The following is a 68,546-nucleotide window of genomic DNA, read 5'->3' as shown; positions in this document are numbered from 1 at the left end:
AGTCACAGGCGTTGGAGTGGCTGCAGGATCTCTCACAGGTTTTGGAGTGGTGTTGATTGAGACTTGGTAAACATAGGCCAAGACCAAGCATGTTCCAGCGATTTGTGTCCCTTTGGAAATGCCAGGGTGATGACACACCTTTTTCAAGCATTTCAACAGTTTTTTTAGGATTCTGCGCTTGCTTAGGGGTGAAGTTCCAAAGCACTGGAGGTGACCACAGCTCTAGGTGTCTGCCCATATTCTCCCACACTTCCTGCTATTCCTAACTCTCTTGCCTGGGGACAGATCCCTTAATGACATTCTTAAGCACTTGTTTAAACAAAAGCTGAAACACATTCACTTGACATCACAATATGAACATGCTGGTTTGACCATCCCAAGTATATTCAAAGCTTTGCAGAGCTATTGTAACTAGCCTGGAGGAGAAGGGGGAGGTGATGGAGAAAGGGGGAGTGAAGAAGTGATGGCCATTGTTGTTCCCTTCCCACCACTGCCCACCCCAATTGACTCCCTGAGGAGGAAAGGTCAAGAGTGTAATTCTGAATAGCTTCCGATATATGGTTCCCAAGGTATGGAGGTGATGGCAATGCCCGGTACAAGTATGAGATTAGTCTCATGACCAATAATTTTATCCTATTATAAGTCAGTGTTATCCAATACAGCAAAAGAATAACCTTAAACCCACACCCAGAAATGGTAAACAACATGACAGGGAACACATACATTTAATAATGTGCTATACAACACTATTCTGAAAACAAGCACAACAGACCCAAGAGCAAAAAAATCAACATTGTGATAAGCAACTCTTACATTGATGTAATGCTGATAACAATTTTCTTTTAATATGCTCTGTCATCTCAAACTGTGTGCCATATGCTAGGCACCAAAAAGACTGACATGGTTTAACCTGGAAGGCATCTCAGAAGTGAAGTGCTGTTCACCCCTTCTCCACAGATAGTGGGATGGAGTAGAGAATTAGGAGGGGAAAAAAAAGGTCAACCTCATGGGTTGAGATTTAATAGGACAGTTTGATAGGACACAAAAGGAAAATGATAATAATGATAATTATAACAACATATTATTTTTATGGATTTATTTATTATTATATACATTATTGTTTGTAGTAGTAGCGGTTCTACTGTTAACAACTTACATGGAGAAGACTGAGGTACTAAACAAGTTCTTTGCCTCGGTCTTCACTGCCAGTCTGTCTTCCCAAGTCTTTAATCCCTGAACCTGTAGATGGAGGCTGGGGGAGCAAAGTCCCACCGACTGTATGCAAAGAGCACATTCAAGATCACCTGACAAAACTAAACATGTACAAGTCTATGGGGAATGATGACATGCGTCCCAGGGTACTGAAGGACTTGGCTGTTGTGGCTGATTGCCAAGCCTCTCTCCATTATATCTGAAAAGTCCTGTGTCCTGGTTTCAGTTAGAACAGAATTAATTTTCTTCCTAGTAGCTGGTGGAATGCTGTGTTTTGGCTTAGGATGAGAAGAGTGCTGATAACACCCCGATGTTTTAATTGTTGCAGAGCAGTGCTTATACCAAGCCAAGGACATCTCAGCCTTTTGCTCTGTCCTGCCAACAGGCAGGCTGGGGGTGCAGTAAGAGCTGGGAGGGGACAGACCCAGAACAGCTGACCCAAAGTGGCCAAAGGGGTATTCCATACCATCTGACGTCATGCTAAACAATATATAGGGGTGGCTAGCCGAGGGGAGGGGGCTGGGACTGCTCGATTAGGCTGGGCATCAGTCAGCGGGTGGTGAGCAATTGCATTGTGCATCACTTCTTTGTACATATTATTATTATTTTCCTATTATCACCATTGTATTATTATTATTATTATTGTTATTATTACTTTTGTTATTATTATTTTCCTGTCTTATTAAACTGTCTTTATCTCAACTCACGGGCTTCACTTTCCATTTCTCTCCCCCGTCCCAGAGAGGGAGGGGGAGGGTGAGCGAACGGCTGCGTGGTATTTAGCTGCTGGCCGGGTTAAACCACGACAGTCCTGGCAGTCGGGTGAAGTCTCTAGTGACTGGAAGAAGGAAAACATCACTCCCATTTCTAAAAAGTTTAGGAGACAGGACGCAAGGAATTACAGAATGGTGAACCTCATCTCTGTGCCTGGCAAGGTCATGGAAAAGATCCTCCTGGAATCAATGTCAAGGCACATGCAAGACGAAGAGGTGATCCAAGACAGCCAGCATGCCTTCACCAAAGGGTAAATTGTGCCTGACCAATCTGGTGGTTTTCTACACTGGAGTGACCACATCAGACGACAACGGAAGACCAACCAATGTCATCTACTTGGACTTCTGAAAGACCTTTGACATGGTCCCACATGATATCCTAGTCTCCAAACTGGAGAGATACACATTTGATGGGTGGACCATTCAGTGGATAAGGAGTTGGCTTGAAGGACACACGCAGAGAGTGGTGGTCAATGGTTCTATGTCCAAGTGGAGGCTGGTAATGAGTGGTGTACCTCAGGGGTCTGTCCTTGGACCGGTACTGTTTAATATCTTTATCAATGACATAGACAGTGGGATCGAGTGCACCCTCAGCAAGTGTGCAGATGACACCAAGGTGAGTGGTGTAGTTGATGCAACAGAGGAAGGGATGGCATCCAAAGGATACTGGAGAACTTTGAAATTTAGGCCCATGTGAACCTAAGGAGGTTCAACAAGTCCAAGTGCAAGGTGCTGCACCTGGACCGGGGATATCCCAGACATGGATAGGCTGGGAGAAGAACTCACTGAGAGCAGCCCTGCAGAGAAGGACTTGGGGCTTCTGCTGGATGAAAAGCTTGACATGAGCAGGCAATGTGCACTTGTAGCCCAGAAGGCCAACTGTATCGTAGGCTGCATCAAGAGAGGAGTGGGCAGCAGGTGGAGGCAGGTGATTGTCCCCCTCTGCTCTGCCCTTCTGAGGCCCCACTTGGAGTCCTGCATCCAGGTCTGGGGTCCCCAGCACAAGAAGGATGTGGATCTGTGAGAAGGGGTCCAGAGGAGGGTCACAAAGTTGATCACAGGGCTGGAGCACCTCTCCTATGAAGAAAGTCTGAGAGAACTGGGGCTGTTCAGCCTGGAGAGCAGAAGGCTCCAGGGTGACCTCTTTGTGGCCTTTCAGTACTTATGAAAGGGGGCTTATAAAAGAGATGGAGAGTGACTCTTTGCTCAAGGACCTCACAGTCCCTGCCATGCCCCATGAGGACAAACAGCTGAAGTTAGGGGTTGAAGAGGAGATGTGCTGTGTATATGTTGGAGGCCTTTGGGGGGTTAGGTGTTCAATTAAACATCTAGGGATAAGAGGTCACCTTCTAGGGCTAATGGAATGGAAAGACCTTTGAGGGAGGGATTGGTGTTCTGCTCAAGGTGCCTGCTCAAGGTGTCAGATAAGGGCAAACTTTGTGGGTTAGACTTTTGTTTAGTTCCTGGTTGAGGGCTAGGGTTAAAGCTGGCGTTTTAATGATTGATTAGGCATAATCATACTTCTGTTCATGCTTCTAGTAAAAAATGGGTTTGACATCTGCCTTTTCTGAGCCCCAAGGAGTGTCGTTGATCGATTTGTCCTTTCCAAGGTCTTTGAGATAGGTCTTATGACTATGTCAGCAGCTCAACCAGCACCTTTCTGTCGTGGTTTAGCCAGGCTGGCAGCTAAACACCACACAGCCGTTCGCTCGCCCTCCCCCCTCCCTCTCTGGGATGGGGGAGAGAAATAGGAAAGTGAAGCCTGTGAGTTGAGATAGAGTCAGTTTATTAAGACAAGAAAATAATAATAATAATAATAACAATAATGATGATAATAGTACTACTAGTAATAATGTGTGCAAAACAAGTGATGCACAATACAATTGCTCACCACCCGCTGAGCGATGCCCAGCCTAACCCCGAGCAGTCCGGCCCCCTCCCCCCGACTAGCCACCCCTATATATTGTTTAGCATGATGTCAGATGGTATGGAATACCCCTTTGGCCACTTTGGGTCAGCTGTTCTGGGTCTGTCCCCTCCCAGCTCTTGCTTCACCCTCAGCCTGCCCGCTGGCAGGACAGAGCGAGAAGCTGAAACGTCCTTGGCTTGGTGTAAGCACTGCTCTGTGACAATTAAAACATCAGCATGTTATCAGCACTCTTCTCATCCTAAGCCAAAAGGTAGCATTCTACCAGCTACTAGGAAGAAAATTAACTCTGTCCTAACTGAAACTAGGACGTCTATCCACCCCTTATTCCATACCATTGATGTCATGCTAAGGTTACACTCTTTCCTATACATTCTAATTAATCACCATTTTCATCTAGGGTAGATAGTAATCATGGTAGTGATGACATACAGTATTATATAATAATTAACATGATACAATTCAACTCATGGGCTATTCTCACCCAGTGTTATAAATGGCTCAGGATTCAAATTAGGATTAAATAAAAAAATAGGATTTATTAAAAGAATATAAAGGAATAGAGGTAAGCAAACAGCGCTGGGTGCACCGGGAGTCTCCGCTCCACCAGGATGCACACCAGTTACATCAAGCAGCTGATTTTTATGCTCCTAGACTAATACATATTCATTTCTACTTCTAAAAAAACCAGATTATTATAATTAGCTTCCGGGGTCCAGTCCCTCCTACTGGAGCATGCGCATCAGTCTCCTCTGGGGGTCTCTAGGGGTCTTTCATGCTGAAGGCTCGTAGTCTTCCTCTCCCCTTTGTACTCACTTGGCACCATACCAAATTTATAGAACATTTTCTGCAGGTCTTGTCTCCCAGCCGTCCTTCAGCTTCTTTTTCCTTCTTCTTAATCTCTCGGCCCCCCTAACCAGATACCAAAGATCCGCATAGTATCCCATAACAGTCACTAGTTGTTATCAGTTGTTCTGAAACTCCCAGACATCAAACACAAACAGCTTTCTTATTGACGCTTCACGAGTAATTAAAACATTCTTCCCCAGCCATTCACAGACACATCTATAGCAGTGTTAAGTTAATCTCAAAGAAGACAAAAAAAAAAAGGCTGTAACTGTTAGAAATAGAAGTCCGGAATAACAAAAGCAAACAGGTTCATAAATTTGAGGAGTATTTTCTGAAGACTTGATAAATTGAGTAGAATGAGGGGGAGACTGGGACACACTGCATCTGTGGTTCAAGAATTAAATTGCCAGTGCAGGACCCAGAGGCAGACAGGATTGTTCTTTATTGACAAGAATTGTTAAAACATTTCTAACACTTCTAAACTCCATCTCCCCTTTCTTCAGTGAGGATCAGTCAGTGATGACTTCAGTCTGCTTCAGACACCACACCCCAGGAGAGACCCTGCTGCCTTCAGGAGCTGTCAGCCCTGAGGCCTTGGGGACCCCTCGAGGGAGCCCAATGGCACAGAGCAAGCGATGCCATGGTTGGGTGCTGTGCTGCTGAGCTGGGCTGGGCTCCTGGGCCCCAGGGGAGCTCCTGGCAAGCGGGCAGCACTGCAGAGAGACAGCTCTGCCCAGGAGCAGAGCTGGGGACAGGCAGGGCTCAACAGGGCTGGGTACTCTGACCACAGGTAGCACAGGGAGAGGAGAGAAGGAGAGAGGGCTTGGAGGCAGTGAGGAGTGCAACAACAGAGGGCAGCATGTGGCAGGACAGATCTGCAGACTCTTGCCACTGTGAGTCTCTGGCAGCATGGAAATGGAGGTGCAGTTGCCAAAGGGACCTTCTAGAGCTGGCACATCAGATGGCTGATAGCATCTGTCAGGATGGGTCTTATTCTACCTGTAATGTGGACTAGGAGATGCTTTAGAGAATGGCATGTATGAGGGACCAAGGCTTGGTTTAGCTAAAGAGGTAGGGTTTTTTTGGTTCTGTGCTTTCAGATTCCTTGAGTGGAGGAGAGGCAGGTTTCATGGCAATGGATTTTCAGGATTTTACAGGAGACTGAGACTCCTAGAGTGCTGACTGCACAGAGAGATCAATATGACAGTGACAAACTTGATAAAGTCCTTTAAGCCACCTCAGCTAGAAGACTGCACCAGCATCATGTGTGTGGTCTCAGTACTTACTGGAGCTTCTGTTTAGGAGCTGCAACACCTGTGATGCCCATGGGAGGTGCCCTGTACTCAGAGTCCTCTGCAGGGCAGAGCTGAGCACACAGTTTGTGGGATGGGGTCTGTGAGCGTGGAGAGGGAGGAGATGTGGGGACACAGAACCAGCTCCCAGCAGGGACACGGGCAGGCGGTGAGAGGGAGCTGCTGCCAGAAATGCTGTGCGAGGGAGGGCTCAGCCACCTCCCTGCCATCCCCTGCAGGGCAGGTGCCTTCCCTGGGACACCCCCTGCTCTCCTCTCCCAACAGCACAGCCTCTGCCCTCAAGCCCCCTGTGTGTCCAGCAGGAGCTGCCCCCTCTGCAGGCAGAGCTGCAGCACAGGAGGGTCTGCTGAGTGTCCGTCTGTCCCTCCCTGGCCTTGCCTCCCCTGGCAGCAGCACGCTGGCATTCCTCCTGGATTCTCCACCTGGCCGTGCTGCTGCTGGTCTTGTTCCCAGGCTGGCTGGGGATGGGGGCTTCAGATGCGCATGGAGTGAGCCCTTGGTGTGCTTGGGGGAAGGGGAGTACTGGGACAGGGTGAGGGGTCTGGAGATGGGCACTTTGAGCCTGGATTCTTCTGCCCTCAGCAGTGTTCGGGTTCTTCTCAGGTGAACCTCTGAGTGCAGTTGTCCTGCAACACAGATCAGCTGAAACCACAGAGAGGATCCACAGTATTTCACGTGCAATGAAGGAGAAATGCGCAGGATTTCTGCCTTAGAGACTCTCCACAGGAGTGGTGGGTAAGTTAGAAGAAAATATACAAGTCCACCTATGTTCTTTACCTATTGGTGTAGGACAGGATTGACTCCTGCACTGCCCACAGTAGAGTCCTCTGCTCCAAAGGACAGTCTCAGGCAGCATCAATCCAAATGCAGGAAAGGGATCTGCCAAATGTCTTCCTGGAAGTGAGCTAGCATGTTGGGAGGCTTAAATAAGAAATTAAAATCCTTTTCCTCAGATAATTCTACTGTTAATAATCACCTTCTTTCATTTCCTTGGGCAGGACCCCATGCCCACAAAGAGCAAATGCCCAACAGCAGCTCAGTGAGCGGGTTCCTCCTGCTGGCGTTCACAGACGCGCGGGAACTGCAGCTGCTGCACTTCGGGCTCTTCCTGGGCATCTACCTGGCTGCCCTCCTGGGCAACGGCCTCATCCTCAGTGCTGTAGCCTGTGACCACCGCCTCCACACCCCCATGTATTTCTTCCTCTTCAACCTCGCCCTCCTCGACCTGGGCTGCATCTCCTCCACTCTCCCCAAAGCCATGGCCAATGCCCTCTGGGATACCAGGGCCATCTCCTACGCAGGATGTGCTGCCCAACTCTTTTTTGTTGCTTTCTTCTTTGAAGCTGAGATTTCCCTCCTCACCATCATGGCCTACGACCGCTACATTGCCATCTGCAAGCCCCTGCACTACGGGAGCCTCCTGGGCAGCAGAGCTTGTGCCCAGATGGCAGCAGCTGCCTGGGGCAGTGGCTTTCTCCATGGTGTCCTGCACACGGCCAATACATTTTCCCTGCCCCTCTGCCAAGGCAATGCTGTGGACCAGTTCTTCTGTGAAATTCCCAAGATGCTGAAGCTGTCCTGTTCAGATGCCTACGTCAGGGAAGTTGGAGTACTTGTTTTTAGTGTTTTTTTAGGTTTTTGTTATTTTCTTTTCATCATGTTGTCCTATGTGCAGATCTTCAGGGCAGCGCTGAGGATGCCCTCTTCTCAGGGCCAGCACAAAGCCTTTTCCACATGTCTCCCTCACCTGGCTGTCGTCTCCCTGTTTGTCAGCACTGGCATGTTTGCCTACCTGAAGCCCCCCTCCATCTCTTTCCCATCCCTGGACCCGGTGGTGTCAGTTCTGTACTCGGTTGTACCTCCAGCAGTGAACCCCCTCATCTATAGCTTGAGGAACCAGGACCTCAAGGAGGCAGTGAAGAAACTCTTTGGATACATGCTTTTTTGGAATCAGTAATGTGCACTTGAGTTCCAGGGCTATTTCAGAAACGGATAGGAAAATATTGTTTATTATTTGTCTTTATTAATACTTTCTCCAAGTTGTGGTTTTCGTTTAAATAAAGTTATTCTTAACATTCTGACTGTTATTTTTTCTAACTTACTCTGACCCAATGGTCTCATGTACTTATAAAACTGGGCTTCACATGTACATAAATACAATAGTCAGGAGAAATTCATTGTTATCAGCTGCTGTCTCTTCTCATCTCCTCTGCAGCTGGGGAAGCAGCCCCAGCATGCAGGAGGGGTTCAGGGCCAAGAGCCCAGCTGCCACATGGAGGAGCAGCCCCGGTGGCCCCTCACTGCCCCCTGGGCTCTGCCTCTCTGCTGCCTTCAGGTCGGGGCTGCTGCTTCCCTGGAGCCATGGCCATGGCCAGCAGCAGGATGTGGCCTTTTCACTGCTGCTCCCTTTTGGCTTCCACATTGTTTCCTTGTACTATGAGGAATTGGACTATGCCTTTAGATCTCATTTCTCTTGCTGACGTTCTTGTTGTCTGTACAGGAGCATCTCTTCCTCTGCAAAGCTCTTCCAAAGCTGGTGTAAGGAATATAACAAAGGAGCTGCTGCCTGAACGGGCGTGTTGCATTTCTGGGCATGTTGTGGTTTAACGCGGCCAGCAGCTAAGCACCACACAGCCGTTCGTTCTTACTTCAGTTCGTACTTCAGGACTGTTTGTTCAAGTTCATTTGTACTTCAGGACTGGTTTCCACTCTGATGGAGCTTTCTTTGGTTGTAGGAAGGAGCAGGAGAGAAAAAACTACCACAAAGTGCACCTTGGAAGGCTGGCATCAGCCACGAGGAAGAACAAATGTCCCTCAAAGTGTCATGCTGTGTTGCAAGAGGTCACCCAAAGAGTGTCTGTAATCAGAACACGGCTTTTTGTTTCAAGGATGAGGGTTGATGAGACATTGGTGAAATTATGGAAATGCCAGGATAAGAGCAGGGTGGTGAACAGAGATGATTGTCTGTAGACTTCAAGGAAACAGGGTAACCAGTGGGACAGCATAGGAAAGTCTGGAGGGGACAACAAGGTGGATGGTGGCAAGAACATTTTTGTCCCCTTGGCTAGAGCTTATGAGGAGATGAGATACAGTCATTGCAATGGGGCCTCACTGCTTCCTTGCAACCCTGTGCAGAGGCTGGGAGGTGTCATACCATTGCTCTTCCCATGGCATCACACTGCCCACCACATCCCACAGATTCCCAGGAAGAGCTGAGCCAGACATGGGGGTGCAGGATTTTCTCTCCCAGTGGCTGTGGTCAGGACTTGGCCCTTTTACTTCACCAAAAAAAAACCAAAGAGTTTTCTCAGCACAGTGCTTTGTCTGTCTGTAACCATGGCCTCCAATTGGCTGCCCTAACAAGTCTCTGGGGAGGCTTTCATAGTAACAGCCCTCGGTGGGGCCCATTAATACTCCAAGTCACTTCAACATTTCCTTCTGACTTTACCATCTTACACAGTTGCATCATTCTCCTCTCAGTACCTGAGCTTCATAAACTCAGTACCAAAATACACAATGGAACTTATTAAAATGTGGAAACTCCTAAGGAGCCTTATCTCTCCCAGAGTTTTCTTCAAGTCTTCAGGAGCTGTACAGTTAATTGGAGAGCTTGCATCGTATAGTTAAGGAGGAAGATTTCAAAGAGTATCTATTAGAAATATTTCTCATTTTAAAGGGTGAATTTTGTTGAATTTCAGTTCAGATCATCATTCTCCAATTGACAGTGATGTTTTATAGAAAGGATTGAAACATTCGAGGTGATGAGTAGTTGCTCTGTTTCTTAAGTTCTAAAGAAATTTCTGGGTATTAAGGCAGAGCTTTGTTGTCAGACAATAAGCAAGCAGGATATGCAAGAGACCAGAGCCTTTTGGAGGATGGAGCCAGGTGGAGATACCAGAGCACCTCCACTGCCAGCAGTGGTCTTTGTCCCAATATCTCCAGCCTAGCCCAACACATGAAACCCCTTCAAAGACAACACCCTAGTTCAGCGCATTCTTGGGATTCACCTAAAGTTGACCACTGGAAAACCCAATATACTCTCCCTTATTCCTAGTTGACAGCTGAACATCCATTTACCATCATGGGTCATCTGTGGCAATCTCAGGCTGAAAGACTCAAGAGCAGGACACTTCCAATGGCTGAGGCAGAACCCATCTGCTTACCCCTGTTTGGGAATCATCCCCTTCCAATAGGGATATGAAAGCAGAAAATGTGAAATGACCTGTCAGGTCAATGCACACAGTAAGGTAAACTCATAGGTATTGTGCTGGAGTGTCAGAACTCCAACTAACTGTCTAGTGGAAGGTGTCTCTGCCTATGTCAGGAGAGTTGGAATTATGTGATCTTTAAGGTCCTTTCATACCCAAACTGTTCTGGTAAATATGAAACACAGCACCATACCAGCTACTAGGAAGAAAAATTAACTCTATCGCAGCCAAAACTAGGACAATATCCATCCCTCATTCCATACCATATACATCATGCTCAGGTCCAACAGCAAAGAGTATCTGAGATCAGACTATGGCTTTGTGTTTCAAGGAAGAGCTGATGAGGACTGATGAGACATCGGTGAAATGATGGAAACATCAGCAAGGTTGTGAAAAGAGATGGGTGTCTACAGACTTCAAGGAAATAGGACAAAGTGTTGGATAGCATAGCAAAGCCTGTAGAGGAGAAGGCAGAGGGTGCTGGTAAAAATGGAAGGTCCCAACAGCCCTGACATTTTTGTCCCTTTGGCTAGAGCTTATGAGGAGATGGGATATAGTCATTGCAGTGCAGCGTCTTCCCTTCCTTGCAACACTGTGCAGATGCAGGGAGGTGTCATACTACTGTTCTTCTTGTGGCATTACACTGCCCACCGGATACCTGAGACCCCCAGGAAGAGCCTTGAGCCAGACATAGGGTGCAGGATCTCCCCTCCCAGTGGCTCGTTCAGTCCTTGACCCTTCTGCTTCACCAAAACAATACAATACTTTTCTCAGCACAGTGATTTGCCTGTCTTTAACCTGGCCTCCAGTTATCTGCCCTAACATGTCCCTGGGGAGGCTTTGTTAGTAATCTCCCTCACTGGGGTCCATTAATACTCCAAGTCACTTCAACATTTCCTTCTGGCTTTACTTGTTCAAGCAGTTACATCACTTTTCTCTCAGTACCTGAGCTTCATAGACTCAGCACCAAAATCCACCATGGAACTCATGAAAGCGAAGGAACTCCTAACATCTCTTCCATAGTTTTCTTCAAGCCTTCACACCTTGTACAGCTAACTGCAGAGCTTGCATGGCATAGCTGAGGAAGAAGATTTCAAAAAGCACCTAAGAAAAATATTTTCTTGTTTTAAAGGCTGAATTTTGCTGCAGTTCAGTTTTGAGTATCATTCTCCTATGGATATTGATCCAGGGTGAATTCTTTGGAGACTTCCATCTGGAGGAAAAGCAGACTCTGGAGGTCTGACACCTCCACTGCCAGCCCTGGTCTTCACCCCTGGAACTGCAGCACAACACAGCACATGAAACCCTTTCTAAGAAAAGTCAGGGGTTCCTTGGGAAAAATAAAATAATAAAATAAAATAAAATAAAATAAAATAAAATAAAATAAAATAAAATAAAATAAAATAAAATAAAATAAAATAAAATAAAATAAAATAAAATAATAAAATAAAATAAAATAAAATAAAATAAAATAAAATAAAATAAAATAAAATAAAATAAAATAAAATAAAATAAAATAAAATAAAATAATAAAATTAAAATGGCCATTGGAACCTGAGAAATTCAGCTTGAATCTTAGTAGGCACCTGGACATCCATGGTCTCTCTTGGGTCTTCTGTGGAAAACTCAGGATGAAAAGTAAAGAAAATATTTCTTCAAGTGGCTGTAGCTGTACCCAGGAGCTTGGCCTCTTTTGGGAAATTTTCCCATTCCAGCCACAGAAAACTAGATTAAGTAATATGAAAAGACCTATCCAGCCAACAGAGTAGGGCAAAGTCATACTTCCTGTGCTACAGATGCAAAAGGCAAAAAGAATTGCCTTGTGCCTTACACTACTCAGGGACATGTAACCCAGATCTTGCAACTTTAACTTAGTACTGACAAGTCCATCACTAAACCATGCTACTAAGTTCTACACCTACACACTGGCTCCCCAGTCGATGAACCAGATCATGGATGGGAATCAGGGAGTCTCGGTTAACGTGATGCTGCCTTGGGTGCGCCACCATGGTAGCCATCGACATCTGCTGTTCTTCAACCCTCAGCAAACCCACAACAGAAGGATTCTGTGGAAGACCTAGCAAGGTAGACACAACTGTTTAATGTCCTTTGTCTCCAAGACAGCTATGCCAAAGACCCACCTGTGCCCTTCTGGAACTTTGAAGTACCCTCTCCTGAAGTAGTCCTGCCAAGGACGCACAAAGCCTCCAGGCCAGTCCCAATGGGGTGCTTTTACCACTCCTTCCCAGTTAGACTCACTTCAGCCTCCAAGACAGTTAACCTTTGGGATCCCCCCGTCACTCCAGAAATACAGGTGGGTTCTACCTCTTTATAGCTTGATGGCATTAGGGTGCACATTACTCTGTGCACCGGTGCCCAGTAGAGCCTGATACATTTGTGGGTGTGATGTGCCAGGTCATTGAATATACAAAGTCCAGTAAACCTGATTGTCTCTTTCCTCCCCACCTCCCCCTGGCTGGAAGCAGGACCCCTCTAGTCCTGCTCACGGTGTTCATTACTGTGTCTGGTAGACAGCCCACTGGAAACACATTGCACCATAGCACGGTCATCCCACAGGACAGGGGAGAGGATGCTGACAGCCAAGGGATGAATTTTGGTGCAGGAGGTGGGGCCCAGCAGAGATAAGGAGTCAAGTCACTGGGGTGGGTGAGGCCAGGAGAAGTAGCCCAACGGGTGGTGCTGGTTGTGAGGACACATTTGTGCCAGCTATTTGCAGGTGAGGGGAGGCCAGGAGGTGCATGCCAAGAGTGCTCCTGCCAGCAGAGACAAGGCCGGTGCCGAGGGCAAGGGGAGAGGCAGGCCCAGGGCAGGGGGCTGCAAGGGCCATGCTGAGCTTCCTGCCCCTGCAGAGGCTGCCCTGGCCCTCAGCAGATGTGCTGGCCGGCATGCACTGGGAGTGATGCACTGGTGTGCATCAGAGAGCAGCAAGGAGGACGCTGGACAGGGCTGGGGCGAGGCGTGTGGCAGAGTCCCATGCAGGGGCTGGCTGGGGGTCCCCTCTGCTGCAGCATAGCAGGAGGAGGGCAGGCAGGGCTCATGGCCACGGTGAAGAGCCTGGGCCCGGATGCTCTATGATTGCCTTGCAGGTCCTGGCAAGCTGCAGTTGTTATAAATTGCCCCCTTAATTAATTTTTCAGAGACCATTGTATTAATCATAGAAAGGAATTTATTGAGTAAGCCAACAGCAAGCAAAACAGTGCTGGGCGGCACAAGTAGATAAACAACTCCGGCAGTACAAAGAAAGTATTTCCTCTTCCCTACAGTCCTGCATCTGGGCTGTGGAGAAACTTTCCGAAGAGTTCCAGCAACTTGAAGAGAATTTATCTTCCTCTCCACCTGTACAAACCAGTGTTTCAGCTGTCAGGGGTAAGCATCCTTCTGTGCAAGGAAGACAATATAGTGGGTGGGTACACACCCCATGCCACCCTGTGGTTTTACCTACCATGGGGTCTCATGACCCTGGAGAGGACATGAGAAAATGGGATGGAAAATCTACCGTGACCCTAGAGGCATGGGTACATGAGTTGCAAGGAAAAACAATCAGAAAAAAAAAAGGGTTCTGTGAGAAACTTCTTGCTCCTATTTCAAGCAGGCAGTCCCCCAGACACAGTAATGAATATTATGACCATGATTAGAGGGGCTGTGCCTCCAGCCAGGGGGAGGAACGGGACAATTGGGTTTACTGGACTGTGTAGATTCGATAGCCTGGCACTTCAGACCCATAGAAGCATACGGCTTTAGGAGACACCACTGCACAGTGTACGGTAATGCCATCAAGCTCTAAAGGGTCAAAACCCATCTGTATTTCTGGAGTGACAGGGGGATCCCAGCAGTTAACTGTATTGGAGGCTAAAGTGAGTCTGACTGGGAATGAGTGGCAAAAGCACTGTATTGTGACTGGCCCGGATGCTCTGTGCATTCTTGGTGTAGACTATCTTAGAAGAGGATATCTCAAGGACCCAAAAGGGTTCCGGTGGGCTTTTGGCATATCTTCCTTGGAGACAGAGGACATTAAACATTTGTCAACCTTGTCTGGTCTCTGTGAGGATCCTTCTGTTGTGGGGTTGATGCGGGTCGAAGAAGAGCAGGTTCCAATCGCTACCACAACTTTGCGCCGGCAGCAATAGCGCACCAACCGAGACTCCCTGATACCCATCCAATTCATCAACTGGAGAACCAAGGAGTGATCAGCAAGACTCACTCACTCTTTAGTAGTCCCATATGGCCAGTGCGAAAATCTAATGGTGAGTGGAGACTAACAGTGGACTATCATGGCCTGAACGAAGTCACACCACCATTGAGTGTTGCAGTGCCGGACATGCTAGAACTCCAGTACGAAATGGAATCAAAGACAGACAAGTGGTATGCCGCAACTGATATTGCTAATGCATTTTTCTCCATCTCTTTAGCAGCAGAGTGCAGACCAGAGTTTGCTTTCTCTTGGAAGGGTGTCCTATACACTTGTAATCAGCTGCCCCAGGGATGGAAACACAGCCCTACCATTTGCTATGGACTGATCCAGTCTGTGCTGGAACACAGAATGTCTCCTGAACACCTGCAGAAAATAGTCCAAATCCTTCCGAAGGCTGGTTTTGCCATAAAATGAAATAAAGTTAAAGGACCTGCACGAGAGATCCAGTTTTTAGGAATAAAATGGCAAGATGGACGTCGTCAAATCCCAATGGATGTGATCAACAAAATAACAGCTATGTCTCCACCAACTAGCAAAAAAGAAACACAAACTTTCCTAGGGGTCGTGGGGTTTTGGAGAATGCACATTCCAAATTACAGTCTGATTGTAAACCCGCTCTACCAAGTAACCCGTAAGAAGAATAATTTCAAATGTGGCCCTGAGCAACTTCAAGCCTTTGAACAAATTAAGCAGAAAATAATTCATGCAGTAGCCTTTGGGCCAGTCCAAACAGAACCAGATATAAAGAATGTGCTCTACACCACAGCCGGGGAGGCTGGCCCCACCTGGAGCCTCTGGCAGAAAGAGCCTGGGGAAACTCAAGGTTTTGGAGGTGGGGATACAGAGGATCTGAGGCCCGTTACACTCCAACTGAAAAAGAGGTATTGGCAGCATATGAAGGAGTTCAATCTCCTTCGGAAGTGGTCGGTACTGAAGAGCAGGTGCTCCTGGCACCACAACTGCAAGTACTAGGCTGGATGTTCAAAGGAAGGGTCCCCTCTACACATCATGCAACTGATGCTACGTGGAGCAGGTGGGTTGCAGTGATTATTCAGCAGGCTCAAATAGGAAGCCCCAGTCACTCAGAAATCTTGGAATTGATTATGGACTGGCCAGAAGGCAAATATTATGGATATCATCAGAGGAGGAGGTGGCCCATGCTGAAGAAGCCCCACTGTACAACAAGCTACCAGAAAATGAGAAGAAATATGCCCTGCTCACTGATGGGTCCTGTCATATTGTGGGAAAGCATCGGAGATGGAAGGCTGCTGTATGGAGTGCTACACGATGAGTTGCAGAAGTTGCCGAGGGAGAAGGTGAATTGAGTCAGGTTGCAGAATTGAAGGCCATTCAGTTGGCTTTAGATATTGCTGAACGAGAAAAGTGGCCAGTTCTCTATCTCTACACTGATTCATGGATGGTAGCAAATGCCCTGTGGGGGTCGTTACAGCAGTGGAAGCAGAACAATTGGCAGTGCAGGGGCAAACTCATCTGGGCTGCTGCATTGTGGCAAGATATTGCTGCTCGGGTGGAGAACCTGGTTGTAAAGGTACGCCATGTAGATGCTCATGTGCCCAAGAATCGGGCTACTGAAGAACATCAAAACAACCAGCAGGTGGATCAGGCTACTAAGATCGAAGTAGCTCAGGTGGACCTGGACTGGCAACATAAGGGTGAATTATTTAGAGCCCAATGGGCCCATGACACCTCAGGCCATCAAGGTAGAGATACAGTTGGGCTTGTGATCGAGGGGTGGACCTGACCACGGACACTATAGCACAGGTTATTCATGACCGTGAAACGTGCTGCAATCAAGCAAGCCAAACAGTCAAAGCCTCTTTGGTATGGAGGACGATGGCTGAAATATAAATATGGAGAGGCCTGGCAGATTGATTACATCACACTCCCTTGAACCCACAACAGCAAGCGCCATGTACTTACAATGGTGGAAGCAATCACTGTATGGCAGGAAACATATCCTGTGCCTCATGCCACCACCCGGAACACTATCCTGGGCCTTGAAAAGCAAGTCCTATGGGGACATGGCACCCCAGAAAGAATATAGAGTCAGACAATGGGACTCATTTCCGAAACAACCTTATAGACACTTGGGCCAAAGAGCATGGTATTGAGTGGGTGTATCACATCCCCTATCATGCACCAGCCTCCAGGAAAGTTGAATGATACATTGGACCGTTAAAGACTACACTGAAAGCAATGGGTGCTAGAACATTCAAAAATTGGGATACGCATTTGGCAAAGGCCACCTGGTTAGTCAATACTAGGGGATCTGCCAACCGAGCTGGACCTGCCCAATCAAACCTGTTACGTACTGTAGAAGGGAATAAAGTTCCTGTAGTGCACGTAAGAAATATGCTGGGTAAAACAGTCTGGGCTACTCCTGCCTCAGCAAAAGACAAACTCATTCGTGGAATTGCTTTTGCTCAGGGACCAGGATGCGCTTGGTGGCTAATGCAAAAGAACGGAGAGGTCTGGTGTGTACCCCAAGGGGATTTAATACTGGGTGAGAATAGCCCATGAGTTGAATTGTATCATGTTAATTATTATATAATACTGTATGTCATCACTACCATGATTACTATCTACCCTAGATGAAAATGGTGATTAATTAGAATGTATGGGAAAGAGTGTAACCTTAGCATGACATCAATGGTATGGAATAAGGGGTGGATAGATGTCCTAGTTTCAGTTAGGACAGAGTTAATTTTCTTCCTAGTAGCTGGTAGAATGCTACCTTTTGGCTTAGGATGAGAAGAGTGCTGATAACATGCTGATGTTTTAATTGTCACAGAGCAGTGCTTACACCAAGCCAAGGACGTTTCAGCTTCTCGCTCTGTCCTGCCAGCGGGCAGGCTGAGGGTGAAGCAAGAGCTGGGAGGGGACAGACCCAGAACAGCTGACCCAAAGTGGCCAAAGGGGTATTCCATACCATCTGACATCATGCTAAACAATATATAGGGGTGTCTAGTCGGGGGGAGGGGGCCGGACTGCTCGGGGTTAGGCTGGGCATCGCTCAGCGGGTGGTGAGCAATTGTATTGTGCATCACTTGTTTGTGGGGACACTGAGTGGCAGCAGCCTCTTCTCTCTTGGGATGCTGGATTCAGTATGACATATTTTCTGCTGACATCCTCAACAGTGCCCGGGGACAGGAAATAGACCTGGAAATACATGAAATTCTACCTAGAAAAACACCTTTTTTACTGTGAGGGATACCAAAGACTGGATCAAGTTTCCCTAAGAGGTGATGGAGTCTCCATCAGCGGAGATACCCAAAAGCCAACTGGAAATGGGCCTGGGCTACCTGTTTTGGATGTCCGTGCTTGAGTGGGGGGGGTGGACTAGATGATCTTTGGAGGTCCCTTCCAGGCTCAGTGAATGTGGGACTCTGCAATGCCTGGCAGTGTTTGGAGCACTTTTCTGCAGTATCTCCAAACCAGATGGACAGCTGGTGCCCATGGAGCAGAGCCTTCCTTTGAGGATGGACTCATTCACTGTGTAAGCCCTAGGACAACGTGGAGCAGGGATTACAAATGACAGCAATGCCTCAACCCACAGCAGTGTTCCCTACTCCTGCCTCCACTCCCCAGCCCCTTTTCTCCTCGAGGATTTGAAATGGAAGAGACCTCTGGAGCATTCTAGTACCGAGATCTGCTCTGAGCAGGGAGAGTTTTAACATTAGGTCAGGTCACTAAGTGCTTTCCCCACTGCAGTTTGGAAAACCATACTGATGGTGGTGCTAACCAGTTCTCATTCAGTGGTGACACTAGAGGACAGAATGGACGAGAAGGATGACCAGCACCAAAAGGGCCATGTCCGGTTGCTGACATTGTTTGTGGGTTCAAGAAAGCATCAGTCCTGACTCAAAGGCTGCACAGAGGCATTGTCTGCAGGTGAAGAACAGAGCAACCCCAAGGGCCAGCAGGGCTTTTTCTCCGCGTTCCAGCTGCGTTCTTTATCCGACAACCACTCCTGTACCTGAAGAGAAGTTATGAGAAGCCAGAGCTGAGGCAAATGCCCATCGGATGGATCCTTTATTTAGTCTGTTATAGAGAAAGCTTACCTGTACATGCATCCAAAGTCTTTGGGTTAGAAAAACAGGTAGAAGTGGGATAAAAGGAAAAGAAAAAAAAATAAATAGGGCTGATATTGCCAAGAAAGAAACACAACTTTGAAATATATGTGAACTAAGATGTTCCTGTCTTGTCCCGGTCTGTGCTGGGTGTGAAATAGAATCCTTAATGTTGGAAAAGACCTCCAGGATCATCTGCTCCAACCATCAACAGGAGCAATACGGGTACCTTAGCGATGCTGAGGCCTTGCACACTGCAATAGCTTCCTCAGTGCCTCCTTGAGCTCCTTGTTCCTCATGGAATAGATGAGGGGGTTCACAGCTGGGGGCACCACCGAGTACAGGAATGACACCACCAGGTTGAGAGCTGGGGACGATATGGAGGGGGCCTTCAGGTAGGCAAACATGCCTGTACTGACAAACAGGGAGACCACGGCCAGGTGAGGGAGGCACGTGGAGAAGGCTTTGTGCCAGCCCTGCTCAGAAGGCATCCTCAGCACAGTCCTGAGGATCTGCACGTAGGACAGCATGACGAAAACAAAACAGCCTGTACCTACACAGAAACTAAATGTGATGAGCCCAGCTTCCCTTAGGTAGGCATCTGAGCAGGAGAGCTTGAGGATGTGGGGGATTTCACAGAAGAAGTGGTCCAGGACATTGCCTTGGCAGAGGGGCAGGGAAAATGTACTGGCTGTGTGCAGGACAGCATTGAGAAAACCACCACCCCAGGCAGCTGCTGCCATCTGGGCACAAGCTCTGCTGCCCACGAGGCTCCCGTAGTGCAGGGGCTTGCAGATGGCAACGTAGCGGTCGTAGGCCATGATGGTGAGAACATAAAACTCTGCTGCAATGAAGAAAATAAAGGAAAAGACCTGGGCAGCACATCCTGCGTAGGAGATGGCCCTGGTGTCCCAGAGGGAGTTGGCCATGGCTTTGGGAAGAATGGCGGAGATGGATCCCAGGTCGAGGAGGGCGAGGTTGAGGAGGAAGAAGTACATGGGGGTGTGGAGGCGGTGGTCGCAGGCTACGGCGCTGAGGATGAGGCTGTTGCCCAGGAGGGCAGCCAGGAAGATGCCCAGGAAGAGCGCGAAGTGCAGCAGCTGCAGCTCCCGCGTGTCTGCGAATGCCAGCAGGAGGAACTCAGTGATGGAGCTGCTGTTGGGCATTTGGTTTCTCTGGGAGTGGGCGAGCTGTGCGAGGAGGAAATGATAACAAGAAGTTAAGGAGAGACTTCTCTGATGAAAACCCGCGCCATTTTTTGCGAAATCCCACCCATGGAGATGAAAGGAGAACAAGCCTTGCCATTCGTCAGCCCTGCAGACACAGTGATTTTCTCTTTGAGAAGTAGACGCGAATTCTCACCAGGACACCTCCAGGGCAAGTCAGTGTCAGAACGGAAGCTGATCCACACCCAGCACCCCAGCCCAGGGAGCAAAAGCACACACCAGGGGTGGCACACCAAGGACGGATACTGCAGCGCTGCCACTAATTCAGCCAGGAGGAGAAGGGCGTGCAGCAAAGCCTTTTCCTCGCCCAGCTGTGCTCAGCACCTTGCAGTGACACTGAGGGACGGAGGCTTTTAGCCTCGTGGCTGTGTGCCACGCTGCAGGAGACAGGCACCTCTCGTCTCATGGAGCTCCAGCCTCAGAGTTGCTGGCTCCTGAGCTGGGGTCTTCTGGGCAGTGGGGGAGAGTGGGGCTTGCTCCAGGGAGGGAATGTGCCCTGCCTCTGCTCCCTGGAGCTGGCACTGCCGCGAGCTGTTGCTCCGTCCCCGTGTCTGCTCCCTGCACAGGTTCACAGAGCTCACTGCAAACACTTTGTGCTCATCTCTGCCCTGCAGACGCCTCCTGCAAGCAGAGGCCCTGCCCAGGGGCATCTCTGTCTGTTCACATCCTTTTCGTCCACAGCAGAGGAACCGTGAGCACCCCCTGACAGATGTCCTATGACTGGAGTATATGCTAGCTTTAAACTGTTCCACCAGGATACTCATCCACTTGATCCTGCAGACCGAGACTTGTCATGTCAAGGGGTGTGTGGATTTCTCCTCCAGCCAGCTGTCAGCCGCCCTCCATGCCCCACTGGTTCTGACCGCTCTTTTCATGCCTTTCTCCTCTTGGGGTGTGCAGGAAAATCCTCCTTGCAGTGCAGCAAGAGCTCGGCTGTGCCAGCTGCCGTGCAGGTTTCTCCCGCAATGAGCTCTGAGTTGGATTCCACATGCAGAAAGCTTGTACTGGTTTCTGTCTCACATCTCCTCTCCACATGCAGGCAGTGCACCCAGCCCTGCTGTGCCTTGCAGAGGAGCTGCTCCTGGGCAGAGCTGTCTGTCTGCAGACACGGCCTCCTTTCCTTGTCTCCTCTGGGCTCCCTTGAGATGTCCACAGGGCTCCTGGGGAGCCTCCTTGGAAACAGAATGAAGGAATCACACGTTCCCTCCCTCAGCTGGGGAAAGAGACTGCTTTCCAACAGCGTTAGGGCTTCCATCACTCAAATAGTTTCATGTGAATCATCTTTCCTTCACCTTCCTGCACAGGGCACCCAGAAAGTGACAGCAGAGACTACCTCGACCTGTGGGGAGGGAAGGCGTTCAGCTCCATCAGTTGAGGCATCTCATCCTAGGTTTGCAGTCCTGACGCTGGAAGGGGACTCAGCTTGTGTGAGGTCCTTGGCTCAGCTCCCTGATATGCAAAAATCCTCTGGAGGGCAGGGCAGCATCTTAGTCCGTCAGTTTTACGTATCAAGCATATTTCTTTTGGCCAACCTACAAAGGGTAGGTGACGTCCATCCACTTGTAGGACAAGTGATCCTGCCCATTTTGTTGTCCTTTTGTGAAGCACAGGCCAGTTTTCAGCTGACCATATGGAGTCACTCCCAACATGGAGATACACTTTTCCCCTGGTTCCCCACCAGCTGCATTTGCTAGATAACCTCTGACTGCAATGACGGTGCTCCCATAAACATCCCCACGCTGCCTGACCCAGCTCAGGGTAGTTACTCAGTTAACTGGACAAATACAGGCCGTATGAGATGCAGAAGGTGAGATGTCAGTGCTCCCACACAGAGCTCCGTGTGGCTAGCAGGGGCAGCAGCGGTCCCGTGCACAAAATCCTTCTCCACTCACGAGTGGCAGAACACAGCCAACCTTTTTCACCTCTACTGCTCCCAGTTCCGTTGAGATAGGAAATGCAGATGTGCAGCATGCCCTTAAACAAAAAGTTTAAGGGACACTGGGAACACAGTGTCTCCATTCAAAGAGTGGGGAGGAAACTCGTTTTTGGTAATGGCTAGATGACTTTATGTTTCCATACAAGGGAAATGCCAAAGAGTATTGCTGGTCCGTGCCCTCAGCCTATGAAACCCGTCATGGAAATGTACAGACAACCCTCACATTTTTGAAAATGAAGACCTCTTACGTACTTATTCCATCAAGGACAATTTATTTTTTTATTTATGGCTCAGGTTTGCTTAAAATTCTTATTCAGGCATTGATTCTGTTGCCCAGCCAGAGGTTGCGACTGCTGCCAGGATCCCAAGGAGCAGCCAAAACTCAATGTGTGATATGGAAATGTATTCATTACTTACCGTTCTGAATACAGAAATCTTTCCACTTTGACTCTTCTACTCAAATGTCTTTAGCTCTCCCTCTAGGAGATGAAGACTTAAGGAAGATGATGCACCAAGACTCACTTTGTTTGGACGTTTGCATGACAATGAGCCCTGAGGTGCCAAGTTCCTGACCTGCAGCTACTGAAAGCTTGAGCAAGCCTCTGAAGAAGTAGCAGTCAGGAGCCAACCTCCCAGTTTCTGAGGGTGTTTGCAGGCCCCCCATGGAAGACGCCATGGAGAGATCATGCGCACATGGTGGGTGTCCCTGCGGGCTTTCTGCCAGATTTCAGGAACTACCCCTGATCCCTCCATATTGAGTTATTTGGTTTGTTCTCCAGTGCTCATGCGTGATGTTCCTCCCATGGACAGTTCCAGGCTGAAATTGCTCAGGAAACCCCTAACTGATCCCCATGCACTGCCAGCTGTTTTCCTCCAGAGCTCTGCCTGCAGGCACAGAGGCCCAAGAGAGGACGGAGGCAAAGAAACCATGGAAAACCTCATCAGTGTCTTCTCCTTCTATTGCCAAGTCCATCAGCACACCGAGATTATTCTTTATTTTTCTTTTACTGTTAGAGTTGGAGTTGGAGTTAGCGTTGGTTAGAGTTAGCTTTAGGGTTAGGGTTAGAGTTATAATTGGAGTTAGTGTTAGAGTTGGAGTGAGAGTTACAGTTGGAGTTGGAGTTAGAGCTAGGAAGAAAGAAGAGCAGGAGAGAGAAAGAAGAAAGAGGAAGCCTAGGAGAGGCAGTCAAGGGGCTGTGGAACGGACTCCGTGAATGTCCTTGGCAGGGCTCTGAAACAGGCAAACGTTTGGTTCTGATAAGTCCTCGATAATGTGACAACATGTGATGATGGTTTTTGAACATCATTTTGAACATTTTCATCTCATCTGTGGATGACGCCCAGCTGGGGCTAGAGCTACAAAATCGGCTTTCATGTCTGGATTCGGATGCCTGCACAAAAATGGCCGGTGCCACCAGGATGCCCTGATGTAGCTGTAGCACCTGGGGGGGACAAGTGACGCAGGACCTGGGGGAGACCTTCTGGAGCACAAGCTGGTAGGCATGGACTAAGTCTGGGCCCTTCAGGGGCTGTGCAGGGTCTTCCTACAGCATCTCGCATCCTTTTGGTGCCACTGTGAGGTCCCTTCAGACCCAGAAACTGACTGGGTCCCTGCCAGGAGACAGATCTATCTCCTGTCTATCTCTATATCAGCAGTCCTGGCTATCAGGGGAGGTCCCAGTTGACTGACGGCTAGCAAACGTGACGCCCATCTACAAGAAGGGCCGGAGGGCAGACCCGGGAAACTACAGGCCTGTCAGTTTGACCTCAGTGCCAGGGAAGCTCATGGAGCAGATTATCTTGAGAGTCATCACGCGGCACTTGCAGGGCAAGCAGGCGATCGGGCCCAGTCAGCATGGGTTTATGAAAGGCAGATCCTGCCTGACGAACCTGATCTCCTTCTATGACAAAGTGATGCGCTTGGTGGATGAGGGAAAGGCTGTGGATATGGTCTACCTTGACTTCAGCAAGGCTTTTGACACCGTCTCCCACAGCATTCTCCTCAAGAAACTGGCTGCTCTTGGCTTGGACTGGTGCACCCTTCATTGGGTTAGAAACTGGCTGGATAGCCGGGCCCAAAGAGTCGTGGTGAATGGGGCCAAGTCCAGCTGGAGGCCAGTCACTAGTGGCGTCCCCCAGGGCTCGGTGCTGGGGCCGGTCCTCTTTAATATCTTCATCGATGATCTGGACGAGGGCATCGAGTGCACCCTCAGTAAGTTCGCAGATGACACCAAGTTAGGTGCGTGTGTCGATCTGCTCGAGGGTAGGAAAGCTCTGCAGGAGGATCTGGATAGGCTGCACCGATGGGCTGAGGTCAACTGCATGAAGTTCAACAAGGCCAAGTGCCGGGTCCTGCACCTGGGGCACAATAACCCCAAGCAGAGCTACAGGCTGGGAGAGGAATGGTTGGAAAGCTGCCAGGCAGAGAAGGACCTGGGAGTGATGGTTGGTAGTCGGCTGAATATGAGCCAGCAGTGTGCTCAGGTGGCCAAGAAGGCCAACGGCATCCTGGCTTGTATCAGGAACAGTGTGACCAGCAGGGCTAGGGAGGTGATCGTCCCCCTGTACTCGGCTCTGGTGAGGCCGCACCTCGAGTACTGTGTCCAGTTTTGGGCCCCTCGCTACAAGAAGGACATCGAGGTGCTCGAGCAAGTCCAGAGAAGGGCGACGAAGCTGGTGAGGGGTCTGGAGAACAAGTCCTACGAGGAGCGGCTGAGGGAGCTGGGCTTGTTCAGCCTGGAGAAGAGGAGGCTCAGGGGTGACCTTATTGCTCTCTATAGGTACCTCAAAGGAGGCTGTAGTGAGGTGGGGGTTGGTCTGTTCTCCCACGTGCCTGGTGACAGGACGAGGGGGAATGGGCTAAAGTTGCACCAGGGGAGTTTTAGGTTGGATGTTAGGAAGAACTTCTTTAGCGAAAGGGTTGTTAGACATCAGAAGGGGCTGCCCAGGGAAGTGGTGGAGTCACCATCCCTGGAGGTCTTTAAAAGACGTTTAGATGTAGAGCTTAGGGATATGGTTTAGTGGAGGACTGTTAGTGTTAGGTCAGAGGTTGGACTCGATGATCTTGAGGTCTCTTCCAAGCTAGAAATTCTGTGATTCTGTGATTCTGTGATCTCAGAAGTCGTGGAAATCTTCCGAGTGCTGCCCCTGACAGGAGGACACATGGGCAGGTGTGGAGGGGCTTGGAGAAGGGAAATGTGAGAACATGGGAGAGAAGGTTTCTTTGCCAATGCAGAGCAAAGACTTTTTGGAGATGTAAAAGGCATTCGGGACACCTTGTTACTGCTGCAGCACTGACTGGGAACGCATTCGTGTTAGGGACTGACCCTGAGTCAAGTTTGCCCTAAGCCTGGCCGTAAATTCCTACGACTCGGCCCGACAGGAGCCCAATACTCTAATCCCCAGCACTTCCACCCGTACCGGGAAGCCAAGATCCAGTCCCTTAGAGCCTCACCTTTGCTTCTACCCTCTTGCTCACCCTAATCCCTAGCCCTTCTCCCCAGCATGAAAATTTCTAGGAGGCTGGCTGGGATCTGTGCATTTCGGCTCCCATTTGCCAGTGTTCCTGACAGTCCAGCAGCAGGTGTGTGGCTGGCATGGTGGCTGTGGGATCTCCTTTGCCTGAGCACCTGATAAGCACATAGAGGAAGAAGGCCTAGGGACGATGAGCTTGGACGTCCAAGGGCTTGGACGATGATGGTGAGGCAGCTTCTGCCTGCTCTCATGATACACCACAGGAAGCCTGATCAGTAGGGATGCCCGCTCGAGGGGTGAGATTTCCGAGATGGGGAAGCTTTGCTTGGCAGTAGAAAACAGGAGGAAGAAGTTAGAGTCAGCTCTGAAGGCTGGGAGTGGGAATGAGGAAGAAAGAAACGTCCCTCAAAGGACGTTTGGAAGTCTGGGGTCAGACCGTGCCAGTGTCTTTCAAGGAACAGTCAGTGAGAGCCCAGAGATATTTCTGAAGGTACGGCAATGCCCTGGTGAGAGCAGGGTGGGGATCACAGGGAGATGGATGTGCCCTTGCCTACCTACAGTCACGGCCTCCAGCTAAGCTGCTCTAACAAGTCCCCGGGGAAGCTTTGTCTTTAATGGCCTTCAGTGAGGCCAATTTAATGCTCCGAGAAACTTTGGTGTTTGCTTCTAACTTTAGCTCCTCCAGAGATTTCTTCAGATTTCTCCCAGTGTCTGAGGTAGCAGAGCACCAAGCGCCCCACAGGGTCATTAAAAGACAGAAATTCTTAACACGCCACGTCTGTTCCAACAAGTTTCTTCAAGCCTTTCCATCTTGTACACCTCATTAGGGAGGCTCTGGGAGTGTAGGTAAAGAGGAAACATTCGGTGTGCACTCGATGGATAGGTACTTTTCGTTACTCTCCAGCGTAGGCAAATAGTGACAGCAGCATTCCTTAGGTGGTGTTTCTCCTAAGGAGGTGTGGGCAGGTTGGCAAAGCAGTGGCTTGGGGCCAGGCACTGGATGGAGAACCTTGCTCGTCACCCTCCCAGGACAGCCACTTGGCCACCTGGGGCTTGCAGCACGCATCCTTACACCAGGCTTCTCCACTGAAATCAGCAGCCACATTTCACTGCTCCTTAGCTCCAGATCCCACCTGCTTTCCTCAGAGAACTGGCTGCACACAGGCACAGAAGGGTTTTCCTATTTTAAAGCCAACAACAGAAAAACACAAGACAGTTTACCAAACAATAAAACACTCCTCAGCTTTATGGCTCCATTGGAGTTCACCTACCCAAAAAGCGTTACTCTTCAGGGAGTGTTGTGTACTGATAGGTAGGGAATTATACATCTTCCTCGTAGTTAAAGTAACATCAAACAAATTAAAAAGACGAGGAGCTGGATAAGGACAAACAGACAGAGTGCTGAAAAGTTCCGGAGTCACCATCCCTGGGGATTTTTAAGGCAATGTTGGACGTGGTGCTCAGGGACAGGGTTTAGTGGGTGACATTGCTGGTAGGGCGATGGTTGGCCCAGATGATCTTGGAGGTCTTTTCCAACCTTTCAGATTCTGTGATTCTGTGATTTTTAACTCTAACTCTTAACTCCAACTCCAACTCCAACTCCAACTTTATCTCTACGTCCAACTCCAACAAGTCTAACTCCAACTGTAACTCTAACTCCAAAGCTCATCGTAATTCTAACTGCAACTCAAATTTGAAAAACCCTAAGTTAAAAACAAGCAAACAAAGAAACAACAACAACAAAATCTCCAAGTTTAGGTTTTTATTTAGGCTTTTTCCAAATGTGTTATTTGGAAAGAGAGAGGGCGCAGAGTCCTGTTGTGTGGGGGTGTTGCATAAAGGCTCTCCAGGGGAGTTCAGGTGTACCCAAAGGCTTCCATTGGGAGCACTTTTTGGTGGGAGAGAGTGGCAACATTCGTGTTTTTTAGGGTCATAATTAGGGTTGGGGTCCTAATTGGGGTTAGGGTCCTAATTGGGGTTAGTGTCATAATTAGGGTTAGGGTCATAATCAGGGTTGTTTGGAGAAAGTGCAGAGGCCTGTTGTGTGGGGGGTTGCGTAAAGGCTCCCGAGGGGGGTTCAGGTGTACCCAAAGGTTCCCTGGGGCATAAATGGGTCTGTGGGGTGGGGTCCATGGGGCATTAGTGTGGCTGGGGGGGGTGTTTATGGGGTAGAAAAGTGAGTGGGGTGGGGGAGGGGGGGGTTCATGGGGTATAAAAGGGGCTGGGAGCTTCTCCTGGGGCGTTAACGAGGCTGAGCGTTGGTTCAGGGGCGTATAAGGGGGGCTGGGGGGGGGGGTCCCTGGGGTATAAGGGAGGGGGGGGTGAGAGGGTGAGCTACAACTCCCATCATCCCCCGCGCGGCGGGTGAGTCGCGCGGCAGACGTCACTTCCCGTCCAAAATGGCGGCGCCCGTGCGGGTGCGGGCGGCCCCGGGGGGGTCCCCGGAGCGGCTCCGGGCCCAGCTCCTGCCCTGCAGGGTCGGCAGCGACGGCCCCGCGCCCGTGGGAGCCTTCCTCAGGGCCCAGCACGGCCCGGGAGGCGGTGGGGAACCGGGGGGGGGGCACCGGGGGCGGGTTCCGGGGGTTTGGGGGCACCGGGAAGGGAGGTGTTGGGGTTTGGGGGGGGCACCGGGGACCGGTTAGGGAACGGGGGGAGGGGTTCCGGGGGATTTGGGGTCACCGGGACCCGGTTTTTGGGGGTCCTGACCCCCCCCCCCCCTTTTTTTGCAGAGCTCTGGGCCTCGTTCCGCGGGCGCCGCCTGGGGGGCCGCGAGCTGCCCCTGCCCCCCGGCTACCGGGGGGAGCTGCTGCGGCGGGAGCCCCCCCCTGGCGACGAGGAGGACCCCAAGGTGACGCTGCCTCCCCCCCCACACAAAAAAAAAATCCCCCCCCACCCATGGGTGCCCCCCACCCTGACCCGTGCCCCCCCCCTAGGAGCAGTGGGTGACGGTGACGGCGACGTTCGGGGCCATCACGGAGTGGGGGGCCGACACCGTGCCCCCCCCCGGGGGGGGGCTGGCGCGGGCGCTGCAGTGGGGGCCCCTGGCCCATGCGGTGGGTTTATGGGGGGGGTGGGGGGCTAAATTTTTTTGGGGGGGGTCCTAAATTGGGAGGGGGGAGGGGGGAGAAGTGGCCCTCAAATTTGGGGGCTTCTATTACAAGGGGAAATGGGGGGGGGGGGGCTTGGTTTGTAAAGGGGGGGGCACGGGGGTCCCAAAAAGGGTGCAAATTTTGGGGGGGGGGGGCCCAAAGCAGGGTGTCTGTGGTCCTTTTGGGGGGGGGGGTCCTTTAAAAGGGGTGCTGGGGGAAAATGGGGGGCTGCTTGGGGCCCCCAGGGAAGGGGGGAGCCACAGGAGCCCCCCCCCCAAAAAAAAAAAAAAAAGGTTTTTGGGGGAAGTTGGTTTTTTTTGGGGGGGGGGGGGGGTGGTGAGTAAATTTTGGGGGGGGGTTCACAAATTTGGGGGGGAGGGTCCCTAAATTTTGGGGGGGGTCCCGAAGGGGGGAGGGGGATGTTGGGGGGGGGGTCTTTAGGTCCCTAAATTGTGGGGAATGACCCCAAAAAGGTGTGGGAGGAGCCCCTAAAAGGGGGTGGGGGGGGGCCTAAAATGATGCCCCCCCCCCCCCCAAAAAAACAGATCCACGCCCCCGTCCCCGATGACAGCGATGAGGAGGCGGAGCCTTGAGCTGCCCCGCCCACTGTGGGCGGGGCTTATCCTGACCCCACCCCCTATGAATAAATAACGAGACACCCGGTAACCGGTGGGCGGAGCCGTTTAATGAACGGTGGGCGGGGATAACGAGTGGTGGGCGTGGCTTGAGGGTGGGTGGGCGTGGCCTGGGGGAGGGGGCGTGGCCTGGGGGGAGGGGGGCGTGGCCTCACCACTTGCCCCGCTTGCTCCAGTCCTTGGGGGTGAAGTGCAGGCACTTGGCGTCGATGCGCAGCACCCGCTTCAGCATCGCCCGCTCGTGGCCCTCCACGATGTCCCCCGACAGCGTCAGGATGTACTGGCCCTGTGGGGGGGGGGGGGGGAGGCGGATTTTGGGGTTTGGGGGGAGTTTGAGGGGGTGTTTGGGGGTTAGGGGGTCGCGGGGGGGGGCGTTTGGGGGATAGGGGTGGGGTTTGGGGAGGTTTGGGGGGTTGTGTGGGGTTTAGGGTTGGGTTTTGGGGGGGTTTGGGGGGTTGTGTGGGGTTTAGGGTTGGGTTTAGGGGGTTTGGGGGCGGTGTTTGGGGTTTAGGGTTGGGTTTTGGGGGGTTTGGGGGTTGCTTGGGGTTTTGGGGAGGTTTGGGAGGTTCTGTGGGGTTTAGGGTTGGGTTTTGGGGAGGTTTGGGGGGTTGTGTGGGGTTCAGGGTTGGGTTTTGGGGGGGTTTGGGGGGTTGTTTGGGTTTAGGGTTGGGTTTTGGGGAGGTTTGGGGGGTTGTGTGGGGTTTAGGGTTGGGTTTTGGGGGGGTTTGGGGGGTTGTGTGGGGTTTAGGGTTGGGTTTAAGGTTTGGGGGGGGTGTTTGGGGTTTAGGGTTGGGTTTTGGGGAGGTTTGGGGGCTTGTGTGGGGTTTAGGGTTGGGTTTTGGGGGGTTTGGGGGTTGCTTGGGGTTTTGGGGAGGTTTGGGGGCTTGTGTGGGGTTTAGGGTTGGGTTTTGGGGAGGTTTGGGGGGTTGTGTGGGGTTTAGGATTGGGCTTTGGGGAGGTTTGGGGGGTTGTGTGGGGTTTAGGGTTGGGTTTTGGGGGGGTTTGGGGGGTTGTGTGGGGTTTAGGGTTGGGTTTTGGGGGGTTTGGGGGTTGCTTGGGGTTTTGGGGAGGTTTGGGGGCTTGTGTGGGGTTTAGGGTTGGGTTTTGGGGAGGTTTGGGGGGTTGTGTGGGGTTTAGGATTGGGCTTTGGGGAGGTTTGGGGGGTTGTGTGGGGTTTAGGGTTGGGTTTTGGGGGGGTTTGGGGGGTTGTGTGGGGTTTAGGGTTGGGTTTTCGGGGGGTTTAGGGGATTGTTTGGGTTTAGGGTGGGTTTTTTGGGGGGCTGGGGGGTTTGGGGGGAAGCTGTTTTGGGGGAGTTGGGGGTTGGTTTGGGGTTTTTTGGGGGAGTGAGAGGGTTTGGAGGGTTCTTTGGGATTTGGGAGGGCATTGGGGTTGTGGGTTTTTTTTTTGGGCAGTGGGAGGGTTTGGGGCTTTGGTGTTTAGGGTTGTTTTTTGGGGGGTTTCAGGGGTTGTTTGGGGTTTAGGGTGTTTTTTTGGGGGGGTGGGAGGGTTTACGGGGGGCTTGTTTGGGGTTTGGGTAGGCATTGGGGTCATTTTGGAGGGGGTGGGAGAGTTTGGGGGGGTTGGTTAGGGTTTAGGGTTGCTTTTTTGGAAGGTTGGGGTTTAGGGTTGTTTTTTAGGGGGGGTTGGGAGGGTTTGGGGGGTTGTTTGGGGTTTAGGGTTGTTTTTGGGGGGAAGTTGGTTGGGGTTTGGGGGAGTTGGTTGAGGTTTAGGGTTTTTGGGGGGGTTAGGGGGTTGTTTGGGGGTTAGGGTTGTTTTTTTGGGGGGTGGGAGTGTTTGGGGGGGGTGTTTGAGGTTTGGGAGGGCATTGGGGTGGTTTTGGGGGGGGTGGGGGGTAGTTTGGGGTTGGTTGTTGGGGGATTGTTTGGGGTGGGATTGTTTTTGGGAGGGGTTGGGGGGTTTGTTTGGGGTTGCTTTGGGGTTTGGGTGTGTGTTTGGGGTTGGTTTTTTTTTGGGGTGGGGGGCCGCACCTTGTAGTAGTTGATGAGGTTGAGGTACTGCAGGGTGGAGATGACGTCCTCCTTCTTGATGCTGGTGATCTCGCTGATCTCGCTGGGGTTTGGGGGGGGGAGATCAGAGCTGGGACCCCCCCCACACCCCTTCAGGACCCCCCTCACCCCCCAAAAAAAACCCCATAACCCAGATATTTTCCAGAACCCCCCAACTTTCACACCCAGGCCCCCCCCAAGATATTTTCTCCTTACAGGCCATCCCACAACCCCCCCCCCCCAAAAAAAAAAACCTAAAACTTGGGTTTACCCCCCAAAAATCCCCCTTGGACCCCCAGCCCAGACCCTCCACCCCCTCAGGACCCCCCCAGAGCTGGGACTCCCCCCCCCCCCCTCACAGACCCCACAAAGCCCCCAGGGCTCCCCCCCTGATTTTTCCCCCCTAAAACCTCCCCAATCCCCCTGGGAGGAGAGAAGGGGGCGGAGCCTAAAGGAAGGGGGCGTGGCTAGTGAGGTGGGGCGTGGTTTGGGGAAAGGGGGCGTGGCTTTGAAATTAGGGGGCGTGGTCTGATGAAAGGGGGCGTGGCCTGGAGCAGGGTGGGGGGAGGATTGGGGTGCAGCCCCTTTACCCCCATAGGGACAAGGTTTTGGGGGGCGTAGGGGGCGGGGCTTAAGGGGGTGTGGGCGGGGCTTGGGGCGGGGCTTAGGGCAGGGGGCGGGGCTCACTTGATGGTGATCTGGGGGCGCTCGCCCCCCTCGGCTTTCAGCCCCATCAGGATCTCCAGGATGGTCTGGGACCAGTAGCTGCGGTAGGAGAGCAGCCCCAGGTCCGACAGCGGCTTCTCGGGGGTCCCGGTCTTCCCCTCCACCTTGGACAGCTCGTAGCCTGCAAGGGGGGGACACAGCGGGGGGGTTTGGGGCCCCTCCGTGAAGTTTTGGGGGCCCCCGACCCAGTTTGGGGGGTCCTCGGTCAGCTTCTGAGGTCCCTTGGTGAACTTTTGGGGGTCCTCGGTCAACTTTTGGGGGTCCTCAGTCAACTTTTGGGGTTCCTCGGTGACCTTTTGGGGATCCCCATCAACTTTTGGGGTCCCTTGGTGAATTTTTGGGGATCCTCGGTCAACTTTTGGGGTCCCTTGGTGACCTTTTGGGGGTCCTCGGTCAACTTTTGGGGTCCCTTGGTGAATTTTTGGGGGTCCTCGGTCAACTTTTGGGGTCCCTTGGTGACCTTTTGGGGATCCCCATCAACTTCTGGGGGTCCTCGGTCAACTTTTGGGGTCCTTTGGTGACCTTTTGGGGATCCCCATCAACTTTTGGGGGTCCTCAGTCAACTTTTGGGGTCCCTTGGTGAATTTTTGGGGGTCCTCGGTCAACTTTTGGGGATCCCCATCAACTTTTGGGGGTCCTCAGTCAACTTTTGGGGTCCCTCGGTGACCTTTTGGGGGTCCTCAGTCAACTTTTGGGGTCCCTTGGTGACCTTTTGGGGATCCCCATCAACTTTTGGGGGTCCTCGGTCAACTTTTGGGGTCCCTTGGTGAACTTTTGGGGGTCCTCGGTCAACTTTTGGGGATCCCCATCAACTTTTGGGGGTCCTCGGTCAACTTTTGGGGTCCCTTGGTGACCTTTTGGGGGTACCCAGTCAACTTTTGGGGTCCCTTGGTGACCTTCTGGGAGTCCAGAGTCAACTTTTGGGGTCCCTCGGTGACCTTTTGGGGGTCCTCAGTCAACTCTGAGGGTCCCTTGGTGAATTTTTGAGGGTCCCCCATCAACTTTTGGGGGTCCTCAGTCAACTTTTGGAGTCCCTTGGTGACCTTCTGGGGGTCCCCCGTCAACTTTGAGTGTCCCTCATTCAAGTTTTGGGGGTCCACAGTCAACTTTTGGGATCCCTTGGTGAACTTTTGAGGGTCCCCTTCAACTTTGAGGGTCCCTTGGTGAACATTTGGGGGTCCCCTTCAACTTTTGGGGGTCCTCAGTCAAGTTTTGGGGTCCCTTAGTGAAGTTCTGAGATCCTTCAGTGAAGTCTTAGGGGTCCTTGGCCCAGTTTTGGGGTCCCCAGCCAAGCTTTGGGGGCACCTAGTCAAGTTTTGGGGTCCCTTAGCAAAGTTGTAGGGAACTGAAGTTTTGGGGTTCCTCAAACAAGTTTTGGGGGGCCCTGGTGGAGTTTTGGTACCCTTCAGTGTGGTTTTGGGTTCCCTTGGTGGAGTTTTGGGGTCCCTCAGTGTGTTTGGGGGGTCTCCTGATAGAGCTTTGGGGTCTCTTAATGGAGTTTTTGGGGTCCCTTGATGGAATTTTGGGATCCTTCAATAAATTTTGGGGGTTCTTCTGGAATTTGGAGCCCCTTGACACGTTTTTTTGGGGTCCCTCCCTACGATTCTCGAACTCTCAGTGGACTTTGGGTGTTCCTTGTATTTTTTTGGGGGGTTCCCTCAGTGGACTTCTTGGTTCGCTCTCGGAATTCTGGAGCTCCTTGATGGATTTTTGGGGTCCCACAGTGGGATCTGAGTTTTTTAGGTTCCCTTTTGGGGCCTCAACATCCTTTTACCACCCCTTGGTGGATTTTTGGGGCCCTTCGATGTATTTTCAGAGTCCCTTAAAGGAATTCTCCTCTCCCCATGAGAGCTTTTGGGATCCCTCCGTGGATTTCTGCCATCCTGGGGTAGATTTTTGTGGCGCCCTATAGGATTTTTCCCCCCCCTGTTTTTTTTGGAGGTGCCGGGGAGGGGTTTTGGGGTGCCGGGGGGGTGCTCACTGAACTCGATGAGCAGCTTGCCGTAGCCGCGGCGCTGGTAGGGTGGCAGGGTGAGGATGCAGGCCACGTTGTAATCCTCCGTCGACTCCTTCTCCTGCACCCACACATCAGGGGGGACCCCCAAATCCTCCTCAGCACCCCGAACCCCTCCCTGGGTCCCCCAAACCCACCTTCTTCCCCTGCTGCCCCCCCCCCAGTGCCCTTTCTCACCCCCAAAACCCTCTGCTGACCCCACAGATCCTTCCTGCCTCCCAGGAACCCCCCTAAAACCCTCTTATGAACCCCAAAACCCCTCCTTCCCCGGCAGGGCTCCCTCTGATTTTCACCCAGACACCCACAGCAACCCCCAGGAGCCCCCCGAGACCCTTCCCTAAACACCACGTCCTCTCCTCTCCCCCAGCGACCCCATAAACCCCACTCCTTCTCCCCAGAACCTCCCCAAAGCCCCTTCCCCAGACCCCAAACTTCTCTTTTAGCCCCCCCAGGCACCCCCAGAGCCCCTCAGACCCCCAGGAACCACCCCGAGACCCTTCCCTAGACACCCACGTTCTCCCCTCTCCCCCCGTGACCCCCCATTAACCCCCCCAAAGCCCCTTCCCCAGACCCCAAACTCTTCTTTTAGCCTCCCCAGAGCCCCTCAGGACCCTTCCTCACTCCACGACTGCCACCCAAGGACCCCCCCAGCTCCCCCAGGAGCCCCCCAAACCCTTCCCTAAGCCCCCCAGGAACCCCAAAACCCTTCCCTAAGCCCCCCAGGAACACCAAAACCCTTCCCTAAGCCCCCCAGGAGCCCCCCAAACCCTTCCCTAAGCCCCCCAGGAACCCCAAAACCCCTCCCTAAGCCCCCCAGGAACCACAAAACCCTTTATGAAGCCCCCCCCAACCTCCCCCCCCCCTTTTTTTTTTTTTTGACCCCCCCAGACCTTGGAGAAGTAGCCGACGATGTGGAAGCCCTTGCAGTCGTACTCGGTCATGACATAGAAGAGGAAGGGGTCGGTGTCGTAGTAAAGGGTTTTGTGGTCTAGGAAGCACTTGGCCAGCAGGCACAGGTTCTGCGAGTAGCTCTGGGGGGAGAAATGGGGGGGGTCAGCGGGATTTCAGCCCCCCCAGCCCCCCCAAAAAACCCTCCAAGCCCCTCCCCTTTGATTTTTACTTTGTTCTTGCGGCCGTCGATCTCGAAGAAGGAGATGGTGCCCTTGCGGTAAATCTCGTTGCCCGGGGGGTGCCGCAGGTCGCATTTGGTCTGGGAGGGGGGGCAAAAAAAGGGTAAGGGGGGGTGGGGGAAATGGGGTAAATGGGATTTGGGGGAGAGGATGGAGGGGATTATGGCCAGGATGGGGTCAAAAGTGGCAAGGAGGGGGCTACAAACGGTGCTCTGGGGGCGCAGATTTGCTCCTGGAGGGGGTAGAAAGTATTGGGGGGGGATGGGGGGCAGATTGTCCCTGGAGGTCCTGGATTTGCCCCTGGAGGGGGCAGCGTTACCTTGGGGGGGGGGGGCTGATGCTGTCCATGGGGGTCCTGGGTCTGTCCTGGGGGGGCTCAGTGATGCCCCAGGGGACCCCGGGACCCCATTTCACCCAGAGGGTCTCAGATCCCCTCCCTGAGGGGGGGGGGCAGCATTACCCCAGGGGGGTGCAGTGTTACCCCGGAGGGGGGCTGATGCTGCCCACGGGAGTCCCAGGGGTTTGGTGATGCCCCTGGGGGACCCCATTGCGCCCGGGGGATCCCAGATTTTACCCCCTGGGGGGGCAATTTTACCCCCTGGGGGGGGGGCTTGTTACCCCCAGGATGAGGGTCGTTACCAGGTGTCGCTGGAGGCAGCGGAGGCTGTGGCCGTATTTGAGGCAGAACTCGCAGAGGTAGAGGACGGGCAGCGCCGTCAGCTCCTGCGGGTAGGGCGAGAAGTACCAGGGCTTGAGGCGGTGGCGGCCCAGCTCGATGCACTCGATGTTCTTCATCCGCGTCACGATGTCGTCGTGGCTGCGGTCCGACACCAGGCTGCCCGTCATGCGCGGCGCCGACGGCGCGCCGTCCGAGGAGTCCTGCGAGTCCTAGGGAGGGGGGCAGCCAGGGGTGAGGCCCACCCCCAGTTCCAGAAGCCCCTGTCTTTATTTTCCTGTGTTTGAGGCGGTTTTGCCTTGTTTTTGCCTCAGTTTCCCCATGTCGAGGCTTTTTTTGTGTTGCTTTTGCCACAGTTTCCCCATGCCGAGGCTTTTTTACCTTGTTTTTGCCTCAGTTACCCCATGTCGAGGCTTTTTTTGCATTGCTTTTGCCACAGTTTCCCCATTTTGAGGCCTTTTCCACTCATTTTTGCATTGCTTTTGCCTCCGTTTCCCCATTTTGAGGCCTTTTCCCCTCACTTTTGCGTTGCTTTTGCCTCAGTTTCCCCATGTCGAGGCTTTTTTTGCGTTGCTTTTGCCACAGTTTCCCCATTTTGAGGCCTTTTCCCCTCATTTTTGTGTTGCTTTTGCCTCGGTTTCCCCATATTGAGGCCTTTTCCCCTCATTTTTGCATTGCTTTTGCCTCAGTTTCCCCATTTTGAGGCCTTTTCCCCTCATTTTTGCATTGCTTTTGCCTCGGTTTCCCCATTTCAAGGCTTTCTCCCTCATTTTTCCCTTGTTTTTGCCTCAGTTTCCCCATTTCAAGGCCTCATCTCCTCATTTTCATGTTGCTTCTGCCTCAGTTTCTCCATTTTGAGGCTTTTTTTCCCTCATTTTTTCCCTGTTTTGGCCTCAGTTTCCTGTTTCAAGGTTTTTTCCCCATGTTTTCTTCCTGCTTTTGCCTAAGTTTCCTCATGTCAAGGCTTTTCCCTCTCATTTTCGTGTTCTTTTGCCTCAATTTCCCCGTTTTGAGGCTTTCTCCCTCATTTTTCCCTTGTTTTTACCTCAGTTTCCCCATTTTGAGGCCTCATTCCCTCATTTTCGCGTTGCTTCTGCCTCAGTTTCTCGGTTTTGAGGCTTTTTTCCCTCATTGTTTCCCTGCTTTGGCCTCAGTTTCCCTATTTTTAGGCATTTTCTCCTGTTTTTGCCTCAGTTTGCACATTTCGAGGCCTTTTCCCCTCATTTTTGCGTTGCTTTTGCCTCAGTTCCCCATTTCAAGGCTTTCTCCCTCATTTTTCCCTTGCTTTTGCCTCAGCTTCCCCATTTTGAGGCCTCATCCCCTCATTTTTGCATTGCTTCTGCCTCACTTTCTCTGTTTTGAGGCTTTTTTTCTCTCATTTTTTTTCCATGCTTCTCTCTCAGTTTCACTATTTTAAGGCATTTTCTCCCGTTTTTGCCTCAGTTTCCCCATTTCAAGGCCTTTTCCCTTCATTTTCGCGTTGCTTCTGCCTCAGTTTCCCAATTTCAAGGCTTTTTTCCCCATGTTTTCTTCCTGCTTTTGCTTCAGCTTCTCCATTTCAAGGCTTTCTCCCTCATTTTTGCCTTGTTTTTGCCTCAGTTTTCCCATTTCAAGGCTTTTTTCCCTCATTTTTTCCCTGCTTTTGCTTCAGTTTCCCCATCTAAAGGCTTCTTCCCCTCATTTTCTTCCTGCCTTTGCCTCAGTTTCCCCATTTCGAGGCTCCTTTCCCCTCATTATTGCCTTGTTTTTGGCTGAGTTTCCCCATTTCCCCCTTCCTCCCTCCCTCCCACCCCCCGTCATGCCTCAATTTCCCCATTTCAGCCCCAATTTCTGCCTCAGTTTCCCCCCCCGGCCCCCACCTCGTCGGTGCCCAGGCAGGCCGACTTCCTCTTGCGCCCCGGCTGGGCGGCCACGGCGCGGCGTGCGGAGCCGTTCTGTAATGGGACCCCCCCCAAAAACACCGTGAGATCCCCCAAAACATAGTGAGACCCCCCCCACATCCGGAGACCCCTCTCCCATATCCAGAGGATCCCCCCCATAATCATAGGACCCCCCACCCCAAAGCAACCACAGGACCCTCACCCTAACCAGAGACCCCCTCCCCTAAATGCCATGCCCCCCCCCCATAACCATAGGACCCCTCCCATAACTGGAGACCCCCCCACGAGCACCACAGGAACCCCCCAAAACCAGAAACCCCCCCCAGGGACCCCCCTGACCTCTGATCCCCCCCAAAAATTCCCCCCCCAGAACCCCCCCCCCAAGGGCCATGGACCCCCCCCAGTAACCCCAAAAATCCAGGACCCACCCCCCCCCAGAAGCTCCCAGTTGAGTCACTGGGAGAACGCAGGCAGGGTTACTGGGAAGACTGGGTGGGGACTATAGGGGTGTTAATGGGGTTTTATTGGGATTACTGGGCAGCTACTGGTTTTACTGGGAGGTACTGGTGAAGAACTGGATGGGTACTGCTGTGTGGTGGCTGTGTTAACGGGGTTTTACTGGGTTTACTGGTTTTACTGGGGTATACTGGTGAAAAAATGAAGGGGTACTGCTGTGTGGTAGCTGTGTTAATAGGGTTTTAGTGGGTTTACTGGTTTTACTGGGGCATACTGGTGAAGACTGGGTGGGTACTGCTGCATGGTAGCGGTGTTAATAGGGTTTTACTGGGTTTACTGGGCAGCTACTGGTTTTACTGGGTGATACTGGGGTCAAGAAGGTGTTACTGGGAGGGTGATGCCGAACTCTTACTGGTTATACTGGGAAATAACCAGTTTTAATGGGTAATTAATGAATTTCAGAGTGGATGGGGGCTTTACTGGCAGAAACTGGGAAGTTACTGGGGTGTTACTGGGAAGCTACTGGCGTTACCAGGAAGTTACTGGGCAGTTACTGGTGTTACTGGGAAATCACCAGGCGGCCCCGATGAAAATAAAGGTTTACGGAGGAGGTGTCGGTGGTGCTAAGCCGCTACTGGTGTTACTGGGAGCGTTACTGGGGGGTTGCTGGTGTTACTGGGGGGTTGCTGGTGTTACTGGGGGGCTTACTGGTGTTACTGGGGGGTTACTGGTGTTACTGGGCTCACCTGGGGGAAGACGGAGGCCTGCGAGGTCTCGGTGGCGGCGGGGACGGGGGTGGCCGGGGACACCACTTCCACCTTACGCTTCTGTGGGGACAGCAGCTCCCAGTCCCTCCCAGTCCCTCCCAGTCCCTCCCAGTCCCTCCCAGTCCCTCCCAGTCCCTCCCAGTCCCTCCCAGTCCCTCCCAGTCCCTCCCAGTCTCTCCCAGTCCCTCCCAGGCACGGGGACCAGTAAGCAGTGCTTTGGGGCTTCTGCCCCCATCCTGGTCCCCAATCCCGCCCCAGTGCTCCCAGTATCACCCCAGCAGCCCCGCCCAGTGGTCCCAGTATGGTCCCAGCCCCGGGGCGTGGGGACGCTCTGGGGGATGCCCAGTAATGGGGTTGGGGACGCCTGGGGGGGGTGGGGGGAGCTATGGGGACAGGAATGAACCCAAAAGGGGATGGGGACCCCTTGGGGACAGGGACAGGACCCCAATGGGGGCGGGGACCCCTTGGGGACAGGGACAACCCCAAAAGGGGCCAGGAACAACCCCAAAAGGGGCCAGGGACCCGTTGGGGACAGAAATGATCCCAAAAGGGGACGGGGACCCCTTGGGGACAGGGACAGGACCCCAATGGGGGCGGGGACCCCTTGGGGACGGGGACAACCCCAAAAGGGGACAGGGACCCAAAAGGGGCCAGGAACAACCCCAAAAGGGGCCAGGGACCCGTTGGGGACAGAAACGATCCCAAAAGGGGACGGGGACCCCTTGGGGACCCCCTGCAAACAAAATCCCATGGGACTAAAAAAAAAAAAAACCAAAAAACCCCAAACCCCGCTGGGGACCCGCTGGGGACACGGGGCCACCTCGCCACGATTTGGGGTGCTGGGGGGGGGGGGGGGGGCAACAAACCCGCTGGGGAGGGAGCCCGGGGGCCATGCAGCGCTGTGGGGCCGGCTTTTGGGGTCGCTTTTGGGGCTGTTTTTGGGATTGTTTGGTGGGTTTTTGGTTTTTTTTTTTTTTTTTTTTTTTTTTTTGGGGTGATTTTTGGGGGGGCCGTTTTTTGGGGTCGCTCGGGGCCGGGGTTACCGTGGGGCGCTGGGCGCCGGGCGGGGGGGCCGGGGGGGGCTCGGCCGCGTTCTCCTGGGGCAGGTGGAAGCGGAGGGTGAGGGGCACCGGCCCCGACCCCAAACCCGGTGGCCCCGGTGGCCCCGGCAGGCTCTTCCCGCTGGCGGGGGCCGCCGGCAGCTCCAGGCTCTTCCTCTGCGCCGGGAGGAAGAGGAGGCATTTAAGGGGGGGGGGGGGGATGTGGGGACACGGGGCCGTGGGGTTGTCCCCCCCCCACGTGGCTTTGGGGACAAAAGGGCCGGCCCCCTCCCCGGTTTCCCGGGGTGCCGAATCGACCCCAAAAGGCTCCCGGGGTCCCCAGCGGGTTCCTCCCCCCCCCACCACCATTTTTTCCCTTCCCTCCCTCCCCTCCCAACCCCATGGGTCCCCCCGGGATGTCCCCGAGGGCCCCAAAAGGTTTTGGGGTGGCCCCGACGGCTTTTTGGGGTGGGTCCCCTGTGGGGTTTGGGGCTGGTCCCTGCGGGTTTGGGGGGGGGGTCCCCTGGCTCTGGGGGGTCCCCGACAGCACCCGGTGGCCCCTGCTGGACCTGGAGGGGGTCCCCAAGGGGTCTGGGGGTCCCCAACGGGTTTGGGGACGAGCCCCCCGATGGCTCTGGGTGTCCCCATGGGGTTGGGGGCTGTCCCCCTTTGGGGGCTGTCCCCCTGTCCCTGGTGTCCCCTTGTCCCCGCTGTCCCTTTTTGGGGTCTTTCTATGCCCGGGACGTCCCTTGTCCCCACGGTGTCCCCTGCCAGCCCCCATGGGGCCGTGCCCTGTCCCCATACTGTCCCCATACTGTCCCCATACTGTCCCCATACTGTCCCCATGAACCCCGCAAGGCCCCATTCTTTGGCCCTGCGGTGTCCCCTGTCCCCAGAGCACCTTCTGGGGTCATCCCCTGTCCCCACCGACCCCACAAGCGACCGTCCCTCATCCCCGTAGCATCCCCTTGTCCCCACCACCCCTTATGGGGCCACCCCTCATCCTCGGGGTGTCCTCTGCCCCCCCCCAAGCCCCCATGTCCTTATAATGTCCCCCCTCCCCATTATCCCCTATGGGGTCCCCCCCCTGTCCCCGCAGCGTCCCCAATGCTCATTACCCACCCCGTAGGGGCCACGTCCCGTCCCCGCCACCCCCCCCCAGTGTCCCCACTGATGTCCCCACTGATGTCCCCACTGATGTCCCCTCACCGGGTCGCGCTCGGGGGAGTCGGGCCGGGAGCCGGGCAGCCCGTTTTTGGTGGGGGTCTTGGCCTCTTTGCGGGGTCCCTGCACCCGCTGCAGGTCCAGGCGCTCGGGGGTCACCCATTCGTCCAGGCGCTTGTTGACTTTGGGGGGGGGGGGGGGGGGGACGGAGGGGACACAGCTGGGGTGACATCGGGGTCCCCTCTGTGCCCCCCCCCCCACTTTGTCCCCCTCCCCTCCCCGTGACCCCACTCACAGTCGATGTAGTGCACGTAGAAGAGGCGCCGCCCGCTGATGTCCTTCACGCTCAGGATCTCGGCCAGCGCTTTTTTTTGGGGGGGGGGGGCAGAGGTGTGACATCACACCCCCCCCGATGACGTCACACCCCCTCGAGTGACGTCACGCCCCCTCGAGTGACGTCACGCCCCTCTATGATGTCAGCCCCCCCCCCCCCGGTGATCCCAAGGCTTTGCCCCCCCTGCTGTGCCCTCCCCCCCCCCCCCCCCATGAGTCCCACCCCACCTCCAGGCCACGCCCACTCCCTCCAGGCCACGCCCCATTCCCCCAAGCCCCGCCCCTCCCCACCTCCACGCCCTGCCCCTTCCCACCCCCTTCCTTCTCCCTCCAGGCCCCGCCCCAGCCCCGCCCACTCCGCCCAAGCCCCTCCCATTGCATCAAAGCCCCGCCCACTCCTTCCAAGCCCCGCCCACCCCCTCCAAGCCCCTCCTTCCCCAGCGCCCCCCTCCCTCCAGGGCCCAACTCTGCTCCTCTCTAAGCCCCGCCCACCCCCTCCAAACCCCGCCCACTCCACCAAGCCCCGCCCACCCCCTTCCAAGCCCCGCCCACCCCCCTCCAAGCCCCTCCTTCCCCAGCCCTCCCCTTCCAGGGCCGGGCCTTGCCCCTTTCCCCCCGGCCCCTCCCCTCGCATCCCGCTCCTCCCCAGACCCCGCCCACTCCGTCAAGCCCCGCCCACTCCCGGAAGCCCCGCCCGCTCCCGTTAAGCTCCGCCCCGCTCACGCCACTCGTCCTCGTTGTCCTGGTTGCGGCGCAGCACGGGCAGGCGGCAGCCCTCCGACACCTCGGCCTAAAGGGGCCGCCGTTACCGGGGGGGGGAGCCCCGGGACTCCCCCGAGACCCCCCCGGGACCCTTCCCCGGTTCCCCCCCCCTCCCCGCCCCTTCCCGGCACCCCCCGCGCGCCGCTCACCGCCTCCGCCATCTCCCGGCCGCCGCTTCCGGGTGTCGGCCGCCGCTTCCGGGCTTCTGGCGGCGGAAAGCCCCGCCCCTTCCGGTTAGGGAAGAGGGAGGGGGAACCGTTTCCGGGTCACGTGGGGGCGGCGCCACTTCCGGGAGCGGCCGCGCGGCACCGGCGGCGGCGGCGGCGGCGGCGCCGCGATCGCGTCCGGCCCCGCCCCGCCCCGCCCCGGCCCCCCCCTCCCCTCCCCCCCCCCTTCCCGGCCGTCGCCATGGAGACCGGTGAGCCCCCGGGGGGGGGGGGGGGAGGGGGGAGTGCCCCGGGACGCGTGACGTCACGGGCGGGAAGGAGGGGAACCCCAGTGACGTCACGGGGGGGGGGGTGGGGGCGTCATCAGGGAGGTTCCGGGGTTAATTGGGGCGGTTTGGGGCGGGTTTGGGGCATAATCAGTAGGTTCCAGGTTTGGGGGGGGGGGTTTTGGGGTGAAATCAGGCTGTTGCGGGGTTAACGGGATATTTGGGGGCCTCGTCAGGAGGCTCCAGGGTTAACGGGGGGGCTTGGGGGTAGTTTTTGGGGTGAAATCAGTAGGTTTTGGGGTTAATGGGGGCGATTTGGGCATATTGGGGTTACCCTCAGTAGGGTCCAGGGTTAACAGAGGATTGGGGGTGGTTTTGGGGTGAAATCAGTAGGTTCCAGGGTTAACAGGGGTTTGGGGGTAGTTTTAGGGTGTTGTCAGTAGGTTCTAGGGTTAACAGGGGGATTTGGGAGTAGTTTTCGGGGCGTAATCAGTAGGTTTTGGGGTTAACGGGAGCAATTTGGGCATATTGGGGTTGCCCTCAGTAGGGTCCAGGGTTAACAGAGGGGTTTGGGGTGGTTTTGGGGTGAAATCAGTAGGTTTTGGGTTAACGGGGGCAATTTGGGCAGATTGGGGTTGTCGTCAGTAGGTTCCAGGGTTAACAGAGAGATTTGGGAGTAGTTTTTGGGGCGCAATCAGTAGGTTTTAGGGTTAACGGGGGCTATTTGGGCATATTGGGGTTGTCATTAGTAGGTTCCAGGGTTAACAGAGGGGTTTGGGGTGGTTTTGGGGTGTCGTCAGTAGGTTCTAGGGTTAACAGATTTGGGAGTAGTTTTTGGGGCGTAATCAGTAGGTTTTAGGGTTAACAGGGGCAATTTGGGCATATTGGGGTTGTCATTTGTAGGTTCCAGGTTAACAGAGGGTTTGGGGGGGTTTTGGGGTGAAATCAGGCTGTTGCGGGATTAACGGGATATCTGGGAGCGTTGTCAGGAGGCTCCAGGGTTAACGGGGGGGCTTGGGGGTAGTTTTTGGGGCGTAATCAGTAGGTTTGGGGGTTAACGGGGGCAATTTGGGCAGATTGGGGTTGCCCTCAGTAGGGTCCAGGGTTAACAGAGAGATTTGGGAGTATTTTTTGGGGTGTAATCAGTAGGTTTTAGGGTTAACGGGGGCTATTTGGGCATATTGGGGTTGTCGTTAGTAGGTTCCAGGGTTAACAGAGGGGTCTGGGGTGGTTTTGGGGTGAAATCAGTAGGTTCCAGGGTTAACAGGGGATTGGGGGTGGTTTTAGGGTGTCGTCAGTAGGTTCTAGGGTTAACAGATTTGGGCGTAGTTTTTGGGGCGTAATCAGTAGGTTTTGGGGTTAACGGGGGCGATTTGGGCATATTGGGGGTGTCATTAGTAGGTTTCAGGGTTAATAGGGGATTGGGGGTAGTTTTAGGGTGTCGTCAGTAGGTTCCAGGGTTAACAGAGAGATTTGGGAGTAGTTTTTGGGGCGTAATCAGTAGGTTTTGGGGTTAACGGGGGCAATTTGGGCATGTTGGGGTTGTCATTTGTAGGTTCCAGGGTTAACAGAGGGATTTGGGAGTAGTTTTTGGGGCGTAATCAGTAGGTTTTAGGGTTAACGGGGGCGATTTGGGCAGATTGGGGTTGTCGTTAGTAGGTTCCAGGGTTAACAGAGGGGTTTGGGGTGGTTTTGGGGTGAAATCAGTAGGTTCCAGGGTTAACAGGGGATTGGGGGTGGTTTTAGGGTGTCGTCAGTAGGTTCCAGGGTTAACAGAGGGGCTTGGGAGTAGTTTTTGGGGCGTAATCAGTAGGTTTTGGGGTTAACGGGGGCGATTTGGGCAGATTGGGGTTGCCCTCAGTAGGGTCCAGGGTTAACGGGGGATTTGGGGTTGCCCTCAGTAGGGTCCAGGGTAATCGCGACCGTAAGGGGGTTTTTGGGGTGGGGGGGGGGCCTCATCCAATTGGGGGCGCAGGATTTGGGGCCCCCCCCTCACGAACCCCGTTCCCCCCCCCCCTTAGATCTGCCGTTCTTCCTGCAGCCGGACTGGGGCCAGCAGGGTGAGCTGGGGGGGGGTCCCAGGGGAATTTGGGGTGGGGGGGGGTCTTAGGGTTTTGGGGGGGGTCCTGGGGGGGTGTCCCAGGGGTTTGGGGGGGTCCTAGAGGGGAGGGAGGGGGCTTTGGGGGGGGTCTCTGGAGGAATTGGGGTCCTTGGGGGGGATTTGGGGGGGGGGAATTGAGGTCCCTGGAGGGGGGGGGGGGTTGGGGAGGGGTCCTTGGGGGGGGGGGTGCAAATATTGGGGTCCTTTTGGGGGGGTCTCTGGAGGGGGGGGGGAGGAATTGGGGTTTTGGGGGGGAATTGGGGGGGGAGATGGGGAAATTGGGGTCCCTGTGAGGGGAGGGGGCTTGGGGGGTGTTTGGGGGGGGGGGAATTTGGGGTTCTGGGAGAAATTGGGGTCCCTGGGGGGGGTCTCATGGTGGGGGGGGGAGAAATTGGGGTCCCTGGGGGGGGTCTCATGGTGGGGGGGGGAGGATTGGGGACCCTGGTGGGGGGGGATATTGGGAGGGAGGGGTCTGGGGGGGGGATTTTTGGGGGGACCCTGCTTGGGTTTGGGGGTCCCTGAGGGATTTGGGGGGGGTCTCTAGGGTTTGGGGGGGGTCTCTAGGGTTTGAGGGGGGGGTCCCGGGGGTGACCCGTTGCCCCCCGCCCCCCCGGGCAGAGGTGGGGGGGGGCGCCCCCTCGGTGGAGATCCTGGAGCAGCCGAAGCAGCGCGGGATGCGCTTCCGCTACAAGTGCGAGGGGCGCTCGGCCGGCAGCATCCCCGGGGAGCACAGCACCGACAGCACCCGCACCCACCCCACCATCCGCGTGAGTCGCCAGTAGAAACCAGTACAAACCAGTATAAACCAGTAGAAACCAGTATAAACCAGTACAGGCCGTCAGGTGATGGGAACATCCTCCTGATCCCACCCCAGCATCCCCCCCAGGGTCCTGTCCCCGGGGAGCACAGCACCGACAGCACCCGCACCCACCCCACCATCCGCGTGAGTCGCCAGTAGAAACCAGTAGAAACCAGTATAAACCAGTATAAACCAGTATAAGCCAGTGTAGGCCGTGAGGAGCTGGGAATTCCCCCCGATCCCACCCCAGTGTCCCCCTTGTGGCCCTATCGCCCGGAAGCACAGCACCTGCATACACCCCACCATCCGCGTGAGTCGCCAGTAGAAACCAGTATAAACCAGTATAAACCAGTACAGGCCGCTAGGAGCTGGGAACATCCTCCTGATCCCACCCCAGTGTCCCCCCCCAGGGTCCTGTCCCCGGGGAGCACAGCACCGACAGCACCCGCACCCACCCCACCATCCGCGTGAGTCGCCAGTAGAAACCAGTAGAAACCAGTAGAAACCAGTATAAACCAGTACAGGCCGTCAGGTGATGGGAACATCCTCCTGATCCCACCCCAGCGTCCCCCCCGGGGTCCTGTCCCCGGGGAGCACAGCACTGACAGCACCCGCACCCACCCCACCATCCGCGTGAGTCGCCAGTACAAACCAGTACAAACCAGTATAAACCAGTACAAACCAGTATAAACCAGTACAAACCAGTGCAGGCTGTTAGGAGCTGGGAATCCCCCCCTGATCCCACCCCAGTGTCCCCCTTGTGGCCCTATCCCCTGGAAGCACAGCACCTGCATACACCCCACCATCCGCGTGAGTCACCAGTACAGACCAGTATAAACCAGTATAAACCAGTACAGGCTGTTAGGAGCTGGGACTCCCCCCCTGATCCCACCCCAGTGTCCCCCCCGGGGTCCTGTCCCCGGGGAGCACAGCACTGACAGCACCCGCACCCACCCCACCATCCGCATGAGTCGCCAGTACAAACCAGTACAAACCAGTAGGAACCAGTATAAACCAGTATAAGCCAGTATAGGCCGTGAGGAGCTGGGAATCCCCCCCTGATCCCACCCCAGTGTCCCCCCCGGGGTCCTGTCCCCGGGGAGCACAGCACCGACAGCACCCGCACCCACCCCACCATCCGCGTGAGTCACCAGTAGAAACCAGTAGAAACCAGTATAAACCAGTACAAACCAGTACAGGCTGTTAGGAGCTGGGAATCTCCCCCTGATCCCACCCCAGTGTCCCCCCCGGGGTCCTGTCCCCAGGGAGCACAGCACCGACAGCACCCGCACCCACCCCACCATCCGCGTGAGTCGCCAGTAGAAACCAGTACAAACCAGTACAAACCAGTACAAACCAGTACAATCCAGTACAAACCAGTACAGGCTGTTAGGAGCTGGGAATCCCCCCCTGATCCCACCCCAGTGTCCCCCCCGGGGTCCTGTACCCGGGGAGCACAGCACCGACAGCACCCGCACCCACCCCACCATCCACATGAGTCGCCAGTAGAAACCAGTAGAAACCAGTAGAAACCAGTATAAACCAGTACAAACCAGTACAGGCTGTTAAGAGCTGGGAATCCCCCCCTGATCCCACCCCAGTGCCCCCTTGTGGCCCTATCCCCCGGAAGCACAGCACCTGCATACACCCCACCATCCGCGGGAGTCACCAGTACAGACCAGTATAAACCAGTAAAGATCAGTAAAAACCCGTACAGACCAATATAAACCAGTACACACCAGCGTAAACCAGTACAGACCACTAGGTGTTGGAAACCCACTCCGATGTCCCCCCTGTGGTCCTGCTCCTGGGGGCACAGCACCCACACTCCCCCCCCCCAGTGAGTCACCAGTATAGACCAGTATAGACTGTTAGGCACTGGGAACACTCCAGTTCAACCCAGTAACGTCCCAGATACCCCCAGTACACCCCAGTAGCCCCACAGAGGCTTCCAGTACATCCCAGTAAACTCCCAGAGCTTCCTAGTAACCCCCCGAGAGCGCCCCATTAACTCCCCAGTACACCCCAGTAGCCCCCCAGAGGCTCCCAGTACAACCCAGTAATTTCCCAGATCCCCCCCAGTACACCCCAGTAGCCCCCCAGAGCCCCTCAGTACACCCCAGTAACCTCCCAGAGCCTCTGAGTACATCCCAGTTACCTCCCAGTATACTCCAATAGCCCCCCAGTCCACCCCAGTACCCCCCCAGTAACCCCCAATACACCCCAGTAACACCCCAGTGCTCTCCCAGTAATTCTCCAGTACTTCCCAGTACCCCCCAGTAACCTCCCAGTACACCCCAATAGCCCCCCAGTCCACCCCAATACCTCCCCCGTAACCCTGAATACACCCCAGTAACCCCCCAGTGCCTCCCCAGTAACCTCCCAGTACACCCTAGTAACCTCCCAGAGCCTCCAATCCACACCAGTACCCCCCAGTAACCTTCCAGTACACCCCCAGAGCCCCCCAGAGCTCCCAATCCACACCAGCAGCCCCCCAGTAACCCCCCAATCCATCCCAATAGCTCCCCAGTGCCCCCAGTAACCTCCCAGTACACTCCAATAGTTCCCCAGTCCACCCCAATACACACCAGTCACCCCCCAATGCCCTCACAGTAACTCCCCAGTACACCCCCAGAGCCCCCAGTCCACTCCAGTAACCCTCCAGTAACCGCCCAGTACCCACCGATACCCCCCAGCACCCTCCAGTAAACCCCCAGTACCTCCCAGTAACCACCCAGTAAACTCCAGTAGCCGCCCAGAGCCCCCAGTCCACCCTAATAACCCCCCAGGAACCCCTCAATCCACCCCAATAGCCCCCAGTAACCTCCCAGTCCACCCCAATAAACCCCCACTCCACCCCAGTACCCCTCAGTAACCCCCAACACACCCCAGTGACCCCCCAATGCCCTCCCAGTATCCCCCAGTAACCTCCCAGTACACCCCCAGAGCCCCCAGCCTACCCCAATAGCTCCCCAGTAACCCCCCGATCCCCCCCAGCAACCCTCTAGCACCCCCCAGACCCCCTCCAACACACCCCAGTCCCTCCCAGTCCCTCCCAGTACCCCCCCCAACGTGTGTCCCCCCCCCCCAGGTGAACAACTACCGGGGCCCGGGCCGCGTGCGGGTGTCACTGGTGACCAAGGACCCCCCCCACCGCCCCCACCCCCACGAGCTGGTGGGGCGCGACTGCCACGACGGCTTCTACGAGGCCGAGCTGGCCCCCGAGCGCAGCGTCCACAGGTAAGGGGGGGCCATGGGACCCCCCCCCCAAAAAATGGGAACCCCCCCCCAAACCGGGGACCCCCCCCCCAAACCGGGGACCCCCCCCCTAAAACGGGGAATCCACCCCCGAACGAGGGGACCCCCCCCAAACCCATCTCTGTTGGGTTTGGGGGGGGTCTGGGGGTCTTTAGGTTTTTTTAGGGGGGGAGTGGGGGATCTAAAGGGGGTGGGTAATGTTTTTTTTTGGGGGGAATGGGGTTTTTTTGGGGAAAAATGGGGTTTGGGGGGGTGTGCCTCAGGATTTGGGGTGGGTCTGGGGTTTGGGGGGGCTACAGGTAAGGGCTGATGGGGAGATCTGGGGGGTGTCAAGGTGATTTGGGGGGGTTTGGGGGGTCTCCAGGGTTCTGTGGGGGTCCCAGGGGTCTGCGGGATTCTTGGGGTTTGGTGGGGGTCCCAATTTTTCGGGGAGGTCCCAATTTTGGGGGGAGGCACAGAAAATGGGAGGGTCCCAGGGGGTCTTGGAGGAGTTTCAGGGTCCTGAAGGGATCCCTGAGGGGTATTTTTAGGGGGGGGGGGTTCTGGGGTTTTGGGGATGTCCCAGGGGGGATGGGGAGTCCCTGGGGATTTGGGGGGGGGTCCTAAAATTTGGGGAGAGGGGTCTGGGGGGGGTCGTGCTGAGCCCCCGGGCAGTTTCCAGAACCTGGGCATCCAGTGCGTGAAGAAACGAGAGCTGGAGGCAGCCCTGGCCGAGCGCATCCGCACCAACAACAACCCCTTCAACGGTACTGGGAGCACTGGGAGGCACTGGGAGGCAATGGGGGTTACTGGGCAGGGGGTTGGTGGGGAGCTGGGGGTGGCTGGGGTGGTCTGGGGTGCATCAGGGGCCACTGGGAAGCACTGGGAGGTATACTGGGGGTTACTGGGAGGGGTTCTGAGGGTACTGGGGATTACTGGGAGGTTACTGGGAGGCATTGGGGGCTACTGGGAAGCACTGGGAGGTATACTGGGGTTTACTGGGAGGGGTTCTGAGGGTACTGGAGATTACTGGGAGGTTACTGGGAGGCATTTGGGGGCTACTGGGAAGCACTGGGAGGTATACTGGGGTTTACTGGGAGGAGTTCTGAGGGTACTGGAGATTACTGGGAGGTTACTGGGAGGCATTTGGGGGCTACTGGGAAGCACTGGGAGCTATACTGGGGGTTACTGGTAAGGATGCTGACAGTTCTGGGGGGCTTTGGGGGCTATTGGAAGCACTGGGAGCTATACTGGGGGTTAATGGGAGGTTACTGGGAGGCATTGGGGGCTATACTGGGGGTTACTGGTAAGGGTGCTGACAGTTCCAGGAGGCTTTGGGGGCTACTGGGAAGCACTGGGAGTTATACTAAGGGTTACTGGGGAGGTGCTGAGGGTATTGGGAGTTACTTGGAGGTTACTGGGAAGGATCAGTAGGAGCACTGGGAGCTTACTGGGAGCAGTGGGAGGTTACTGAGAACCGCAGGAGCTTACTGGGAGCTTACTGGAAGCCCTGAGAGGTTACTGGGAGCACTGGGAGGGCTCAGCCAGCAGCCAGGGGGACAGTGGCAGGGGTGACTGGTGGTTACTGGTGGTGACTGGTTCTTACTGGTGCGCGGCAGTGCCGGCGGAGGAGCGCGGTGGCGAGTATGACCTGAGCGCGGTGCGGCTCTGCTTCCAGGTGTGGGTGCACGGCCCAGGGGGGCTGCACCCGCTGCCCCCCGTCCTCTCCCAGCCCATCTACGATAACCGTGAGTCCCGCGCTGAAAACACGCCAAAAACATGCAAGAACATGCCAAAAACATATAAAACCATGCCAAAAATATGCAAAAAACATGCTAAAAACATGCTAAAGCATGCAAAAACATGCAAAAGTATGCTGAAAATATGCAAATCCACTAAAAAACACACACAAAATAGGTCCAAAACAGGCCAAGGCACATCAAAACATGCCAAAACACGCCAAAAAAAGCCAAAACATGGCAAAATCATATTAGGTCATGTCAAGAACATGCTAAAATACATGAAAATGTTGGTGAGACACTGAAACATGCCCAAAGCATGCCTAAAACATGAGAAAACATGACAAAAACTTGTTAGGTCATGCTAAGAACATACTAAAATACAAGAAAATTCTGCTGAGATACTGAAACATGCAGAAAACATGCCTAAAACGTGACAAAATGTGACAAAAACATGTTTGGTCATGCCAAGAACATAATAAAATACATGAAAACTTTGGTGAGACACTGAAACATGCAGAAAACATGCCTAAAGCATGACAAAACATGACAAAATCATGTTAGGTCACGCTAAGAACATACTAAAATGCATGGAAATTCTGCTGAGACATTAAAACATGCCAAAACATGCCACCAAAAAACATGCTGTCATGCCAAGAACATACTAATAACCATGAAAGTTTTGCTGAGATGTTAAAATATGTCAAAAACGCACCAAAATCATGCCCAAAATATGCCCTAAAACACACCAAGAGCACACTAGGTCATGCCTAGAACATGTTCAAACGCATCAAAATGTCGTTGAGACACTAAAACATGCTAAATGCATGATAAAAACATGCTAAATCATGACAGAAGTATGTTAGGATCTGTGAAGGTTTTGCTGTGACACCAAAAGATGCCAAAACACGCTAAAAATGTGGAATCATACAAAGAACATACTAAAATATGTGAGGACTTCACTGAGATGCTAAAACATGCCAAGAACATGCTAAGTCATGGAAAAAAACATGTTAAGACATGGGAAAACGTTGCTGAGACGCTGAAACATGCCAAAAACATGCTAAAAGCGTGTCAGAGCATGCCAAAAACATCTTAAAATATTTCACATTTTTGTTGGGAGACGAAAACATGCCAAAAACATGCTAAAACAGACCAAAACGTGCTAAAGCCATGCGAGGCTTCACATGTGATTCCATGTGACCCCCATGCCACCCTGCATGACCCCGTATTACCCTGTATGACCCCATGTGACTCTGTGTGACCCTATATGACCCCATGTGATCTCATAACACCCCGTATGACCCCGTGTGACCCTGTGTGACCCCATATTACCCTATATGACCCCACGTGACCCTATATGACCCCATGGGACCTTGTATGACCCTATATGACCCCATGGGACCCTGTGTGACCCCGTAACACCCTATATGACCCCATGTGACCTTGTATGACCCTGTATAACCCCATGTGACCCTGTATGACCCCATATCACCCCATGTGCCCTATATGACCCTGTGTGACCCCATATCATATGACTCCGTGTGACCTTGTATGACCCCATGTGACCCTATATGACCCTGTATGACCCCATGTGACCCTGTGTGACCCCGTATGACCCCATATCACCCTGTATGACCCCATGTGACCCTATATCACCCTATATGACCCTGTATGACCCCCTGTGACCCCATATCACCCTATATGACCCCATGTGACCCCGTGTGCCCCCCACGCCACCCTGCGTGACCCCATATCACCCTATAACCCCCGCGCTACCCTCTCTGACCCCATATCACCCCGCACAACCCCACACGTCCTGGTGTCGCCCTATACAAGTCTGTATGACCCCATGTGACCCCGTGTGACCCCGTGTGACCCCGTGTCACCTAATGTCACCCCAAACCCTCCTCCTGTCCCCAGGTGCCCCCAGCACGGCCGAGCTGCGCATCTGCCGGGTGAACCGCAACTCGGGGAGCTGCCAGGGGGGCGATGAGATCTTCCTGCTCTGTGACAAGGTCCAGAAAGGTCGGTATGACCCCCCTCCCCCCCCCAAAAAAAAAAAGCCAAAAACCCTAAAAAAAGAGCAAACCCCAAACTAAAATAAAACTCCAAGGTTTTCCACAGAAACGCCCCCAAAACCCTAAAAATAAAACTCCACCACCCCAAAAAAAAAGCCCAAAGCAACCAAAAAGAAACCAAAACCGTAGAAGAAAAACACAAAACCCTAAAACAGACCCCAAAAGCCTAAGAACAAAACCCCCAAACAAACCAAAATCATCCCCCCCCCCAAAAAAAAAACGTAAAGTGAAACCCTTAAAAAAAAACACCAAAAGAAACCCAAAATCCTAAAAGAAAACCCCCAAGCCCTAAAAACAAAACCCTCAACTTCTCCCTAAAAAAAAAACTCCTCCCAAATAACCCAAAACACTAGAAGAAAACCCCGAAACTTACAAAAATATATTAAAAATATAAAAAATATCCCTGAAAACCCAAAAACCCTATGAGAAAATCCAAGAACCATAAAAACAAGACCCCCTATGCTCCCCCCCCCAAAAAAAAAAAATAACCCAAAACCCTCAAAGAAAACCCCGAAACTTACAAAAATATATTAAAAAAAAATAAAAATATCCCTGAAAACCCCAAACTTTATAAGAAAATCCAAGAACCCTAAGAACAAGACCCCTGGCCCTCCTCCCCCTCAAAAAATCAAAAACCCCAAAACTTACAAAAATAAATTAAAAATAAAATAAAATAAAATAAAATAAAATAAAATAAAATAAAATAAAATAAAATAAAATAAAATAAAATAAAATAAAATAAAATAAAATAAAAAATGAAAATACCAAAACCCTATAAGAAAAGCCAAAACCCTAAAAACAATACCCTCAAATCCTCCCTAAAAAAAAAAAAAAACTCAAAATCCCAAAACTTATAAAAATAAAGAAAATATTGAAAAAAAAAAAATCCCCTGAAAATCCCAAAACCCTGTAAGAAAACCCAAAACCCTAAAAACAATACCCCCAAATCCCCCCTAAAAAAAAACAAACCCCCCCAAAAGACCCCAAAACCCTCAAAATCCCAAAACTTAAAAAAATAAAGAAAATATAATTAAAAAAAAACAACATAAAATATAAAAATTGATATATATAAAAAAATAAAAATAGCAAAACTCTAGAAGAAAACCCCAAACCTAAAAACAATACCCCCAAATCCCCCCTAAAAAAAAACCAAAACCCCCCAAAATACCCCAAAACCCTCAAAATCCCAAAACTTAAAAAAATAAAGAAAATACAATTAAAATATATATATATATACATATAAATTTATATATATAAAAAAAATAAAAACACCAAAACCCTAGAAGAAAACCCCAAACCCTAAAAATAATCCCCCCAAATCCCCCCTAAAAAAAAACAAAACCCCCCAAAATACCCCAAAACCCTCAAAATCCCAAAACTTAAAAAAATAAAGAAAATATAATTTAAAAAAAAAACATAAAATATAAAAATTTATATATATATAAAAATAAAAATACCAAAACCCTATGAGAAAACCCCAAACCCTAAAAATAATACCCCCAAATACCTGCTAAAAAAAATCAAAACCCCCCAAAATTCCCAAAACCCTCAAAATCCCAAAACTTAAAAAAAGAAAATATAATTAAAAAAAAAAAACATAAAATATAAAAATTGATATATATAAAAAAATAAAAATACCAAAACCCTAGAAGAAAACCCCAAACCCTAAAAATAATACCCCAAATCCCCCCTAAAAAAAAAACAAAACCCCCCAAAATACCCCAAAACCCTCAAAATCCCAAAACTTAAAAAAATAAAGAAAATATAATTAAAAAAAACATAAAATATAAAAATTGATATATATAAAAAAAATAAAAACACCAAAACCCTATGAGAAAACCCCAAACCCTAAAAATAATACCCCTAAATTCCTGCTAAAAAAAAAAAAAAAATACCCCAAAACCCTCAAAATCCCAAAACTTAAAAAATAAAGAAAATACAATTAAAAAAAAACTATATATATATATAAATTTATATATAAAAAAAAATAAAAACACCAAAACCCTAGAAGAAAACCCCAAACCCTAAAAATAATCCCCGCAAATCCCTGCTAAAAAAAAAAAAAAAAATACCCCAAAACCCTCAAAATCCCAAAACTTAAAAAAATAAAGAAAATATAATTAAAAAAAAACCATAAAATATAAAAATTGATATATATAAAAAAATAAAAATAGCAAAACCCTAGAAGAAAACCCCAAACCTAAAAACAATACCCCCAAATCCCCCCTAAAAAAAAAACAAAACCCCCCAAAATACCCCAAAACCCTCAAAATCCCAAAACTTAAAAAAATAAAATATAATTAAAAAAAAAAACATAAAATATAAAAATTTATATATATATAAAAATAAAAATACCAAAACCCTATGAGAAAACCCCAAACCCTAAAAACAATACCCCCGAATCCCTGCTAAAAAAAAACAAAACAAAACCCCCCAAAATACCCCAAAACCCTCAAAATCCCAAAACTTAAACGAATAAAGAAAATATAATTAAAATATATATATATAAATTTATATATATAAAAAAAATAAAAACACCAAAACCCTAGAAGAAAACCCCAAACCCTAAAAATAATCCCCCCCAAATCCCTGCTAAAAAAAAAAAAAATACCCCAAAACCCTCAAAATCCCAAAACTTAAAAAATAAAGAAAATACAATTTAAAAAAAATATATATATATATATAAATTTATATATAAAAAAAATAAAAATACCAAAACCCTAGAAGAAAACCCCAAACCCTAAAAATAATCCCCCAAATCCCCCCTAAAAAAAAACAAACCCCCCCAAAAGACCCCAAAACCCAAAAATCCCAAAACTTAAAAAAATAAAGAAAATATAATTAAAAAAATATATATATATATAAATTGATATATATAAAAAAATAAAAATACCAAAACCCTATGAGAAAACCCCAAACCCTAAAAATAATCCCCGCAAATCCCTGCTAAAAAAATAAATAAATAAAAATAAAATAAATAAATAAATTAAAAAAAAAACGAAATACCCCCAAACCCTCAAAGAAAACCCCCAAACTTCCAAAACCACCTATTAAAAAAAAAAAAAAAACACACTAAAAACCCCAAACCCCGCCCCGAAACCCCCCCCCCAAACCCTCTAACGACCCCAAAAAAACCCCGCTCTCTCCCCCCCCCCCATGCAGAGGACATCGAGGTGCTGTTCCGCGCCGAGGGCTGGGAGGCCAAGGGCAGCTTCGCGGCGGCCGACGTGCACCGGCAGGTGGCCATCGTCTTCCGCACGCCGCCCTTCCGCGAGCGCGCCCTGCGCCAGCCCGTCACCGTGCGCATGCAGCTGCAGCGCCCCTCCGACCGCCAGCGCTCCCCCCCCCTCGACTTCCGCTACCTCCCGCACCAGGGTACGGACACCCCCCCGCCACCCCGCCGCGGCCCCCGGACCCTCCGCGCTCCCTGCGCCCGCCCCGTGCCCGCCCGACACGCTATAAGCGTCCTGCGGCGTATATTCAGCCTACGTCCTATATCCACCCTACATCCACCCTACATCCCATACCCATCCTACGTCCTATATCCACCCTACATCCTACACCCACTCGACATCCTATACCCACCCTACATCCTATACCCACCCTACACCCTATACCCATCCTACACCCTATACCCACTCTACATCCTATACTCACCCTACATCCTATACTCACCCTACATCCTATACCCATCCTATACCCTATACCCACCCTACATCCTATATCCACCCTACACTCTATACCCATCCTACACCCTATACCCACCCTACATCCTATATCCACCCTATACTCTATACTGACCCTACACTCTATACTCATCTTACACCCTATACCCATCCTACACCCTATACACACTCTACATCCTATACCCACCCTACATCCTATACCCATCCTACACCCTGCACCCTATATCCACCCTACGTCCTATATCCGTCCTACACTCTATAACCATACTACACCCTACACCCTATACCCACCCTACATCCCATACCCATCCTACACCCTATACCCACCCTACATCCTATATCCGCCCTATACTCTATACTCACCCTACACTCTATACCCATCCTACACCCTATACGCAGGCTACATGCTATATCTACCCTACACCTATACTCATCCTACACCCTATACCCACCCTACATCCTATATCCACCCTACACTCTATACCCATCCTACACCCTACACCCAACCTACATCCCATACCCATCCTACACCCTATACCCACTCTACATCCTATACCCACCCTACATCCCATACCCATCCTACACCCTATACCCACCCTACATCCTATACCCATCCTACACCCTGCACCCTATACCCACCCTACATCCTATACCCATCCTACACCCTACACACTATACCCACTCTGTACCCTACACTCATCCTACATCCTATACCCACTCTACATCCTACAGCCACTCTATACTCACTCTACCCCCACCCTACACCCACCCTACACCCTATATCAATCTTACACCCACCCTACACCCTACACCCACCCTACACCCACTCTGCACCCATCCTACACACTATACCTACCCTATACCCACCCTATACCCTCCCTCCTTCCTATACCCACCCTACAACCACCCTACTCCCTATACCCACCCTACACCCTCCCTCCACCCCATAGCCCACCCCAACCCAACAGCGCGGTTGCCAGTGGGGGCGTCGGGTGGGATTTAAGGGTTTGGTGACGCGGTTGTGGTGGTTGGTGGCCCCAAAGTTGTTATGGGGTCCCAAAAAGGGCCCTCAAGGTGGTGGCGGTGGCCCCAACGTGGTTATGGGGTCCCCAGTGTGGTTATGGGGTCTTCAACCCAACCCTGATGTCCCCAAGGGGTCCCCAACATGGTTATGGGGTCCCCAAGATAGTTATGGGGTCTTTAACCCAACCCTGATGTCCCCAAAGGGTCCCCAATGTGGTTATGGGGTCCCCAAGCAGCCCCAGTGTGGTTATGGGATTCCCATGCAGTCTCCAGCCCCCCCAGCCCTTTGGAGACCCCCCTGCCCCTCTCTTGGTCTTACTGGTGTGACTGGGACTTACTGGGGGAGCAACTGGTGGTTACTGGGAGCGTCAATGGCCCGCTTGGGGTCACTGATACATTTGGGGTCATGGACGCCTTGGGGGTCACCGGGATTTCGGGGGTCACCAGGGCTTGTTGGGGGAGGTCTAGGGGGTCGTGGGGACGGGGACTGGTTCTTACTGGGATGTACTGGTGGGGACTGGGCGCAGGGGACCTGCAGTGCATCGAGGAGAAGCGCAAGCGCACGCGGGAGACGTTCCGCGCCTTCGTCCAGCGGGCGCCGCTGCCAGGTTGTGGGGTCCCAGGGGGGATAATTTATGGGGTGGGGGGGTCCCACAGCCCTTTATGGGGTCCTTTATGGGGTCCTTTATGGGTTGGAGGGGGGCAAATCTGGGTCCCTCCCCCACCGTGGGGGGGATTTGGGGTGTGAAGGGGGGGATTTGGGGTGCTGAGGGGGTGTTGGAGGTGGTGGTGGGGGTAATGGGGTTTTTTGGGGGGGTTGGGGTGTCAAGGGGGTTATTGGGGTTACTTTATGGGGTATTTGTGGTGTTGGGGGGTTATTTGGGGTCCTGGGGGTCATTTGGGGGTCCTGGGGGGAATTTGGGGTCCTGGGGGGTGTTTTGGGGTTTCCTTAGGGGGTGTTTGGGGTCCTGGGGGGGGTCCTGGGGGTGTTTTGGGGTTACTGGGGGGGTATTTGGGGTCCTGACACTGTTGCTGACACCCCTTCTGTCCCCCCCCCAAGGCCTGGAGCCCTCGGAGCCGCGGCCCCCCCGGCGCATCGCCGTGCCCTCCCGGCCCCCCCAGGCCCCCCAGCCCCCCCCCAGCAGCATGGGTGAGTTTGGGGGCAGGGGGGGCACTGAGGGGGGGGGGGGGGGGGGGTTAATGGGGTTTGGGGGCAGCAATGGGGGGGGGCTGGGGGTGGAAACGGGGGGGCTGGGGGGGCAAGTGAGGGGGTTTAATGGGGAGGGGGGGCAAAAGGGGGGGGCTGGGGGTGGATATGGGGTGGGGGGGTAAATAGGGAGGGGAAAGGGGGGGGCTGGGGGTGGAAATGGGAGCCTTGGGGGGGCAAAGGATCGCGGGGGGGGTCAAAAAGACATGGGGGGGGCACATCCGAGCCCCCCCCCCACACTTATTGCCCCCCCCCTTGCCCCCCCAGCTCTCCCCCCGCTGGGGGCCTCCCCCGCCCCCCTCTTCCCTTTTGGGGTGCCCCCCCCCGCCGCAGCCCCGGAGCCCCTGGCCGAGGCCCTGCTGCAGCTGCAGTTCGACGAGGGGGGGCCGGGCCCCCCCCCCGCCACCGGCCCCGAAACTGGGGGCGGCCCCGATCCCGGGGGGGCTCCCCCCCCTCTGGATTTAGGGGCGCTGCTGGACGACCCCCCCTTCGACACCATCGACGCCGCCGAGCTCCAGCGCCTGCTGGGCCCCCCCGAGCCCCCCCCAGCCACCGCCTCCGCCGCCGGGGGGGGGGGGTTCGGGGAGCTCCCCCCCCTCCCGGCTGCTTTTGGGGACCCCCCCCCCTCCGTCGGGGGGGGGTGCCCCCCCCCCCCCCCCCGCCATGCTGCTGTCCTACCCCGAAGCCATCACCCGGCTGGTGCAGAGCCAGCCCCCCCCCACCCCCCCCGGGGGGGCTCCCCCCTCGGATCTGCCCCCCCCCCCGGATTTGGGGGGCCCCCCCCCGCCCGCCGAGGACTCGCTGCCCTCCCTGGGGGACCTGGACTTCAGCGCCTTCCTCAGCCAGTTCCCTTCCACCTAACTGGGAGGCACTGGGAGGGACTGGGAGGGCAAGGAGGGGGGGGGGGGGTGGGAGGCGACCGGAGGCAACTGGGAGTCACTGGGAGCAGCTGGGAGGGGGTTAAAGGGCTACTGGGGGGGGCTTAAAGGGCTGCTGGGAGCAACTGGGGGGGCTTGAGTGGTTACTGGGAGCAACTGGGGGGCTTAAAGGGTTACTGGGAGGGGGTGGAGCAGCTTCAAGGGCTACTGGGAGGAACTGGGGGGCTTAAAGGGCTACTGGGATCTACTGGGAGGGGGTTCAGGTGTTACTGGGAGCAGCTAGGGGGGCTTAGAGGGCTACTTGAGGCAACTGGGAGAAGGTTAAAGGGCTACTGGGGGTAACTGGGAGCTACTGGGCCTGACTGGGCTGGAACTGGGAGCTGCTGGGAGTCACTGGGAGTATGGGGGGGCTTGACAGGTTACTGGGAGCAACTGGGGGGGGCTTAAAGCGTTACTGGGAGGGACTGGAGCAGCTTCAAGGGCTACTGGGGGCAACTGGGAGGGGGCTAGGGGGCAACTGGGAGCTGCTGGGGGGAACTGGGAGCTACTGGGAGGCCGCTGGGGCTCACTGGGAGAGCCCCGGGGCGGAGGGGGGGGGGGTCCTCCCCTCCCTAAAAAGTGCCTTAGGGCGGGGGGGGGACCCCAAAACCCCCCCGACCCCCCCCGCCCCTTTTTAACCCCTCCCCTCCCCGAAATAAACGGCCCAATGCCAGCGCCGGGTTCGCTTGATTGACAGCGCGGGGGGGCGGGCTCTGCGGGAGGGGGGCGTGGTCCGGGTGGTGGTGGGCGTGGCTACGGGTGGGGGCGTGGCTTGGTGGAAGAGGCTCGGTTAGCAGGGGGCGTGGCCTCACCGCTGAGGGCACCCCGGAGGCCCGCCCGGTGCCGGAAGGGGCGGGGCTAACGGCGGAAGGGGCGGGGCGCGCAGGCCGCAGCCGAGCGGGGCCCGGCGGCGGGAGCGGGAGCGGCCCAGCGGGGCCCAGCGGGGCCGGGGCCCGGCGGAGGGGGGGGGGGACAAGCGGCGGGACCGGAGCCTTGCGGCGGAGATGCCGAGCAAGAAGAAGAAATACAACGCGCGCTTCCCGCCGGTCAGAGGGGAACCGGGCCGGGAACGGGGCCTGGAAGGGAGGGAACCGGGGCCGGGAGGGGGGAAACCGGGGCCCTGAGGGGGGAACCGGGGCCCTGAGGGGGAAACCGGGGCCCTGAGGGGGGAGCCGGGGCCCTGAGGGGGTCCCGCGGCCGCTGTGTTGGGCTCCGGGCCCGGAACCGGCTCCGGGAGGGGAAGCGGGGCCTGGAGGAGGCGGGGAGGGCGGTGGCGGCCGGGTTGCCATGGCAACGGGGCTCCGTGGCAACGGGGCGGCACGGCAGCGGGTTGCCATGGCAACGGGGGGGGGAGCGGACAGGTGGGCCCCTAGCAACAGGCCTCGGGGAGGGGATGGGCGTGGCCTAGGGGGAGGGGGCGTGGTTTTCCCGGCGGGGGCGTGGCCTGGCCTGGAAGGTGCGGGCTTGTTGCCTCGGGGAGGGGCGGGGCTGTGGGTTTGGGGGGGCGGGGCCTGTGCTAGGGTGGGCGGGGCTTGAGCCAGGGGGGCGGGGCCGTGCCTCAGTGTCCCCCCCGTGTCCCCCCCCAGGCGCGGATCAAGAAGATCATGCAGACGGACGAGGAGATCGGGAAGGTGGCGGCCGCTGTCCCCGTCATCATCTGTATCCTGCCCTGACCCCGGGGTGTCCCCTCCCTGACCCCGCGGTGTCCCCACGGTGTCCCCGTGGTGTCCCTGCGGTGACCCCGTGGTGTCCCCTCCTTATCCCGTCCCCATCCTCGTGGTGTCCCCGCGGTGTCCTCTCCCTGTCCCCATGGTGTCCCCATTGAGTCCCCTCCCCATCCCCACAGCGTCCCCTCCCTGTCCCCACAGTGTCCCCATGGTGTCCCCATTGAGTCCCCTCCCCATCCCCACGGTGTCCCCATTGTGTCCCCTCCCTGTCCCCACAGTGTCCCCGTGGTGTCCCCATGGGGTCCTCTCCCCATCCCCGCGGTGTCCCCGCGGTGTCCTCTCCCTGTCCCCATGGTGTCCCCTCCTTGTCCCCTCTCTATCCCCTCCCTGTCCCCATGGTGTCCCCACGGTGACGCCACGGTGTCCCCATGGGGTCCTCTCCCCATCCCCATGGTGTCCCCGCGGTGTCCTCTACCTGTCCCCATGGTGTCCCCTCCTTGTCCCCTCCCTGTCCCCCCAGTGTCCCCTCCCCACCCCCATGGTGTCCCTGCAGTGACCCCATGGTGTCCCCTCCTTGTCCCCTCCCCATCCCCATGGTATCCCCTCCTTGTCCCCTCCCCATCCTCATGGTGTCCCCGCGGTGTCCCCTCCCTGTCCCCATGGTGACCCCGTGGTGTCCCCATTGAGTCCCCTCCCCATCCCCCTGTTGACCCCATTGAGTCCCCTCCATGTCCCCATTGTGTCCCCACTGTGCCCTGATGGTGTCCCATCCGTGTCCCCACCGTCCCCCATTTGTGTCCCCTCAGTGTCATCATTGTGTCCCCATCCCCGTCCCCGTGCTGTCCCCATTGAGTCCTCCCCACCTTCTTTTTTTGTCACATCCCTGTCCCCACCCCCTCTCCACCCAGCCGTGTCCCACCTCGGTCCCCTTCCCGTCCCTGCCCCCCCCCTGCAGGCCACCGGGCCCCCCCGGGGGGGGGGGGTGTGGGGTGGCAGTGAGGTGTCCCCAAGGTCCCCCGTGTCCCCTTTTTGGGGTCCTTAGCGGGGCAGCGCGGGCGCTGGAGCTCTTCCTGGAGTCGCTGCTGCGCAAGGCGTGCCACGTCACCCAGTCCCGCAACGCCAAGACCATGACCACCTCGCACCTGTGAGTGTCCCCTGGGTGTCCCCGAGGTCCCCTGGGTGTCCCCGAGGTCCCCCGGGGGTCCCCGAGGTCCCCCGGGGGTCCTCAATGTCCCCTGGGGGGATCCCCGCAGTCCCCTGGGGGGTCCCCGCGGTCCCCTGGGTGCCGTTGAGGTGTCCCCGCGGTCCCCAGGGTGCTGCTGAGGTCTCTCTGTGGTCCTCAGGGTGCCAGGGAGGTGTCCCCAAGGTCCCTTGGGTGCTGGGGACATGTCCCCAAGGTCCCCAGGGTGCCAGGGAGGTGTCCCCAAGGTCCCCAGGGTGCTGTGGAGGTGTCCCCAAGGTACCTAGGGTGCTGGGGACATGTCCCTAGGGTCTTCTGGGTGTCCCTGCAGTCCCTTGGGTGCTGTTGAGGCGTCCCCAATGTCCCTTGGGTGCTGGGGACATGTCCCCAAGGTCCCCAGAGTGCCAGGGAGGTGTCCCCAAGCTCCCTTGGGTGCTGGGGACATGTCCCCAAGGTCCCCTGCGTGTCCCCACAGATCCCTGGGTACCGTTGAGGTGTCCCGAAGGTCCCCTGGGTGCCAGGGAGGTGTCCCCAATGTCCCCAGGGTGCTGTTGAGGTGTCCCCAAGGTCCCCTGGGTGCCAGGGAGGTGTCCCCAAGGTCCCCAGGGTGCTGTTGAAGTGTCCCCAATGTCCCCAGGGTGCTGGGGACATGTCCCCAAGGTCCCCTGCGTGTCCCCACAGATCCCTTGGGTGCTGTTGAGGTGTCCCCAAGGTCCCCAGGGTGCTGGGGACATATCCCCAAGGTCCCCAGGGTGCCAGGGAGGTGTCCCCAATGTCCCCTGGGTGCTGTTGAGGTGTCCCCAAGGTCCCCTGGGTGTCCCCACAGATCCCTGGGTGCCGTTGAGGTGTCCCCAAGGTCCCTTGGGTGCTGGGGACATGTCCCCAAGGTCCCCTGCATGTCCCCACAGATCCCTGGGTGCCGTTGAGGTGTCCCCAAGGTCCCCTGGGTTCCAGGGAGGTGTCCCCAATGTCCCTTGGGTGCTAGGAATGTGTCCCCAAGGTCCCCTGGGTGCCAGGGAGGTGTCCCCAAGGTCCCCAGGGTGCTGTTGAAGTGTCCCCAATGTCCCCAGGGTGCTGGGGACATGTCCCTAAGGTCCTCTGGGTGTCCCTGCAGTCCCTTGGGTGCTGTTGAGGCGTCCCCAGTGTCCCTTGGGTGCTGGGGACATGTCCCCAAGGTCCCCAGGGTGCCAGGGAGGTGTCCCCAATGTCCCCAGGGTGCTGTTGAAGTGTCCCCAATGTCCCCAGGGTGATGTTGAAGTGTCCCCAAAGTCCCCTGGGTGTCCCCACAGATCCCTGGGTGCCGTTGAGGTGTCCCCAAGGTACCCAGGGTGCTGGGGACATGTCCCCAAGGTCCCCTGCGTGTCCCCACAGATCCCTGGGTTCCGTTGAGGTGTCCCCAAGGTCCCCAGGGTGCTGGGGACATGTCCCCAAGGTCCCCAGAGTGCCAGGGAGATGTCCCCAATGTCCCTTGGGTGCTAGGAATGTGTCCCCAAGGTCCCATGAGTGCCAGGGAGGTGTCCCCAATGTCCCCAGGGTGCTGTTGAGGTGTCCCCAAGGTCCCAAGGGTGCTGGGGACATGTCCCTAAGGTCATCTGGGTGTCCCTGCAGTCCCTTGGGTGCTGTTGAGGCGTCCCCAGTGTCCCTTGGGTGCTGGGGACATGTCCCCAAGGTCCCCAGGGTGCCAGGGAGGTGTCCCCAAGGTCCCCTGGGTGCTGTTGAGGTGTCCCCAAAGTTCCCAGGGTGTCCCCACAGATCCCTGGGTGCCGTTGAGGTGTCCCCAATGTCCCTTGGGTGCTGGGGACATGTCCCCAAGGTCCCCTGCGTGTCCCCACAGATCCCTGGGTGCCGTTGAGGTGTCCCCAAGGTCCCCTGGGTGCAGGGAGGTGTCCCCAATGTCCCTTGGGTGCTAGGAATGTGTCTCCAAGGTCCCCTGGGTGCCAGGGAGGTGTCCCCAAGGTCCCCAGGGTGCTGTTGAAGTGTCCCCAATGTCCCCAGGGTGCTGGGGACATGTCCCCAAGGTCCCCTGCGTGTCCCCACAGATCCCTTGGGTGCTGTTGAGGTGTCCCCAAGGTCCCCAGGGTGCTGGGGACATATCCCCAAGGTCCCCAGGGTGCCAGGGAGGTGTCCCCAAGGTCCCCAGGGTGCTGTTGAAGTGTCCCCAATGTCCCCAGGGTGCTGGGGACATGTCCCTAAGGTCCTCTGGGTGTCCCTGCAGTCCCTTGGGTGCTGTTGAGGCGTCCCCAGTGTCCCTTGGGTGCTGGGGACGTGTCCCCAAGGTCCCCAGGGTGCCAGGGAGGTGTCCCCAATGTCCCCTGGGTGCTGTTGAGGTGTCCCCAAAGTTCCCTGGGTGTCCCCACAGATCCCTGGGTGCCGTTGAGGTGTCCCCAAGGTCCCCAGGGTGCTGGGGACATGTCCCTAAGGTCCTCTGGGTGTCCCTGCAGTCCCTTGGGTGCTGTTGAGGTGTCCCCAAGGTCCCCAGGGTGCTGGGGACATATCCCCAAGGTCCCCAGGGTGCCAGGGAGGTGTCCCCAAGGTCCCCAGGGTGCTGTTGAAGTGTCCCCAATGTCCCCAGGGTGCTGGGGACATGTCCCTAAGGTCCTCTGGGTGTCCCTGCAGTCCCTTGGGTGCTGTTGAGGCGTCCCCAGTGTCCCTTGGGTGCTGGGGACGTGTCCCCAAGGTCCCCAGGGTGCCAGGGAGGTGTCCCCAATGTCCCCTGGGTGCTGTTGAGGTGTCCCCAAAGTTCCCTGGGTGTCCCCACAGATCCCTGGGTGCCGTTGAGGTGTCCCCAAGGTCCCCAGGGTGCTGGGGACATGTCCCTAAGGTCCTCTGGGTGTCCCTGCAGTCCCTTGGGTGCTGTTGAGGCGTCCCCAATGTCCCTTGGGTGCTGGGGCCATGTCCCCAAGGTCCCCAGGGTGCCAGGGAGGTGTCCCCAATGTCCCCAGGGTGCTGTTGAAGTGTCCCCAAGGTCCCCAGGGTGATGTTGAAGTGTCCCCAAAGTCCCCTGGGTGTCCCCACAGATCCCTGGGTGCCGTTGAGGTGTCCCCAAGGTACCCAGGGTGCCAGGGAGGTGTCCCCAAGGTCCCCTGGGTGCTGTTGAGGTGTCCCCAAGGTCCCCAGGGTGCCAGGCCCGGTGACACCCGACCCTCCCATCCCCCGCCCCGTGCCTCAGTTTCCCCACTCCCCCCACCAACCCCAGTGGGGCAGGAGGCGGGGCTTGTCCCCGGGGGGGGGGGGCGTGGCCTATGGTGGGGGGCGGGGCTTGTGGCCCTTTGGGGGGCGTGTCCCGCTGAGGCCCCGCCCCCAGGAAGCAGTGCATCGAGCTGGAGCAGCAGTTCGACTTCCTCAAGGACCTGGTGGCCGCCGTGCCCGACATGCAGGGCGAGGGCGACGAGCCCCACGGCGAGGGCGAGCGGGCGCCACGCAGGTACGGGGGGGTCCCAAAATCCTCGGGGGGGTCCCTAAATTCTCGGGGGGTCCCCGAAATCCTTCGAGGGTGCCCCCGAAATCCCGGGGGGGGTCCCTAAGTCCTGGGAAAGGTCCCTAAGTCCTGGGAAAGGTCCCTAAATCCTTTGGGGTGCCCCCTAAGTCCTTGGAGGGGGTCCCCAAATTCTCAGGGGGTCCCCGAAATCCTTTGGGGGTGCCCCCAAAATCCCTGGGGGGGTCCCTAAGTCCTTGGGGGGGGGCTAAATTCTTGTGGGGGGGTCCCTAAATCCTTGGGGTGGTTCCTAAGTCCTGGGAAAGGTCCCTAAATCCTTTGGGGTGCCCCCTAAGTCCTTGGGGGAGTCCCTAAATTCTCAGAGGGTCCCCGAAATCCTTCGAGGGTGCCCCCGAAATCCCTGGGGGGGTCCCTAAGTCTTGGGAAAGGTCCCTAAATCCTTTGGGGCATGTTCTAAGTCCTTGGGGGAGTCCCTAAATTCTCAGGGGGTCCCCGAAATCCTTCGAGGGAGCCCCCTAAATCCCGGGGGGGGTCCCTAAATCCTTTGGGGTGCCCCCTAAGTCCTTGGAGGGGGTCCCAAAATTCTCAGGGGGTCCCCGAAATCCTTCGAGGGTGCCCCCGAAATCCCTGGGGGGTCCCTAAGTCCTGGGAAGGGTCCCTAAGTCCTTGGGGGGGGGGCTAAATTCTTGTGGGGAGGTCCCCTAAATCCTTGGGGAGGTTCCTAAGTCCTGGGAAAGGTCCCTAAATCCTTTGGGGTGCCCCCTAAGTCCTTGGAGGGGGTCCCCAAATTCTCAGGGGGTCCCCGAAATCCTTCGAGGGTGCCCCCTAAATCCCTGGGGGGGTCCCTAAGTCCCGGGAAAGGTCCCTGAGTCCTTTGGGGTGTCCCCTACGTCCCTGGGGGGGGGTGGGGGGCGTAAATTATTGTGGGGGGTGGTCTTTAAGTCTTGGGGGGTCCCTACATTCTTTGGGGTGCCCCCTAAGTCCTGGGGAGGGGTCTCTAAGTCCTTGGCGGGGCCCTAAATTATTGGGCGGGGGTCCTTAAATCCTTTGGGGTCAGGCCTTAAATCCTTGGGGGGGGGGCTAAGTCCTTGGGGTGGGATTTGGGGGGTCTCAGGGGTATTCTGGAGGGGTCCGGGGGGGGCATTTTGGGGTGGGGGGGTTGCCTGGATGTCGGTGACCCCCCCCTCCCCCCCCACAGAGGCCGGCGCCCGGGTACGGGGCGGAAGAACGGGGGTCCCGGAGCCAAGGGCAAAGACCCCAAACAGTCGGGGACGGACTCGGAGCAGGAGGTGGGGACGTGCCGGGGGGGGCCACTGGGACCCATGGGGGGGGCACTGGGACCCATTTTGGGGGGTGCTGGGACCCGTTTTGGGGGTGCTGGGACCCCAGGAGGGTTTTCGGGGAGGGGGACCCGGGTTTTTGGGGTCGGGGGGGGGGCAGGGAGGCATCCCCTCGCTGTGACCCTTGTGTGTCCCCCCCCCAAAAAAAAAATAAAGGAGGACTCGGAGGACAGTGACAGCGACGGAGAGGAGGAGACCCCACAGCCCCCCCCCGCACGGCCCCCCCTCAATTTCGCCAGGTATCAAGGGGGGCGCACGACATTTGGGGTATTTTGGGGGGGGGGGGAACATCTGGATCCCTTTTTGGGGTTACCAGGACACCGGGGAGCTTTTTAGGGTGGGGGGCATGGGGTTTTCTTTTCGGGGGGGGGGGGGGGGGGCACCTGGATTTTGGGGTGCTTTTTGGGGTGGGGGGTGATGGCAGGGTGCCTTAGGGGCATGGGGGGAGGGAGCAGGGATATTGGGAACCCCCAAATTATTTTGGGGTTGGGGGGCACACGACGGGATTGGGATTTTGGGGGGGGGGGGCACACAATGGGATTGGGATTTTTGGGGGAGAACACAACGGGATTGGGATTTTGGGGGTGGGGGGGACGACACTGGGATGCTGAGATCCCTTTTGGGGTCTTTTAGGGCTGGGGGGGGGCACGTGGGGACACCGAGGTCCCTTTTTGGGGCCGCCAGCCCCCCCCCTGACACCCCCTCCCCGCAGCCCCGGGGTGCCCTTTGCACCGCTGGGCCCCCCCCCGGTCCCGGGGCTCCCGGGGGGGCTTCCAGGGGGGCTCCCACCGGCTCCAGGCCCCCCCGCGCCCCAGAGGAAGAGGAAGAGGACGAAGATTACGATTCTTAGCGCCCCCCCCCCTCCCCCGGATTTGGGGCCGTTTTGGGGCCGGGGGTTGGGATCGCACCAGTTTGGCTCGGGGGCGTATACTGGGAGCACTGGGAGCCCCCCCTCAAAGTTCATGGGGGGGCTGCGCCGTCCCCCTGCTTTTTTTTTTTGTTTTGGGGGCGGGGGGGGGCGCCCCTGGCCCGGCCCCAAACCCCCGTGACCCTTTTTTTTTGGGGGGGGGGGCGGGGGGGTGCTTTTGGGGGCCGTTGGCGACTTTTAACGATTCTGGGGGTTTTTGTATCGGCTCAATAAACGTTCCCGTTTCCATAGGGGCAGCGCGCAGGCGGCGTCTTTACATCCCCCGGGGGGGGGTCCCCTCGGTGTCCCCAAGCCCCCCCCCCCCCCCGTCACCTGGGGGTCCCCAAACCCCCCCCCCCCTCACCTCCCCCCGGTGCTGCCGTGCGGGGTCGCGGCCAGCAGAGAGCAGCAGAGACCCCCCCCTATAGAGCCCCTATAGGGGGGCTGCAGAAACTCCATAAGGGTCCCGGGAGCTTTGGGGGGGCTTTAAAGGGCTGCGGGGGTCTATAGGGGCCCTATAGGAGCCCATAAGGGATATATGAGGGTCTATAAGAGCTATAGGGGATATATAAGGTCCTATAGGAACCTATAGAGGATCCGTCAGTGCCTATAGGAGCCTGTAGGGGCTCTACGGGGCCCTATAGTAGCCCATAGGGGATCTATGAGGGCCCATAAGAATCCCCTGATGATCTATGAGGGCCTATAGGAGCCCATAGGGGATCTACAAGGCTCTATAGGAGCCCATAGGGGATTTATGAGACCCTATAAGATCCCATAGGGGCTCTACAGGGTCCTATAGGAGCCCATAGGGGATTTATGAGGCCCTATAGGAACCCAGAGATGATCTATGGAGCCCTGTAGGAGTCCATAGGGGATCTACAAGGCTCTATAG

At 54.9% G+C, this 68,546-nt stretch overlaps 5 protein-coding genes across 7 annotated transcripts; 4 read left to right on the top strand and 1 right to left on the bottom strand.

The window, feature by feature from the left end:
• Positions 1-6,984: 6,984 nt before the first annotated feature.
• LOC309889321 (olfactory receptor 14C36-like) lies at positions 6,985-8,056 on the top strand (the record flags this gene model as incomplete). The annotated part of the gene is made up of 1 exon (XM_082782090.1): positions 6,985-8,056. The coding sequence occupies one exon, from the start codon at positions 6,985-6,987 to the stop codon at positions 8,029-8,031; it is 1,047 nt and encodes a 348-aa protein (XP_082638216.1). The 3' UTR covers positions 8,032-8,056.
• Positions 8,057-27,614: 19,558 nt separating this feature from the next.
• On the top strand, positions 27,615-28,977 carry RNASEH2C (ribonuclease H2 subunit C). Of its 2 annotated transcripts, none has more exons than XM_082782083.1 (4): positions 27,615-27,763; positions 27,952-28,070; positions 28,162-28,275; positions 28,857-28,977. In XM_082782083.1, the coding sequence occupies exons 1-4, from the start codon at positions 27,622-27,624 to the stop codon at positions 28,902-28,904; spliced, it is 423 nt and encodes a 140-aa protein (XP_082638209.1). In that variant the 5' UTR covers positions 27,615-27,621; the 3' UTR covers positions 28,905-28,977. The 2 variants fall into 2 exon arrangements, with proteins under 2 accessions (XP_082638209.1, XP_082638208.1); XM_082782082.1 differs by having other exon boundaries at positions 28,156-28,275.
• On the bottom strand, positions 28,977-42,135 carry KAT5 (lysine acetyltransferase 5). 2 transcript variants are annotated; one of them, XM_082782080.1, is made up of 14 exons: positions 42,051-42,135; positions 41,863-41,929; positions 41,102-41,170; positions 40,852-40,988; positions 39,646-39,819; positions 38,582-38,662; positions 37,359-37,433; positions 35,463-35,711; positions 34,814-34,903; positions 34,584-34,724; positions 33,661-33,754; positions 31,641-31,800; positions 30,936-31,017; positions 28,977-29,232 (listed from the first exon to the last, which is right to left on the bottom strand). In XM_082782080.1, the coding sequence occupies exons 1-14, from the start codon at positions 42,060-42,062 to the stop codon at positions 29,098-29,100; spliced, it is 1,566 nt and encodes a 521-aa protein (XP_082638206.1). In that variant the 5' UTR covers positions 42,063-42,135; the 3' UTR covers positions 28,977-29,097. The 2 variants fall into 2 exon arrangements, with proteins under 2 accessions (XP_082638206.1, XP_082638207.1); XM_082782081.1 differs by lacking the exon at positions 39,646-39,819 and having other exon boundaries at positions 42,051-42,133.
• Positions 42,136-42,204: 69 nt separating this feature from the next.
• Positions 42,205-59,130, top strand: RELA (RELA proto-oncogene, NF-kB subunit). The gene is given in 12 exon segments (XM_082782079.1): positions 42,205-42,319; positions 44,356-44,394; positions 45,054-45,202; positions 48,326-48,474; positions 49,147-49,238; positions 50,091-50,219; positions 52,134-52,238; positions 55,454-55,666; positions 57,528-57,608; positions 58,061-58,150; positions 58,475-58,847; positions 58,849-59,130. Coding segments are annotated over 12 exon segments (1,650 nt in total). The 5' UTR covers positions 42,205-42,309; the 3' UTR covers positions 59,069-59,130.
• Positions 59,131-60,013: 883 nt separating this feature from the next.
• DRAP1 (DR1 associated protein 1) lies at positions 60,014-67,751 on the top strand. The gene is given in 8 exon segments (XM_082782071.1): positions 60,014-60,170; positions 60,711-60,783; positions 61,842-61,935; positions 65,276-65,395; positions 66,606-66,696; positions 66,904-66,986; positions 67,460-67,551; positions 67,554-67,751. Coding segments are annotated over 8 exon segments (639 nt in total). The 5' UTR covers positions 60,014-60,128; the 3' UTR covers positions 67,598-67,751.
• Positions 67,752-68,546: the final 795 nt, after the last annotated feature.

Source organism: Aythya marila (genome assembly GCF_965140915.1).
Source record: "Aythya marila genome assembly, chromosome: 35".
Lineage (NCBI taxonomy): Eukaryota > Metazoa > Chordata > Aves > Anseriformes > Anatidae > Aythya > Aythya marila.
Note: the sequence above shows the minus strand (reverse complement) of the source record. Positions and strands in the feature narration are given on the sequence as shown.

Bases quoted from the DNA above. Each gene is read 5' to 3' on its own strand.
- RNASEH2C (XM_082782082.1), top strand. From the start codon at position 27,622: ATGGCGGCGCCCGTGCGGGTGCGGGCGGCCCCGGGGGGGTCCCCGGAG. The intron at 28,071-28,155 runs GTGACGCTGCCT...CCCCCCCCCTAG, and splicing joins GCGACGAGGAGGACCCCAAG to GAGCAGTGGGTGACGGTGAC. The intron at 28,276-28,856 runs GTGGGTTTATGG...CCAAAAAAACAG, and splicing joins GGGGGCCCCTGGCCCATGCG to ATCCACGCCCCCGTCCCCGA.
- KAT5 (XM_082782080.1), bottom strand. The intron at 38,663-39,645 runs GTAACCCCGGCC...CTGTCCCCACAG, and splicing joins CCGGCGCCCAGCGCCCCACG to AAGCGTAAGGTGGAAGTGGT. The intron at 34,725-34,813 runs GTAAAAATCAAA...TTCTCCCCCCAG, and splicing joins TCGACGGCCGCAAGAACAAA to AGCTACTCGCAGAACCTGTG.